At 41.3% G+C, this 72,089-nt stretch overlaps 2 protein-coding genes across 2 annotated transcripts; both read right to left on the bottom strand.

Moving 5' to 3' along the window:
• Window positions 1–26,306: 26,306 nt before the first annotated feature.
• atp6v1b2 (ATPase H+ transporting V1 subunit B2) lies at window positions 26,307–48,092 on the bottom strand. The gene is made up of 14 exons (XM_075455681.1): window positions 47,891–48,092; window positions 46,599–46,654; window positions 46,109–46,207; window positions 44,870–44,963; window positions 44,643–44,720; window positions 44,336–44,475; window positions 43,032–43,133; window positions 39,719–39,816; window positions 39,131–39,254; window positions 38,904–39,054; window positions 38,748–38,830; window positions 36,925–37,029; window positions 36,723–36,852; window positions 26,307–29,366 (listed from the first exon to the last, which is right to left on the bottom strand). Exons 1-14 carry the CDS (start codon window positions 48,054–48,056, stop codon window positions 29,230–29,232), a joined length of 1,563 nt encoding a protein of 520 aa, XP_075311796.1. The 5' UTR covers window positions 48,057–48,092; the 3' UTR covers window positions 26,307–29,229.
• An 804-nt stretch (window positions 48,093–48,896) lies between these two features.
• LOC142373005 (RNA/RNP complex-1-interacting phosphatase-like) lies at window positions 48,897–61,689 on the bottom strand. The gene is made up of 9 exons (XM_075456056.1): window positions 61,382–61,689; window positions 59,083–59,158; window positions 58,875–59,006; window positions 58,634–58,757; window positions 57,779–57,839; window positions 57,659–57,705; window positions 56,945–57,020; window positions 55,617–55,748; window positions 48,897–50,019 (listed from the first exon to the last, which is right to left on the bottom strand). The coding sequence occupies exons 1-9, from the start codon at window positions 61,417–61,419 to the stop codon at window positions 49,644–49,646; spliced, it is 1,062 nt and encodes a 353-aa protein (XP_075312171.1). The 5' UTR covers window positions 61,420–61,689; the 3' UTR covers window positions 48,897–49,643.
• Window positions 61,690–72,089: the final 10,400 nt, after the last annotated feature.

Below are 72,089 nucleotides of genomic sequence, written 5' to 3'. Positions count from 1 at the left end.
TGAACTAATGGTTTAGTCAAAAAGTAGTGTTCTGTATAAAGAAGTTAAAAAGGAAAAATGGGCACTTACATCCTGTAAAAGCGTAAAACTGTATTTCATAACTAAATTACATTGTCATGCAGGGCTTGAAAACTAAATTATTTTTCAATCGTTCCGTTCCGAACGGTTCAGGCATGTTTAACGTTTTCGTTCTTGCGTTCCGCCACCAACATATCGTTCCTGAACCGGTTCGGAACGTAAAATATCGTTCGTTCTTATCGTTCCGGCAGTGTTTGGCGGGCCTATCAAGTCTACGTGTGTGGACTTTACCTTAGAATAGACGTACTCATTAGTATTTGCCCTTGATTTACACCGTAGCTCTATGCCCAAAAATAATAAATCACAGACAGCATCCAAAAACATTCAGATGGGCTAAAGCTGCGTCGACGTCACTTCCTTGATCTGGGAGCTTCAATGTAAGATGAGGGTTGATCTACTACTGTAGACAACAAAGTATATGCTATATTCTACATGAATTTTTATGAATTTTTATGTTGTAGAGTTGTGGATTTATTTTATCAATGGAGAAATTGAGCAGCCTTGCTTTGTTGTCTACAGTAGTAGATCAACCCTCATCTTACTTTGAAGCTCCCAGATCAAGGAAGTGACGTCGACGCAGCTTTAGCAGCAGAGAAGCTATTAGGCTTGTGTTGATAATAATAAACTCCTGGACTATGTGCAAACTTCCAAATGCATCGTTTTGTGAGTACAGACCATATTTGTACTAATGTAGAAGTTTGGTGTCACGGCATGTGATTTTAGTGTGGTAATTTTGGAGATACTGCCAGGGTCCGTTAGCGCTTGTACTAAGCTATTCGGGATAACTTCGGGTGGGCTACTTGGCTACTTGGCTGGATGTCACGGTTCAAATGACCCTAGGGTGAATCTACTCTGAACCATCACTTTAACTAGTGGATAAGTAGACTAAGTAGTGGATAAAGGAAGTGATTCGTGACAGCTGCCTGCATTGAGCCTAGCGGGCAGCGAAGTGAACGAACAACCGGAAGTAGTCTTTTTTTTTCCCCTGACAAAGGCTGCGCTTTTGTGAAATTTTATAAAATATATAGAGAACGAAAAAAAACGTTATTAACCGGTTTTGTGGATTTCAGAATAACGTTTCTGTTTTGGAACAGTTTAAGACCATTTCGTTTTCGTTTCCGTTTCCGTTTCCGTTCCTCGTAAAATTCCGTTCGTTTTCGGTTTTCGTTTTCGTTCCTTGAACCGGTTCGGAGCCCTGTTGTCATGGCTGTGATTTATCAGCATTTATAAGAATCAGTCTAAATCAAATTCTTACGTGAAGAAATGATATTCCAGGATATTTAAAACTTTGATTGCACAGTGTACAGTTGTCAAAAGTAGATAAAAAGTACAAAATACCAGAATCTAAATTGATTGTTCTGACTCATTGAAACAATGTGGGTGCAGCTCAATGGGAGAAACACGGACGTGTCAGCCAAATAACTTTAGTTAACATGCAACTGAGTATGTACAGTATTTATTCTATTAGTTTCACAAACAGAAATACCAAAATGTGATCATTTATTGAAGGAAGGGAATATATTGAAGGAATAATGTGTACAATTTTGTGGCTTCTGTGTCTTAAGTAAAATAATTCAGTCTGTGGCATTTTTCCTTTGAAACAATTTTTTTTTTATTAAATTAAAACATTTTAAACAGTCTGTTTACAGACATATTTATCAAGAAGAAAATGGGAAAGTTTTTCATTTTTTTCTCTCATTGGCTCCTGGCCAGTTGTGAGATGAAACACCACTGTCATGAAAACAAATATCCATCTGAGCCCAACACATGCACAACCGTACAAATAAATGTGTTGTGAGGCCTAAAATGCAAAGACACCAGCAAAGGCCACCAACATGTCAAGAGGCAGGTAGGGTAATGTGACAAGACGTAACAAGGACATGACTGTCGTTCTTATATACTAAGATATATGTAACTGTATCTGTAATGTAATTGTAACTGTATCTGTATCTGTATCTGTAATGTAACTGTATCTGTAATGTAACTGTAACTGTATCTGTAATGTAATTGTATCTGTAATGAAGGCTAGCCGCAAATTCAACATGGCAGACTCACCAGGTGTTGGCAATCGCTCATCAACCATGCAGATCCACATATAAGGCGCTCCTTCCTGGGCTCTACCTGTTCGTCAGCAAGCTGCATCCCACCACCTCCCCATCTCCACCCGATGTCTCAAGTCCTCGACATCTCCTTCCTTCGTATGACTCCGCCACCAGGTTCGGGTCCCAAAGGGGGGAAGATATTCAGCATCTATCTCCCTATGCTGGACTTGGAAGCTCACAGCGGTTCAGCTTGCATGTCCTCCGCCGGGGCCCGAGCGCCAAAGAATATTGACAATAAACCTTGCAATTGTCTCCCTATCTCTCCGTGTGAGTCTCTCCAGGTTGAAATGTAACGTAACGTAACTGTATTTGTAATGTAATTGTATTTGTAATGTAACGTAACTGTATCTGTAATGTAACGTAACTGTATCTGAATAAAAAAAAAGGGTGGAATGCACTCTCCGTGTCAGGAATGAGATCCTTCCTCAAGTGGAGGAGTTCAAGTATCTCGGGGTCTTGTTCACGAGTGAGGGACGAATGGAGCGGGAGATTGACAGGCGGATCGGTGCGGCGTCTGCAGTAATGCAGGCTCTGCACCGGCCCGTCGCGGTGAAAAAGGAGCTAGAAGGCGAAGCTCTCGATTTACCGGTCAATCTATGTTCCTACCCTCACCTATGGTCACGAGCTGTGGGTAGTGACCGAAAGAATGAGATCGCGAATACAAGCGGCCGAAATGAGTTTCCTCCGCAGGGTGTCTGGGCTCTCCCTTAGAGAAAGGGTGAGAAGCTCGGTCATCCGGGAGGGGCTCAGAGTAGAGCCGCTGCTCCTCCGCATCGAGAGGAGTCAGATGAGGTGGCCCCACATTTTAATGAGGGGCCCAAGATGATCCAGGAGAGGTGGTAGCCCAGAACCCAACCGGACCCATACACAAACACAATCACACATTCCCACCCACAAACTCACATATAGAAACTCACATCCACTCGTCCAACATAAATACAGACAGAAAAAGGACATAACACACCTATACACAGTCTATACTCCCAGGTCCAGGTGACGTCCCCCAAAGGGGCAGCCTATCCCTGGACCCAGGAGATGGTCCCCTTCTCTCTGGGGTGGAGAAGAGCAGATAGCCCAACCCTCCGTCGTAGGGGCAGAATAGCCCATGAGCCAAGACGAGAGCCAGGTGCCACCCGGACAACCCCGGTCCAGCCGCCAGCCCGGACCCCATCCAGAGACAGGCCTGGAAGAGTCCACCCAGTCTCGACAAGCCAGCCAGCCAAAGCAGCCCCAGGGCGAAGAAGCCCAACCTCCCAGCGAGCCCCAATCCCACCCCGCAGACCCCCCCGCCCCCGCAAGACCTGAGGTCCCCCTAAGGGGCTACCCCCTACAAGCGCACAAATATCAAACTCGCACCCCCGAACACAGACGCCACAGATCCCCCACCTGCAGGTGGCCGCCCCCGCAGGAGGGCCCCAGGTCCGAAGAGCCAGCCAGAACACACCCCACCAGTGCGAGCCCAGCGCCAGGCACCCCGCCGCATCCCACCCCCCACCACAACAAGCCGCAACAGCAAGGCAACAGCAAGGCAACAGCAAGGCAACAGCCCCGCACGATACCACCCCAGCCCCTTATGGAACTGCAACCAAGCCGAAAATGAAAATGTTTAATAGTTTTATTACAGGAACCAACCACAGCCCTGCTAATTTGTAAACTATACAAAGCAGAGGGAGAAATGATCACAACGGTTATCTTTTCATTCATTAAAACCTGCAGCTTTACCATCAGAGCCACATAAACATGACACAGAACAACAGGGAGACCATTTATTACTTAATGAGATCAGCAATGAAGCCAACTCTGTCATCCTGTTTTTCTCTCAGCTCTTTCCAAAAGCCAATCTCATGTTTATTATTATTGATAGACTTCCTCGTGCACATTACCTCTTAATCCTCACCTTCTCAGAAAACATTGTCGTGGGCCACAGTGATTTTTTTCTTTTTTTCTTCCCAACTTCAATGTCGAAAGCGTGCTGTCACTTAATTGTTGGTGTGGAACTTGGTACCATAAAGCCAGGAAAACCTCCTATTAAAAACATTGTATGCCTCTTAATGTGTCATTTTTCCCCCACTGTGGTATCAGAAAATGGTATGGAGTTTAAAACTTTAGTATTGTGTTATCCACAGTTCAGTGCAGTTAATCCCACTGACAGGTTAAGTGTGTAACACAATGTCCTGCTGGAAAAATCTGCTTCCTGGCATTCACAGGGTTGTTACTTTGACACTTGCTACCCACCTCAATGGTTTTTCAGATCGTTCACGTCCCTCACATTGCAACAGAAATACTGTAACTAGAGTTGCCTCCCCCAGCAGGAAGAACAAGAAGAATCTGAGGAATTCACCTGGCCTCCAGACTCCCACATATAAATCTGATGCGATACGATGGCATCTGTAAAAATTCCTTTTTTCTCGTGTCAAAGATTGAAAGACTCAGGTCACACTGCCACTGCATAAACTCTTGTGGTTCTAAAGTTGTCACCACAGGAGCATCAGCTCACAATATGTGATGTTAATGTGGACCTCATTGCCACCTACTGGCTCTGCATGACTATTTCAGTGTTTGTGGAATTTTTGCGGTCTTTTTTTTTTGTCTTTTTTTTTTCAAGTGGAGGGGAAAATATCTGTTAAAAACATATATCCGGAGTAGCGTAGTCAAAGCCTAAAGTCTGTATAAATGATAACCCAAAGCTGTAGCTAGCTGTCTAACATTCTAAAAACATTGAAGAGATTCAGTGGAAAACTCTACTGAGAACGCCTCAGAACACAAACAAAGTTTGAGACGCCTGCAGCAACTCTGAACTCTGCAACACTACAAGAAACCACAGACAACTTCCAGCAGTGTGTCTGTCCACACACACAGCAGCAGGGTGGCAGAGGACCAGTCACTGTGAGCAATCAGAGCGGTGTAGAGAGACAGAGATGGCACATACCTGCCATTATCCATCAGCATCACAGCCTCACACTCGTCCATTCACATTCCTGTCAACGGGAGGAGAGAGGATGGAGAAATCATCCTGCAGTCTCCACATGTGGAAACTGTGCAGTGAAGATGATGAATACATTTATGAAGCTTTCCAGAACCATGACGCTGAGCTTTATTTCATAATTACCAAGGCTCAAAGTTTTTTTGTTGGTTTTTGTGTTCTATCTTGGTATTGTTTCATTAACGCTGCAGTCGGCAGGTTTTCAAAATTACGAGTCTAAAATTCAAACTGATACAACTTTCAGGTCCCTCCCCCAACCTCTAACAAGCTCCGAATCGCCCCCCCAAACCCCTCCCCCTCTGTGGACGAGGTTGTGCACGTGAGTTCACACCAGTGTGAGCGCACACAAGCTGGGGCAGACTCACGCTCAGCAGCGTGTGCACAAGCTGTGATTGACAGGTAGGATTCCTCCACCCTAACTTGATTGGTTAAAAACAGCCGGGAGCGCTCGGTTTTTGCAAGCATGATTACAGGCTTCAGAGGGAGCTACAGATTTCGTTATTTTTTCTAAACAGCCTATTTAATATTCTACTTCCAGAATCCCATGACAGTTCAAGCTAATACAGTGGAAACCGCTTATAGTGATCACGTTGGTCCAGAGCCAATTTGAACACTATAAGCGGTTGATTACTAAAACCGAATTTGTATTACAGTCAGGGTTGGGGAGTAACGGATTACATGTAACGGCGTTACGGTAAAAGGATACAAAATAAAAGTAACTGTAATCCGTTACAGTACAAGCAAAAAAGATGTACTCAGATTACAGTTACATTCAGTGAGAATGGGGGTTACTTAACAGGATTACAATTTGTGCGAGGTTGCAGTGACAGAAGTACAGAGCGGCAGGGTCGGACTGGGGAAAAAAAAATCGGCCCTGGCAATTTTCCCCGGGACCAGCCCCCCCCTCAGTCAAGGCCGGATTAACTATATGGGCCTGCGGCACAGTGCCCAGGGGCACCAACCATTCACAGCCAGTGGGGGGGCACCACACGACAAACTTTAAAAATAGTTTTTTCATGAATGTTTGTACACTTAAAATGATGACACTTGACATAAATATTCATATAAAATTCATTATTAAAACTAATGTGATAAGAACAGCAACGATATGTCATAATTCTGAGCAATAGTGGCCTAATGTGAACATTAACCCCCCTCCCTCAACCTGTCAGTTGAGCCAGTCCACCTATGGTGAAATGCATCATGTTTTTTAAAAAACGCGGTAAAAATAAAAATAAATGGATAGACATCAATTGAGTGGTTGTGCGAAGAGAAAAATAAAAAAATAAAAAGACTCCAGGCGTTTAGCGGCAATTAAAAATGTTCCAGTGTTAGATCGTTTCTTTATAAAAACATCGACAACTGCTGACAACCAGCTGGCTATTGCTAACGGTCCCACCATCTACCACAACCGGGCGGCTAAATATGCAGCATCAGCACGGCAGGACGGTAAGAAAACCAGGTTTCTTACAAATGATCTCTTCCAATGCCAGCTGCCGAACAAACAGTCAGTGTCTAGAGATTGGCTAATCTATTCCCCTTCAACCGGCATGTTGTATTTTTTTTGCGTGTAAATGCCTGGCCGGGCAGCAAAATGCTTTCACCGAGGGGTACAGTGACTGGAAACACCCGGACAGAGTCACAGCCCATGAGAAGAGCGCAAGCCACCGCGAGTGTCTGCTCGCACTTCTGGAGGTCACGGAATGCGGGTACGGTTGATGTTGTTCTCAGACAACAAAAAGAGGATGTAGTATTGGAGAGAGGTGTTGCGACGCATTGTGGCCGTGATTAACAGGGTGCTTGCGCAAGTCTTGAAAGTCTTAATAAGTATGGAATTTTGAAGCACTGTTTTCCAGACCTTGAAAAGTCTTGGATTTTGTGTGAAAGTCTTAATAAAGTATGGAAAATAAATGTATGGTAGAATTTTACAGTATGCTCAAAGGCATTGTGAAATGAGAAATAGGAAGGTAGGCTATAAAACTATAATTTGACTAACTGGTCACATACTGTATTAGCCTAATGGGATGAGATGTGAGTGAAGAGACTGAATTCTACATACACTCATCCATCCATTTCTTTTTTTTATAGATAGATAGTTTTTGTTACACTTGTTTGATGTGAAATTCATGCACTTGTGATTTTCATGTTTTGAAACGTTTTCATCAGTAAAAGCATAATTTACTGTGAATAATGCATTTGTTCATTGAATACTAGCCTATAAAAATTAACATTTCTAATAAACACAGTTGGTACAATCTCAACCAATGAAGTAGGCACACAAGTTACAAGTACATAAAGTTAAGGTCTTGGGGAAAAAAAGTCTGGAATTTTGTTTTGGAAAAAGAGCAAGCACCCTGATTAAGTTTTTAAGTGTGCGTGGTTTGGCATTCCGGCGAGACAACTTATGGTGCTCTGGGACGGCTGTGGCAATGACGTCCCCCTGGATAATAGGAGTGTTGTTAGTGCTGCATAGGTGGATGCTCTTTGAATTAATAATATATTTCAATATAGACAAATGCTCTTCGAATTGATACACATTTTGAATCTGTACATTTTAATATATGGATGCTGTTTGGATTGATAGTGAATTGAATTGATTGGTTTTAAATGGAGATATTTGAATAATCCTACATACTGTATATAGATGGATGATGCTTTAATTGTTACTGATTTTGAATGAATACGTTTGAAAATGTAGCCTAGGGGCACTTGAGGTTTAGTGCCCAGGGGCACCACATTGACTTAATACGGCCCTGCCCTCAGTATTAATTAGTATCTCCAATCTAATTAAATAAAAATAAAAAAACGAGCACAGACCGCTCATACAGTCAATGGCATGTACCCATAGAAAAAATACACACTCACTCACACGTCACACAACCTGACTATCGACTGCTAACAACCCTGATCAGTAACCTACACAAACCCAGACACATAATGGCTCGGCGGCCAGCAATCGGATAAACCAATGAAGTGAATCAATCCTGTGAAAGAATGAAAACAAGTGAATGAAACCTGCACTCACCCATTATGAAGTTAACTCTGCCAGCCCCATACTCTTGCCCCTGCTCAGCCAACTCCTTGACGTCGGGTATGGTTGGTAAAGTTATGGCGGCTAGCATTAGCAACGAGGCTGCTAGGCTTGCTAAATCGGTAAGCATTAAGCATCAAGGCTACTGAAGAAAGCTAGTCTTTTTAGCTACGTTATATTATTATCTTTCTTCTCGGCTATAAGTTAACCTTTGTTTACGGCCACTGGCCCTAACCTGACGCGCTAGCTGTCAAATCACCTGGAAGTTTTCACCGGAAGTAGTGGCGCACACACACAAGCAAGGGTGTGCAAAGAAAAATAAAATGTGATGTAAAAGTCTTACTTTGCTTATTTATTACTAAAGTAGAGCACTTCATTGTCATTGCACATGTATTAATGAAATGCAGTTTGGCATCTTATCAAGTGTAACGCGTGCAGATTGTATAGCATGCAGTATTTAGAGATAAAATGCAGTTATTTACAGCTAGTGTAAGGAAAGATGGTTAATAGATATGTGCAGAATAGATCAATTACCTAGGGAAATGCATGTATGTGCGTGGAATGTATAATGTAGTTATGGCAGTACAATGAAAAGAAAAATAGCATGGTAGAAATAAATGTGATAAATACAGATGGAATCATACATATAATATACAGATTATCCTATACCATAAATAGGTAAAAGTAATCCAAAAGTAATTAGTTACATTACTTTTTTTGTAAGTAATCCAAAAAGTTACACTACAATTACATTTTAAACAAGGTAACTTGTAACTGTAACGGATTACATTTTTGAAGTAACTTACCCAACACTGCTCGGATCTATGCTCCTCCGTGCCGGTGTTCTGTCGATTTGTGCTACAGTACTTGGCGTGAAAACGAAACTTAGAAAATCGGCTTGGCGCATGCGCAAAACCACAAAGTAGCAATTCTCGACAAGTAGGAGAAATCGAATGAACACCGGCCTCCCATCTTACAAGAACCAGCCTGGAGCTTCCAGCGGTCACACGCGCATTCAATCCGCTCTACAGCACCCATCCTCGGACACATGCTCCTCCATGACTTCCTTTTTCTAGCCATGATTCGCGCGCTTGCTGCCCGGTGTCAACTCGTTACGTTGGCTAGCGAGGCAGAAGCAGACGTCCAGAAAGGAATCAAGGGAGTAAAAAATAAAATAGCTACACGTAGTTTTAAAATTATTTTTGCACATGTTTACATTCATAAAATGGCCAAAAATGAACATTATAAGCGGATTTCTTGATCACTATAAACAAATTATTTAAACAGCATTTGTATAGAAATGATTCCGTCCCAAGCCTTTTGATCTATATAAGCGGTTGATTACTATATCCGTGACCACTATAAGCGGTTTCCACTGTATGACTAAAAAAAAGTTGCTGAACATGTACTGAAATTAACAAATTAACTTGAAATCTTATGAAGATGAAACAGTAGACCCTGGAATGCTCAGATGGTTTTCACCATCATTACTAATATGACTGATTTTTGTGTAGATGCTTTAATAATCATCATGTTTGCATCACTTATCTTCAAACATTGGGAGGCTGAAGCTTCAGAGGAGGAGACTGAAGTGCTAAATTGCTACATGAGGAGAATTCGCCACTAAATTTATACACCCATTTTGCACAAACACACACTTTGAAGGTTAACACTCAGCTGATCACAGGGATAGAAATATCTTAAAATGCCAGCCCCAACACTCAGACTGATTTACATGCAGCTCCCTGTGGACCTGAACTGGCACCTCACCTTGACTCACACTGCTGCAGACACACGGGTGGACAGGGAGACCTGAAGATATTTAAATACCTGTCTGTGAGACAGGTCGACTAACTTGGTCTTAAATCAATACTGTAGTATGCAATGATTTAATCACTTAAGATTTCATGATGCAGAAAAAGCACTTTTTTGAGTGAGAGCCACCCTTTCTACAATTTTTCTATTTCTACTTTGAAACTTTAACAATAATTAAGAACAGAAGTAAGATGAGTACACTCTGTCAGTTCTAAGGCTTTACTGATGAAAAAAAAGATCTCTTTAAAAAAAATCGTCTTTACCAGAGAAAGATTATTCACGTGGTAAATATTCAAGACAGCTGTCAATCTTCCCAGGAGTGGACGTCCCAGCAAGTTCACCCCAAGGTAAAAAACCCAAGAGCTACATCTCAGACTCTACTGGCCCAAGTTAGCATGTTAAATGTTAAAGTTCATGACAGCACAATTAGAAAAAGACTGAACAAGTATGGCTTGTTTGGAAGGGTTGCAGGAGAAAGCCTCTTCTCTCTAAAAAGAACATGGCAGCACAGCTTAGGTTTGCAAAGCTGCATCTGAACAAACCACAAGACTTCTGGAACAATGTCCTTTGGACAGACCAGTTCAAAGTGGAGATGTTTGTTCATAATGCACAGCAGCACGTTTGGAGAAAACCAAACACTGCATACCAGCTGTCAAGCACGGTGGTGGAGGGCTGATGATTTGGGCTTGTTCTGCAGCCACAGGACCTGGACACCTTGCAGTCATTGAGTCCACCATGAACTCCTCTGTATACCAAAGTATTCTACATTAAAATGTGAGGCCATCTGTCCGACAGCTAAAGCTTGGTTGAAACTGGGCCATCAACAGGACAATGATCCCAAACACAGCAGCAAGGCAGTTTTTTTTTTTTTATTATTATTTTTGGCTTGCTTTTGTGCCTTTAATGGATAGGAAAGTTCAGAGAGACAGGAAGCAGGGGTCAGAGAGAGGGGGAACAACACACAGCACTGAGCTGTCCGATACAGGCCATTTTCATTTTAAAGTTCTTCCAGACGGCGGAGTCGACAGAACCAAAGTCATCTGTAAACACTGCCAAGTTGAATTGTCTTCTCACCATAGTAGTTCCAGTCTAAAATATCACTTAAAGGCAAAACACACAACTGATACCAGCAAGTCAATCAACGAAACAGACAGTGGAGCGAGGCTTCTACATAAAAACTACATAAGAATGCTGATGTTAAAAGTGTGTTTGCACAACGAATGTTATGGCACTTTCATTCATATGGCAGTACATTTAAAATGAAAATAAAAGCTAAAATCTATACACTACTTTTGAATTCATTTTTGGATTTTGCGTACAAATGCGATTAATCAGTAGCCTGGCTGACGCCTCCACATCTCGATGAGATGGTGGTCTAGGAACTAGGTGTGCATTTTCTCGTATTTGAGGCGTGGTTTACGAATGCCTAGAGCCGTTTATTGGGCGCTACGAATGTCTATCAAATGGCGTCTGGTTCTTCCCATGCTGCTTTGCGCGCGATTCATAGCCAATTGTATCACTTATACCAGATGACGTATGTAGAGTGACAGAAATTCGACGAGGAAGAAGAAGAAAAAAAAAGTAAAACAAAAGTAAGCTTGCGTTCTAAGCTACTTAAAACACTTTCTAAGGCTGCATCGAACGGTAACGTTGTGTCCGCTGCCATGTTGGATTAACACTCTACAAGCTTCGGTGTAGCTAGGGTGACCAGATGAGGTTGGCTGAAATTCGGGACGGGGCGTGCGCGGGTGGGCTGACTTGTACAGTAATAAAATGCTTTGTCGTCGGTGTTCTAGTGTAGATTGGGTATAATTGCAATAAAAGACGCACACTCCGGTAATATCATGGCAAGTTCCAGTGTATCGGTATAACGTACACAGTCCAAAATTCCGGGGTTCATAAAATTAACATGAAAGTTAAAATTAACTTTAACTTTTAACATGACAAACTGAACGTTCAAAACAACGTGTTTCTTCCTACTGTTATGGCATTCGTGCAGTGTAGTTTACTACTAGCATGCAGTTTAACATCAGATTCTCCTCCGTGGGAAACGCCAAACTCCTTCCTGCACACTTTACAGAACGCCTTAAATTCATCCGTCAATGCATTTGTAAGCCATGAATATTTGCCCTCCCATTCCTTCCTGTACCTGCATTGTCGCTTTTGTTTTTTTGCTTGGTGGTGTGGCTCTTCGTCTGCCATTTTGCTAGCTATTGTGTGTCAGTGAAAGTGAATTTTTGCGCCGGTCATTGTTCGCGCTTACTGTTGCAATGGAATGGAATTAGAATGTCCTAAAGATAACAAAATAGATACATTGTAGCCGGGGCAGCACGCAGCCACTTAACATTTGGGGCTGCGCAAGCAAGCAGCCTCTAGGTGGCACAGACGGCAGTAGCATTAGTTTGAGATGTGTACTTTACCTGGGGTTAAAAAGTAATTATTTGGCATAAGTTTAATTTTCGGGACAAGTACAGCCAGATTCGGGATTTGGGACAAAAGCTTAGAATTCGGGACTGTCCCGAATTTTTCGGGACATCTGGTCACCCTAGGTGTAGCGCATAGACGTCAATTCAGTTCAATTCATTTTTATTTATATAGCGCCAAATACAACAAATGTCATCTCAAGGCACTTAGATAGTAAGTCCAATTCAAGCCAATTGGAATTCAATTAATTAATAATAATCATAATTCATAAAATAATCCAATTCGTTCATATAGAGCCAATTCAAAAACAATTTCCTAGCTAAGAAAACCAATAGATTGCACTGAAAACTTTTTGTTTTTCGGTCCAATCTCCCGGCCTGAGCGTGCCTGAGGCGACTGTGGAGAGAAACGACTCCCTTTTAACAGGAAGAAACCTCTGGCAGAACCAGACTCAGGAAGGGTGGCCATCCGCCTCGACCAGCTGGGGTTAGGGGGTGAAATAAAAGAGGTATGATAAGCGGGATTGGGATTCAAACCCTGGTTCGGGTAGGGGGTAATGAAAGTATAGAGGGTGCCAGAGGTGGAGGCAGAACAAGACACACTAGCAGATACACTATCAGATTCAACAGACCTAACTATAAGCTTTATAAAAAAGGAAAGTTTTAAGCCTGGTCTTAAAAGTGGAAAGGGTGTCTGCTTCCCGGACATTTACTGGCAGCTTATTCCACAATAGAGGGGCCTGATAACTGAAGGCTCTGCCTCCCATTCTACTTTTAGAAACTCTGGGAACCTCAAGTAAACCTGCAGTTTGGGAACGAAGTGCTCTGTTAGGAAAATATCTTACAATGAGATCTTTAAGATATGATGGAGCTCGGTCATTAAGAGCTTTATATGTAAGGAGAAGAATCTTAAATTCTATTCTGAATTTAACAGGGAGCCAATGAAGAGAAGCTAAAACTGGAGAAATATGATCTCTCCTGTTAGTTCTCATCAAAACTCTGGCTGCAGCATTTTGGATCAACTGAAGGCTTTTCAGAGAATATGTGGGACAGCCCAATAATAAAGAATTACAGTAGTCCAATCTTGAAGTAACAAATGCATGAATTAGTTTTTCTGCATCACTCTGAGACAAGATGTTCCTGATTTTAACAATATTACGAAGGTGAAAGAAGGCAGTCCTAGAAACCTGTTTTATATGCGAGTCAAATGATAAGTTCTGGTCAAAAATAACTCCAAGGTTCCTCACTGTAGAACTAGAAGCCAAGGAAATACCATCTAGAGTAACTATATAGCTAGACAATTTCTCCCTGAAACGCTCAGGTCCAAAGATAACGACTTCAGTTTTGTCTGAATTTAGAAGCAGACAGTTCTGAGTCATCCAGGTCTTTATGTCTTTAAGACATGCTTGTAGTCTGACCAACCTATTGGGTTCATCTGGTTTTATAGATAAGTACAGCTGAGTATCATCAGCATAGCAATGGAAATTTATGCCATGCTGTCTAATAATGTTACCTAATGGAAGCATGTATAAAGTGAAAAGAATCGGTCCAAGCACAGAACCCTGGGGAACTCCATGACTTACTCTGGTGTGTGAGGAAGATTCTTCATTTACAAGAACAAACTGAAATCTATCAGATAAATATGACTTAAACCAGCCTAATGCAGTTCCTTTAATCCCAATAACATGTTCAAGTCTGTGTAATAAGATACTGTGATGGACCGTATCAAATGCAGCACTGAGATCCAACAGGACAAGCACAGACACAAGTCCGCTATCAGAGGCTAAGAGGAGATCATTGGTAACTTTCAGCAGTGCAGTTTCTGTGCTATGATGCACTCTGAATCCTGACTGAAACTCTTCAAACAGATTATTTCTGTGTAAGTGATCACAAAGCTGAGCTGCAACTATTTTTTCAAGAACTTTAGACATAAAAGGGAGATTGGATATAGGTCTATAATGAGCCAACACTTCTGAATCAAGAGTAGGTTTTTTAAGTAAAGGTTTAATTACAGCAACCTTAAAAGGCTGAGATACATATCCTGTCAACAAAGACAGATTGATCAAATCCAATATGGAATTAATGGGAAAACCTCCTTGAACGGTCTGGTTGGGATTGGGTCTAAAACACAGACCCTAGCTTTACGAAGGGCTTTCTTATACATTGTTAAACTATCTTTCCAGACTAACTGAGACTCTTCTAAATTAGAGGAACGCCACTGTCTCTCCAGCTTTCTTGCAGTCTGCTTTAAAGCACGCAGCTGTGAATTATACCAAGGAGCCAACCTCTTCTGACTGATTACCTTCCTTTTCAGAGGGTCAACATTGTCCAGTGCTGTACGCATTGAAACTATAGTGCTGTCAACAAGAGAGTCAAGTGCTGCTGGAGTAAAGTTTAGGTAGTCGTCCTCTGTCATATCTGCACATGGCAGTGAAGAAAAGGATGATGGAATTAATTCTTTAAATCTGGTTACAGCATCCTCTGATAGACACCTTCTATACGTAAATTTCTTCTCAGAAACTGTATAGTCAAGTAATGTAAACTCAAAGGTTATCAGAAAATGGTCAGATAAGACAGGGTTATGAGGGAACACTGTTAACTGTTCACTCTCAATGCCATAAGTCAGCACAAGATCAAGGGTGTGATTAAGGCAGTGAGTCGGTCTGTGAACACTCTGAGAAAATCCAATAGAGTCCAATATAGAATTAAAGTTCATATTCAGGCTGTCATTTTCAACATCTACATGAATATTAAAGTCACCCACTACAATGACTTTATCTGTACTCAGCACTAACTGGGACAAAAACTCTGAGAATTCAGACAGAAACTCAGAATAAGGGCCAGGTGGACGATACACAACAACAAACACAAGAGGTTTCTGGGATTTCCACTTTGCGTGGGAAAAACTGAGAATCAGAGATTCAAAAGAGCTCAAACTAATCTTGGGTCTGGGACTGATGAGAACCCTGATCTGAAAATAGCTGCCACTCCTCCTCCTCTGCCTGTGGTTCGAGGAACGTGAACATTTAAACAGTCAGAGGGAGTTGCTTCATTAATGCTAACATGATCCTCCTGCTGCAGCCAGGTCTCTAGAGAGATCTGATATTCAGCAAACCACATTTAATAGTTTGATGTTTTTGTTCAGTTAAAGTTTTTGTTTTAATAATTTCTTTTTGCACAAGAGGATTTGCTCCTTTTGTGTTAATCGATTGGGTGGGTAGCAGCAGGTGGGAAGCTGCAGAGAAGTGTGTAAGACTACAACTCTGCATCCTGGTCTGAACCCTGGGTTGTCATGTTTTAGGGTGGCAAATAAATTCATCCATATTTCTAGAAATGAGAGCTGCTCCTTCCAAAGTGGGATGGATGCCGTCTCTCCTCATCAGACCAGGTTTTCTCCAGAAAGATTGCCAATTATCTATGTAGCCCACGTTGTTTGCTGGACACCATCTAGACAACCAGCGATTGTAGGACGACATGCGGCTAAACATGTCATCACTGGTCAGATTTGGCAGGGGTCCAGAGAAAACTACGGAGTCCGACATTGTTTTGGCAAAATTACACACCGATGCAACATTAATTTTAGTGACCTCCGATTGGCGTAACCGGGTGTCATTAACGCCGACGTGAATAACTATTTTACCATATTTACGTTTATCCTTAGCCAGCAGTTTTAAATAGGATTCTATGTCGCCCGCTCTGGCCCCTGGAATGCATTTGACTATGGCCGCTGGTGTCTCTAATGCCACGTTTCTGACTATGGAGCTGCCAATTACCAGGGTTTTGTCCTCAGCGGGTGTGTCGCTGAGTGGGGAAAATCTGTTTGAAGCGTGGACAGGTCGATGGTGAACAACGGGCTTGACTTTAGAGCTATGCCTCTTCCTGACAGTCACCCAGCCACGTTGTAATCCTGGCTGCTCAGGTTCTGCTAGGGGGAGGCTAATTGAGCTAGCTACGCTAGGTGGCTCCACACTGGCAAAAGGGACCTGGCTCGCTATCGGTTGATTTTCAACAGTGCAGAGCCGAGCTTCCAATTCAGATAACCTCGCCTCCAAAACTACAAAAAGACTACATTTGTTACATGTACCATTATCGCTAAAGGAGGCAGAGGAGTAGCTAAACATCTGACACACGGAGCAGGTGAAAGCAGGAGAAGGAGGAAGAGAACCGGTAGCCATGCTACGCTAGAGAACCAGACACACCGTTAAAAGGTGAGAATAAAGATCTGTAGGAGTGTGTTAGAACAGAACGGTAAGCTATAGAGTTTAACTATGCAAAATTGTGTAAGTTATAGATCGAAATAAAGTGATTATCAGTACTCCAAGCGGAGCAAGAAATTCCACAGTGCACAAGCAAGGTAACAGGAAGTGATGCAACACGTCTTACCGCAAAGCGTCACAGCGTCAGATCTGCAAGGGATGCCCCGTCGTCATCGTCTTGCTGCCCCCCCCCCGTTCTGTGATTGGTTCCCTAACTCAGGCAAAAATAAGGGCGGTGGTTTCCAGGCTGCCTTTGCAGTGTGAATGAAATCGCGCAAAGCAGCATGGGAATTCCCAGGCTAATTAATCATGATTAATCAGGGAAATCATGTGATTAATTAGATTAAAATTTTTAATCGTTGCCCAGCCCTAGAAAAGAATCAAGGTGTTTCAATGGACCAGTCAAAGTCCAGACCTCAACCTGACTGAAATGCTGTGGTTTGACCTCAAGAGACCTGTGCATAAACCAATGCTGCAAACCTCAATGAACTGAAGCAACGTTGGAAAGAAGAGTGGGCTGAGATTCCTCCACAACCATGTGAGAGACTGATAATGTCATACAGAAAACCATTACTTCAACTAACTGCTGCTAAAGGTGCTTCTACAAGCTGTTGGATCAGGGGGTTCACTTAGTTTTTCACACACTGCTACTGTGTTTTGTTCCATAAATAATGACACAGTGTAATATGTGATGTGTCGTTGTTACTCTGAGCTAGTTTTTACTGAGTTTTAAGACCTAGTAAGGAAAAGGTAATTTATTTATTGTGACCGGATTTGTAAAAATCTTAGAATATAATATGGCCAAGAATCGTCTCTCAATCCAGCCTGAAGTCAAAGATTGTAGCATGGCGTTCAGATCTGACTTTGCACTCATCTCACAGACGTTGGTCCTGATTTAAATAAAATGAATGATCGCACTTGTGTTTCACAACACTGCTGACAGAGTAACTTTCTGTTGCCAAACTATTTCCACATGTTTCCATCTGTTGTAACTTTTCATCAGTCCACACTCTTTTCCGTGATTCGTTTTTGGACATCCATAACAGCAGTAGTAAAAATGACATCCTTTCAAAGAAAAATTCCATTTTAAGATTAAGATTAAGATAAAAGTTTGATTGTAATCCCAACGGTGTCCAAGATATCATTAAAAGGTTTAAGTGACTCTTTTACATTTTATAACCAATCTGCAGATTCTCTCAGTTACTTCATTCTTTCTATGAATACTTAATCTTTTTCGGGCTTTCAGTGTCAGATATGCACAATTATATTATTTGTTTAGAAAGAACATTCTGGATATCTTAAATACAATGCTTGATAAGGTAAACTTCCATTTTAGTTGTCTCTTACTTGTCATAAATTTAATTTCAGATATCCAAAATCTCATTTATCGGTGTGACTATTGTATATGGACGAATTACTATATCAGTGTTAGAAATATATATATTTGCAGTCCTGAGGTGGATGTGCGGGAAAACACAGGAAAACGAGACAGAAGGAAAGAGGGCTAATGGACAGACCAAGAAACACAGCGATAATATCCTGACTTCTGCTTGGTGTGAGATTTGTTCCTGCAGGAGCATTTGAATACTGCTTTGTTTCAGCCTCACATCTGTTTGCTTCCCTCTAACTCTGTTCACATGTACTGTTTTTAAAAACAGCCATTTTCCTCCAAAAAGCTGCTAATTCACCTGTGTTTCTGTTTCTGATGTCAGACAGAAAAACGAGTCATTAAGCAAATTTTCACCCACAGTCACCATCAAAGCATTTCAGGACTGATTCTCTGCTCTGATAAAATCCTGATTTTATAACCACAGAATCATCTGTAACAGTAAGTAACACAGCCTGGTGACACACCTCAAGGACAACACCGAGCACGTGCAATCTGGCGGTGGTGTTTCACTCTGATGTCGAGTGGCTCAGGGGATGTTTGTCCTGAAAGTTTCTGCATTTGTTGCGAGTTTTGTTATTCATTTATTTTTTTTAAAATGCAGAGGGGAACTAAAAGGAGCTTCATCACAAAAACTGAGTTTTATAGCAGCACCGATGGTGTTGGCCTCCTCTTTTTACAATTTGACAATATTAGTAGCGAATCTGTTTCTCACTGAATGAAATCATTTCATTCAGTGAGAATGAAATTTTACTCCCGAGAGGCATCTGGTTAGGATCCCTCCTGGACGCCTCCCTGGTGAGGTGTTCCGGGCCCGTCCCACTGGGAGGAGGCCCCGGGGAAGACCCAGGACACGTTGGAGAGACTATGTCTCTCGGCTGGCCTGGGAACGCCTCGGGGTCCCCCCAGAAGAGCTGGAGGAAGTGGCCGGGGACAGGGACTTCTGGGTTTCTCTGCTAAAGCTGCTGCCCCCGCGATCCAACCCCCGGAGAAGCGGAAGATAATGGATGGATAGATGGATGGATGGATGAAAAAATGTATGTGAGCTGTGAGAATTCTGTGAAGTTTGAGACATGAGAGCCCCTTAAAAAGAGATGTGGAACAGGTAAGCTGGCAGGTAGATGAACAGGTGGGCTGGTTCCAACTGAAGGAACCAGTAGACGGGTATGTCTTGAATCCCAGCTTCAGTGTTTGTGCTGGACTTCAGGCAGATTCTTCTACCTGAGGGGAACATCCATCCACTGTTGGCATCGTGGGAGATGTAGTTGGAACAAAGTCTCTGTTTTACTTTTTAGGTTTTGACTGTTTGAGTTTATTTAATGTGTCTGAAAGTTAACATCTTATTACCTGGTTAGTCTGATATCTAAAATAAAAAAAAAACAGTAAACTGATCTACGTTCGTTTGGGCAGTTTTTTTGTTTTTTTTACAAACGGGAAAAAATGTTTGTACAGCGGTCTTTCATTTCTTCATTTTAAACCAAAACTGAGATGAAAAGGGAAGAAAACAGCTGTTCTTTATCCTCAGAATCACAAGCAAGAAATAAAAACATTTGAAAAATCCAGATAAATAATAATAAACCAACATAAACTAGCCTACATAGTTGCATCTCTTTTAGGATACCAAGTTTGATTTTGATAGTGATATATTATTTATCATGTTTGAATTATGAACATCAGCTTTATTTGTCCACATTTGAGCATCAATATGGCAGGGTTAATATGAACGAGAACATGAATATGAATGAATGAATATAGAAATTAAACAGCCACAGTACTTCAAGTTCTTACTTTTTTCTTTTCTTCTAAAAGAAAAAGAAACTAACTGCGTTAACATTTACAGACCTTAATCCCCAGGAAGATCCAAAAGCTACCAAAGATAAAAGCACATCAAACTGAGTGGGAAAACCATAAACCAGCTGTTTAGTTTCTGAACAAAACAGAGATTACTCAAGATTAATAATAATATGCAATTTAAATTGCAATGGTTATTTTCTTATGTTACAAACATTAAAGCCTTGAAACACTTTAATTCACATAATGTGAACTAAGAGCCATTCAATCCAATAATCAGTGACCGATCATCAATCATTGACCAATTATGGGTCCATATCCTGCTCTGAAAATCTCCTCAAACTCTGCTCCAGCCGCTGTTTGCAGACAGATTCCTCAACACCGTCGGCAACACAAAGCTGCACACATCAATTTTCATATCTCATCCATAAACAACACCCGTTCATAAACGTACACCTCGGCTGCCAGAATCTCCTCTGAATGTGATCACCTGCTTCCCGGGAGCTACACAAAACGCCTACATTTTACAACACAGCTGTGTGGGTTTGCAGCTCGAACAAGAAGCTGGTGAGATGCTCAGATGGAGTGGGCTTCTAATCCTCCAACGACTTGTTTTATCAGGAATTGAAAAAATACATAGATTCGTAGAAGCCAAATTAAAAATGTCTTGTTTTTTATATAATTATGGTGTCACATTTAAGGTTTGTAGGATAATCCAGTTGTGTCGCATTTACAGTTTGATTTGTAGCTTATATTTTAAGTAAAGAAATATCATAAATGAAAAGACTTTTTTCTTAATTTTCTCCAGCTGTGGAGACTACTTTTTTTGGGTTTCAATTCTCTTTAAACTCAAAGTATTGTGCCTTTTTTTAGGGAAATGGTGGTGTTGTACAGAGTCTTTAAGGTTTCAGTTTAACATGGGATAGAAAACAAAGGACAAAAATAAATAACATCAAAAGTTTTAAAGGTTCCTGTGAATCAATATCACATAGAACTTGTTACGCTCTGCAGATAACACCACCATCATCAGTTGATTACAAAAAGTGAAAAGATGTCGTATTAAGACCAAACCAACAATCTTGCAGTGTGATGCTCAACGTCATAAAATAATTCAGAGGGAAGAAGACAAAGATCTGTGGAGCGGCAGGAGAAATATGTATATTTTCATTCATTTTCAGTTTTTTATTTTTATTTTTTTTGTCATCATTTGATTACTGGGGGGGGGACTGTGACCCGAAGATGCTAAAATACAAAATCTAGGCAGTCCGCAGCTTGTTCAGCTGCTGCTGTTGGAGAGAAACGGAAGTGCAAAAAGAAATGGTGCTGCTAAAGTAAACACCACATATTCACATTTTGATACTGTCAGTGAAGACAGTGTGAAGGTGCAGGCAGCTGTGACAGCAAATACCTGTAGGATCTTTTTAAAAGAGAGGCACGAACAAGGCGAGACGAACATGTTGACTTCAAGGACACCAGACACAGATTTGAATGGAAACAGCTGCAGTGACCTCCACTTATTCTATCACAGTGAGTCTGAACAGCACACTCAAACGCTGTCCTAAGACCACATCTGAAATATCTTAAAAAGGAGTCATATACAATTTTTCTCCTGTTATTTTAAAACACGATTTGGACGGCAGTGTTCGTGATACTTTGAGGAGTAATGTACACACAGCTCACATGAGCCCTTCTGACTATATTTAATTACATTCTGGCTCATTAGTGCCAGTAAAAAGAGAACAAATTAGGGATAATCAGCTCCTGTTTTCTGGGTAATGGATGCGCAAAAAAACTACTAAAGGCCAGTTAAAGTGCACCAAGCAAGTTTTGCCAGTTAATGGGTCTTAACCCATTACACAACTACCTTGAGATTACTTTATTGTAATGTAGTCACTGTCACACATAATACACAAAATTACTCCTCCACATTGGCACCTGTTGAACACACACATGCACACAGTTAAGCAGTGAGAGCGGGAATTGAACCACCAAGCTTCCAGTTATTGGACAACCCACTCTAACCACTGAGCCACAGCCACCCTCAGCCATTTGGAACCTCCTTCTCTGCCATTTGGAATAACAATTTGCATACCCTTCCCTCTACAGTGCAGAATATCATAAAAGCATTGAAGGAATCTGGAGGAATTTCAGTGTGTAAAGGACAAGGGAGCAAGCCTAAGTTGGACACCTGTGATCTCTGATCCCTCAGAAGGCACTGTATTATGTCAACATTATGCCTTATGTTAACCTCGTCCAGAGGCGGCATCCACTTCTCGGAGGCAACTGGGATGGACCATCACACAGTGGAAACATGTATTGTGGTCAGACAAATCAGTATTCCACATCTTTGTTGGAAGAAATGGACGCCATGTGCTCCGGACCAAAGAGCAAAAGGAGCATCCAGACTGTTGTCAGCAACCAGTCCCTGCAGCCAGGCTCTGTGATGGTATCAGTGCCCTTGGCAAAGTTCATTTCCACTCGTGTGATGGCAGCATTAATGCAGAAAAGTTCACTGAGAATTTACAGCAACATAATGCTGCCTTCAAGACAACATCTTTTCCAGGGACGTCCATGCATTTTTCAACACGACAACCATCAGTTTTTTGTTTTTTTTTAAGTTGAGAAATAAAATAAACTTTCCTTCCAACAGCAAAAAGAAAAACTACATAATCCTCCCATATACACTGCAACCGTCCCTCAGATTTGTTCCAAGTACATTCATAAGAGGATTATTGTATTAAAACAAAGTTGGTTTGTGTTATGATCATGTTTTGAGGACAATGTGACGCTCTACAACATATTCAGGTTTAACAAAGACGTGCAGTCAAAGCCCGTCTGAATCCACTTCATGTTCATGTCTGTGAGGTTCAGCCATGCAGCCACTGTTTATGAACACAGTTTGGGTTTAGCTGCTGTTCAGAGCATTTCATCTTTCATAAGTATCCTTTGAAAATGTTGTTGGCATTTTACCAACGACAACTCTCATCTTTAAGCTAAACTTTCATGGATGACCTGATGGTATTTTGGAGAAGCTGTGAGTCATCTAGGATGCATGTGGCGTAACCCCCCACCACCACCACCAACACCACCAATAATTGTATTAGTGCATGGCAGAGAGATGATGAAACTGACAAGCTGGAGGATTAGCTCTCTGCTAAACTCATACAGACCAATAGCGCTCCTCTGTGGTCATCTGCAGAACTGTATTACGAGGCAGAGGATGGTGTGTGAGTGGCTTCAGATTTACTTAATTCAGATGAAAAACTACTCTGACTTCAATACACTGTAACCCTGGTCTATTCGAGAGGCTGGATATGAAGAAATGTGAAGGGGCTGGACATTTAAAGTCCTGATCCAGTCCTCATTCCTTTATATTTTCTTCTAAGACACATCATTTGTTCCCATTTCTTTAGTTGCATCTCTGAAAAACACCAAAGCTAACACAGTTCGACAGACAGAAAATAGTATTTTTGCAGCAACAAGGTGATTCTGAAAGAACTATTAGCTGAAAACTTGGCATATCTCAGCATGGTGTGCAGTGTGTCCTTAAAACATTTGAGGAATCTGGACAAGTGGAGGACAAAATAAGAAGTGTCAGGCCTAAAAAACTATCTACAGCAGATGAACAGTATCTGAAAGTGATGTCCTTAAGAAAGAGGAAAAAATCCAGCAAAGACCTGACACAGGAGTTGAGAGATGCATCTGGACCTTCAGTTGATCCATCTACTGTTGGCACAAGCCTCATCAGAAATGGTCTCCATGGAAGGGTGGCTGTCAAGAAGCCATTCTTAAAGCCATAATGTGTAATATTTCACGTTGTCTATTAACAAATTTGAGTCTTATCATTCACAAGTATTACCTCAATCGTTATTAATTACCTCCATCACAAAAGTGCAGTGTTCTTATATTCTTTATATTCAGCATACAAATGTACATAAGAGTGTTACACTCCAATGAATGTCTCCATGTCGCTCCGCCATTTTAAAACTACGGGATTTGTAGAAGGACATGTCATCAGCTTCGCATTTTCCGTTTCCACATTGGAACACAGTAAGTAGACTAGCCCGTAATGAAGTTCAATAGTCTAGATAAATAAGCGTGGGGACGAGCCTACCTTGTATCGCGCGTGCACAATCGGTGATTGACAGGCAGCAGAGCCCAGCTCGTAACCTGATTGGTTACCTTTTACCGGTCCGGTCTGCAATTTTGTAAACAAACCTGCTGGCTTTGGAGGGACCTAGCGGGACATATAGGGGACCTAGAGAACTCATTTATTTTTGTATTGGGGTATTTAATGTACTACTTTCAGAATCCCTGGACAGTTCCAGGCATTATGCTTGAAAAAGAGTTGCAGACTGCAGCTTTAAGGAAGGGCAACAGGGAGAAAAGGCTGAGCTATTCAACTCAATTCAATTAAAAAAATACTTTATTTATCCCACAGGGAAATTAAATGTTGATGTAACTCAATTAAATCAAGGAGTTATTATAGATGCTGATGGCTGTGGGCAGGAAAGATTTCCTGTAGCGGTCCGTTTTGCATCCAAACTGAAGAAGCCTTTGACTGAAGAGACTCTGTTTTCCGATAACAGTCTCATGGAGAGGATGTTCAGGGTTGTCCATAATTCTCTTGATTTTATGCAAAATCCTTCTTTGTATTATTGTCTCCAGAGGTTCCACAGTTGTCCCCAGAACAGAACCAGCCTTCCTTATCAGGTTGTTGAGTCTTTTTAGGTCCCTGGTTCTGATGCCAAATGACACAAGAAGTGGACTGAAAATCAGTGGCAACAGGTCTGATGGAGGGATGAATCCTCATCAGAGCCCGGACCTCAACTTTATTGAAGCAGTGGGAGTAAAAGTTGTAGCTAACCAAAACCAAAAGGACTCCAGTTCCTCTGTACTGGCTTCCAGTTACTTCTGGAATTTATTCTAAGGCCCACAAAGCCTTTAATGGACATGGACAAAGTTACTAACTCAATCTGTAATTATAGAAGGCCAAGAACACTGCAATCTGAAAATCATTTTTAGGTCTAAATACTTGTGCAGGGTTTTAGTTCACACTGACAAAGAAAAACTAACCCCCTCTATAACACTAAAGTATATAATGATGCATAAAAGAGCTCAGATTGTTTGACTTTTAGAAAACTAGTCAATTTTTTTTTTGCAACATTGTCAAACAAAAAAACCTTCTTCCTTTTCTCACAATAAAAATTATTCTCTGTTGTGAGTGAAGTTGGCTTCTTTCTCGTTGACTGTCTGATTCCTTGAATTAACATGAGCTCCACCTGTGTTTTGCTCCATTTTACCTACAGAGCTGCAGGCTGGTGAAAAAGGGTCCCTTTTAACTGTGTGTTAACAGGAAAAGCTCATTTTTATGGCATTGGTTGTTACAGTGTCTGTTTTAAAACATAAAGTTTTCTGAAGCTTAAAGATGTATTTCTTTAAATCTACTTAAACTTAATATGGTTATAACACCAAACTATGTGTTTTTAGTAACTAAATTTAACTGTGTTTAATTTAACTGGACCACAGGAATTAGACCAAAAGATACTGATTAAAAAAAAAAAAAGATTCAAATCCAGACTGCCTCATTTAATGCGTTTACGTACGATTCAGAGATCACAAGTTAAGTTGGCTAAATTATCTTTTGAGAGCTACTTCCTCCTGTAAAGTAAAAGTGTGGTGCACAGGGGCAGTCCCCCTGTGTTGTTGGGGAGTTTAAGGTCTGGATATGTGCATAAAAAAGTCAGTGCACCTTAAAATTAGTCAAAAGCATAGTTTTAAGGTTCACAAACTTTGTTAGTGTTGCTTTAAACTTGACTCGTACCCAACATGTCCTTGGAGAGGGCATCTGTAAACTCACAGCTGGTATCAATGCAAACAGATCCCTCAAAGACCTGCAGGGGGCAGAGTGGAGGGGCATCACACAGAGCCTCTAATATGCATGAATTATTAATGCATTTACTTATTTAATCAATAACTTTTTTCCAAAAAGTTTGATGATAAGAAAATCATGTAAAGTCTTTTATAGAAGAATGATGTTAAATATCTTCAAAAATCTCCACTACACAATCGGCAAAGCTGCCTAAGGATCATCAACATTTAGTACTGGTTTTCCTTGTGTTCACAGACTTCTCTGAATATTTTAATGTTGTTTGTCTTGGAAGTTTTCCACAGAGTGACGATCCCCTCCAGATGTTTACTTCTCAGTGTCTCTGGCTGAGCAGCTGCCCGTTAACATCATCAGTGTGAAATTTTCTTTGCTTTACACAACTTTTCTAGTCTCTTGTTGCTGCTATCCCATCTATCTCCCATCTCTTCCAATTTAAAACTCATCACACAGATTTAAAGAAAAACTCTTGACCTATTTCAAACCAAGCAGACATTTTAAATGACCACCAAATCTTTGCAGCCACACTCACTGATATGAACCACAACTGATCTGAAATCATGAGAAAGCAGCTTTTATTTTATGGCATGATATCTGAGGCACCAACAGTAAACATTCAGTAACACTGCATGCAATTTAAATATACAGTAAACATTCACACAGTTCTCAAACAAAAAGACAGTTCACAGATATTTAAAGGCTGACGTCTGATGTTAAGCTGTCACATACACAAAAAATATGAGCACAGACTTGTCACTTTAACCCTTTTTAACCGATGACCAATGATGATCTAAAGAAACCACAACATAATCAAGCTGTTAAGCATAACAGTATCCTCAAACATGTTACTGGTATAGTTTCACCTCACCTCTCCCATTACAGGCATGGCTGGTTTGAAAAGTGCCACTTGAAATAAGTCCAAACAAGGCGATGTATCTCAGGACAGTACATGAACATCCATCAAAGCGACGGTATAGCGTATGTAAGAAAGAAGATTTTGTATCATGACATGTCTGCCTAATGAGCACACAAGCCTGTCACCAGCCTTCGAACTTCGAAATGACTTTGCTGGGACTCGTGCAGGTGTAGGTTCAGAGATCTGATCCATCTCTTTGGATCAGATCTGACTTTGGTTTGTTTTCTCCGACACACATTAAACAGCAAAGCAGTCCTTTTTAACGAGGAGGTGATATCGTGCTCACCGTCACCCCTTTCCTTTAGGGTGTTATAGCTGTTTGTGCATCCATAAGTTCTGCAGTTACAGAACACACTGATCCTAAACCGCAAACTCATTTTAATGAGTCATTTCAGGCAGTTTACAAATTCTTGGTAAATTAAACCTTTTTTCGGTCACGCTTTGGAAGAATTTACAGCTTTGAAAATTCATCTCAAAATAAAGACACTGTAATGGAAGTAAGACTGTTAGAATTAAAGTTTTTGTGTGTATCCTTGAGCTCAAACATGATAAATACATTTCTTTCTTAAAAACATTTTCAGTTAGCTGTTGAAAGAAATAAGTTCACATTCATGTTCACTAACAGAAACACAAACGTGCAGACAAGACTCAACGAAACTGTTTGTCATCACTGGAAATATACTCAATTTAGAGTTAGACTGACTGCAATATCCACAGGTTTCTGCAAATTAAATATATTAAATGTGCCACATAGAAAGTCACTAAATTTATTTGCACTGTCAAAACAATCAAAGACAGATGAGGAACCAGTAAAAAAAAAAAAAAGTTAGAATATTATAACCCAACATGATCTAAACAACTTGGAGAAAAATGACTTCTTTTTTTTTACTGAAATTGAACCATTGCTCAAAAAGAGCAAAGCAAAATAAAAGTTAAACATTCTTTGAAAAAGTGTTTTTCTGTTGTAGCCAAATTTAATTATTTTTCAAGACTTTTCCAGACCTGCAGTGGTCTTTATCAAGAACATAGCAGAACTCCACCATGAAAATCCACCGTGCCAGAATGAGTCTTTAAAGCTGCAGTCTGCAAGATTTGTTGTTGTCATACGTAAAGTCCTACTTTTTGGCATTTTAAGAGTTTACATGATCTATCAGAACGCTTGAAGTTGAAAACGGTGACCTCCGTATTCGCAAAATGCAAGAAATGCTTATTTTTTAACCGAAAAATAAAAAGTTATTCAACTTCCTGTCCCGCCCCATCAAAACACATGAGAACTCGTGCACGTAGACGTGCACGCCAGATGCGCTTACACGACTCCTCATTCATCAACTCACCTGTCATTTGCGATCATGGAAGACACAGTAAGGAGACTAACCCGTAATGAAGTTCAATAGTCTAGATAAATAAGCGTGGGGACGAGCCTACCTTGTATCGCGCGTGCACAATCGGTGATTGACAGGCAGCAGAGCCCAGCTCGTAAACCTGATTGGTTACCTTTTACCGGTCTGGTCTGCAATTTTGTAAACAAACCTGCTGGCTTTGGAGGGACCTAGCGGGACATATAGGGGACCTAGAGAACTCATTTTTTTTTTGTATTGGGGTATTTAATGTACTACTTTCAGAATCCCCGGACAGTTCCAGGCATTATGCTTGAAAAAGAGTTGCAGACTGCAGCTTTAACTAGAAAAGCTGACGCACAGCAGAGAGGGATGAGGGGGAAATATTGTTATTTAATTCATCCACACAAACATCAAACAACTTCTTGTGTTGCAGGGAGTTTCTTGGACTGTAAGATAAATAAAAAAGCAGTAAATTATGTTAAAAAAAAGTCTAAATTACAGTGCTGGAACATGAGGCACAATGATTACAGAGACTTAACGATAACTTAAGAGTCTAGGTTCAATTAAAGACTGTTAATAAAGTTTAGTTTATGGGTTTTTTGTCAACATGAAGGTTTGAAAATGTAATTATCATACTGTTTTTTAGATTGTATTTTTTTAAGTGTTTCCATTATTACTGTATTTGGACCTTAACCCCAACTGATTGAGGAAGTAACCATCAGTCTCTTTAAATTAACAAAGAATACAGGAAACACCTGCCAAAGTGATAACTTCATGCAGTGACAGGAAGATATGTAGGAAATGACCCAAATCTCTTACAAAGGGATGATGTTCTGTTTACACTTTGATAACAGAGTATTTCCCATCACCTTTCATAATCATCGAAAGCCTTTCATCGTCTTGTTTTTGTTCGAATCCACAAGCTTATTTAAACTCTGACTTGTGTTAATTTTCATTTGCTAAATAAAGGCCTATAAATCAACAGATTTTTCCTTCTCTTCTCTCTGCAGAGAGAGCAGGCAGCTTCTTTACATCCACACTGTCAACATACACAAGCTCCTCTGAACATTTCAGTCTCTTTCTCCTTCTGTCTAAGCGGGTAAGGTTTGCTGTCAAGGCCACATGAAAACCACGAGTGTGAAGACAGTTACGGCATCACAACACTACACTGTATGTATGCAAAGGCCTCACTGAAAGGAGGGAAAGCGGTGTGTGCTTGGCTAATGTTTGGCCTCTCGGGGGTAAAACTCGGCTAAGGTGCTCTGAGGGATCCTCTTTAGCATCTCTTTGGGGAAGATCCTCATGAGCTGCCATCCGATGTCCAGAGTCTCAAACACACTCCTGTTCTCGTAGGCACCTGGACATGCAAACACAAAAGAACATCATTAATCCTACGTAATCTTGGCAGCAGTTTTATTTAAGACCTTTCACTGGGAGATTAGAGCCGTCGACCCGACAGTGTAAAACAGTATAAACTGGCCTCGTGCTTTATGTAAACCTCATTTTAAGCACTTATGGTGAACTCCTAAAATGTCCTTGCTCTTATTCAATTCAAAGTAAACACAAAAAACTTGTGCTACAAAACTACCAGACTCAGTGAATAATTCCCTAAATTCAACAATTAACCTTCTAATACTGGCTCAGTACCTAATGAAGAACCTCCAGATCCCTATAATCCCTATAGTGAGCAGTGCTGACCAACATGTCATTGGGGTCATCAGGTGGGAACCTCCTTTCATCAGTGTTTCCTCTAGTTGGGCCCACGACACCTCCAGGAGGCTAGACAGTGATCACTGGCGTCCCACTGGAGTCACTCCCCTAATGTCAGCCATCACTGCTCCTCACACTACAACAACCATCTTTTTTCCACAACCACAAGCTACCCCAGACTCTCACCAACTGCACACCAGTCATAGCGGGGTGGGGATACAAACCCTGGTCCAGGTAGGGGGTAGAAATAGAAGAGGTACAGATAAGTAGGAATGGGATTCGAACCCTGGTTCAGGTAGGGGGTAGAAATAGAAGAGGTAAAGATAAGTAGGAATGGGATTCGAACCCTGGTTCAGGTAGGGGGTGATGAAAGTATAGAGAGTGCCAGAGGTGGAGGAATGACAAGACAGCAGATTCAGCAGACAAACTCACCGAAACAGTCCTACAGTCACTAAGAATACCAGCAAATACGAGGCCATAAAGGCCAACTCACCTGAAATGGCTGCCTGGTTTCAAAAGGCTCAAACGGGCCTCTTACATGGAAATCTGTGAAACATTACTCTTTTTAAAAATATATGTTGATAGACCGCAGTCATTCACAGTTTTTCTGTGTTACCATCTACTGATATTTCTGTGGGTTCGGACTTCTGTTTACGTCCTTCAAGACTAAACTCTCCTGACTTCCGGGCAGGGAGCGGAGCAAGATGGCAGCATAAAACAGAGCTCCTGAGTCGATTAGACAAGAATCTCCCCCGAACTACGAAAATATTGAAAACTCGAATTCAAACTGACAAGCAATGAGTGGGGGACGAGGGCAGAGAAGTTTAAAGAAAAAAACTATGTCCAAAGACCAAGAAGAACACGAGGTTGAAGACGAGACGGCAAGCGAGGAAAACGACGATTCCAGCCAGGCCCGGTCGGTACTCGAGGGACTGGCTGCCATTACGAAGGAGATACGTGACCTCAAAAAAGAGATGAAACAGGACCTTACGACGTTCAAAGAGGAATTTAAAGAGGAGGTGAGGCGAGAGTTTGCCGGCTTTAAGGAGGAAACTAACCGAAAATTGGCACAAAACGTCGCGGAAATACAAGAGCAGCGGAAGGATATAACCAAGGCACAGGTGCGAGTGGCAGAGTTGGAGGAATGGAACATCGAGGCAAAGGAGGCCATCCTCACTCTACTAAAACAGCAAACAAAACTTCAAGAGAAGCTGACCGAAGTGGAAGGACATGGAAGACGCTGCAATTTGAGAATTTACAATGTGGCTGAACGGGACAATGAGTCTGTGAAAGAACTGGTGGAGGGTCTCCTCCGCCGAGAGCTCGCGTTACCGGAGGGAACCGAGCTCCATATCCAACGTGCGCACAGAAGTCTCGGAAAGAAGCCGCCACCGGGAGCATCTCCGAGGTCCATTGTGGTCAACTTTCTTAAGTATGAGACTAAAGAGAGCATTTTGACAAAAGCCTGGAAAGAGAAAATAATCGTCAATGGGAGACAGATATTTTTTGACCACGATTATCCCACCGAGGTGATGAAGAAACGTAAATCCTATTCCGAAATCAAAAAGGTTCTAAAAGATAAAAAGATACGCTTTCAGACACCTCTGAGTAGGATAAGGATCCACTGGTCAGACGGGCCCAAGATCTATAATAGCGCCGAAGACGCAGCGCGGGACATGCGGAAAAGAGGGCTGGAGACAGGTGAGCAGCACAGCAGCGAACCTTCACTCGAGGAGCGGATCCAGAGAGCTTCACCGTGGCAACGCGCCGGAGAGAGGCAGGAGACAAACAGAGGGTCCGCCGCATCCGAGGACACCAACCAAGACGCAGCGAACCGAGCGAGAGAAAAGCTGCAGGAGTTTAGAAGATGAGGAGACGAGGAAGACTTTGGTCAACAGAGAGAGAGAGGGAGGGGATGAGTCCCTAGGGAGCCCAGAAGAGTTAAAGGCTCACTGTTTTTAAGGTAAAAGTTGATACGATGTTTCTTTACTTTTTATTTTTTATCTTTATCTAAATTTGATACAACAGAAAGGGTTCCACTTGAGAAGACTTAGTGGTGACTCTTAAGATTACCCTCCCTCTTCTACAAATGAGACTTCTCTAATGCTTATGTTTACATATGAATCGACAGAGAGAGCTAAGAAGCTACTGATTGTTGGACTTACCTAGTAGGATGGGAAGGCCTATTTTAGGTATACCCCCAACCACTAGGGGGGGCCTTTTGTTCACAAAAAGACATCCCCCACTCCCACCAACAGGGAGACAGGGCCTATGGGGATTGAGGCCCTTTTTTGCTTGGAAGTTCAGTTTTTGTGTTCGTTCATACTTTGTTCATGGGGAAACGTTGGTTGACAACATTACGGTGGAGGGGCCAGGAATTATTTCAAGGGATACAAACAATGCAACATAATGATATAATGGTGGTGTCGCTGAATATTAACGGCTTAAACAATATAAAAAAAAAGAAATAAAGCTCTATCTAAGTTTAGAAGAGAGAAAATGCAGGTTATTTTTCTTCAAGAAACTCACCTATCACAGGAGGAGCATGCAAAGTTTAAAAAGCTGGGCTACAGGAACTCATTTTCCAGTTCCTTTGGGCAGAATCACAAGAGGGGTGTGGTGACACTGATTTCTAACACAGTGGAGTTCGAACTGATCAAAGAAGTTAGTGATAAGAAGGGAAGATATATCATGATAAAAGGGAAATTAGAAAACCAATTGGTGACACTGCTCAATGTGTACGCTCCTCCGGAAAGTGGAAAAGCATTTTATGAAAAAGTTTTTGATCTTATAAATCTGGAAACAGAAGGGACATTAGTGTGCGGTGGGGATTTTAATGTGGTATTGAATTACGGGTTAGACACCACAAGTATGAAGAGAAACAAAAAACAAATTAATAGATATATGAATACAATGATGCTAGAAATGGATGTGCAGGATGTATGGAGAGAATTACATCCACTTGATCGGGATTATACCCACTACTCAGCTCCACATGCTATGTACTCCAGAATTGACTACTTTCTAATGAGTAAAGGAGATATACACAAAGTGAGGGAATGTAAGATAGGCGTGGCTGATATATCAGACCATAGTGCTATTTACCTAAAAATTCATTTGAACAATAAGAGGAAAAATACAGTATGGAGACTTAACGAAGGCATATTGAACAATAAGGGATTAGTTGGAGAAATAAAAGGGGAAATAACCAGATATCGGAAAGAGAATGACAATGGGGAAGTTGATCCGACAATCTTGTGGGATGCCCTGAAGGCAGTGATCAGAGGGAGGTTGATTTCACACACAGCATTTTTAAAGAGAGTCAGACTAGAAACGTATCAGAAACAAATTGAAAAATTAAAAGAACTGGAACAGCATCACAAGCAGTCAAAAGATTCAGATATATTTAATCAGATTAAAGAAGTCAGGAAAAAAATTGATGATATTTTGTTAGAAGAGGTGGAAAGGAAAGCAAGGTTTATAAAACAGACTCATTACGAGGGAGGATCTAAAGCCACTAAAGTCATAAGGAAACAACAAGCAATAACTAATATACATAAAATAAGGGACCCTGTGACTAATAAAATTCTATATGAACCAGAAGAAATAGAAAAGGTATTTGAGGAATATTACAACAATTTATATTCACAGCATACTCCTGAAGGTGAAGAACACTTGATGGATATTTTAGACAACTTAGACTTACCAGCAATAGGCACAAAGCAAAATGCAATATTGACTTCGAAGATTACAGTCGAAGAGATTAAAGAGGCAATTGGTCGGGCAAAATCAGGGAAGTCACCGGGAGCTGATGGATTGGGAGCTTCCTTTTATAAAACATTCAAGGAAGAGTTAATCCTGCTACTACAGGACTCATTTAACTATAGTCTCAGGTCAGGCAAGATCCCTCCCTCATGGAAAGAAGCCATTATCTCTATTATTCCAAAAGAAGGTAAAGACAAAGAATACTGCTGCAACTACAGACCCATATCGCTATTAAATGTGGATTATAAACTCTACACCTCAATTATAGCTAAGAGATTAGAGACATTTATGCAGGACTTGATTGATGAAGACCAGACCGGTTTTATTAAAGAGAGGCAAACACAAGATAATATAAGAAGGACCTTACATGTCCTAGAAAACATACAGAGCAAGGGGGAAAGTGCAATTCTGGTAAGCATAGACGCCGAAAAGGCTTTCGACAGTGTGAATTGGGTATTTCTATATAAGGTATTGGAAAAATTTGGATTTAACGAGGAATCTGTGAACTGCATTAAGTCGTTATATCAGGAACCTATGGCAAGGATTAAAATAAGTGGGAGCTTGACAAAACGTTTCAGTCTGGAAAGGGGGACAAGACAGGGGTGCAGCCTCTCCCCGAGTCTATTCGCGTTATTTATCGAACCACTAGCCCAAATGATTAGGCAGGAGGAAAAAGTTAAAGGGGTGAAAATAGGTGGGGAGGAACATAAAATAGGATTATTTGCGGATGATATATTGATATTTTTAAAGCAACCCAATGAAAGCTTCCCAAACCTTATCAGGTTACTAGAGAATTATGGAAAATATTCGGGTTACAAAATTAATGTCACCAAAACACAGATCTTGTCAATAAACTACTCCCCGTCCCCAGAGATAAAGGATGCATATAAACTCAATTGGAATGCTAAATCAATAAAATACTTGGGTGTAAACATCACAAAAGGAATAGACAAGCTATATGATGCAAATTACACCAAAATAAATCAAGAAATTAGGAGAGACTTGGAGAGATGGTCTGCTATTATTTTGGACTTCAGCTCAAGAATAGAGATAATTAAAATAAATGTCCTACCGAGACTCTTATACATGTTTCAATCGCTGCCAGTAACGATCCCACCAAAGGAATGGAACAGGTGGATATCGAGGTTTATATGGGGAGGGAAGAAACCGAGGATCAGGTACAAAACTCTGCAGCTCCCTAAAGACAAAGGAGGATTGGCTTTGCCAAGCCTAGAGGAGTATTTCTATGCCGCAACAAATCAGACCCTTGATATACTGGTGCAACAATGAGTATTTTTCAAGATGGAAAAGTATAGAAATAAAGCAGACGGACGCTGAAGTACGAAACTTGATAGCAAATAAAGGCCTGGTGGGAAAATTAGGTAACCAATTAGATGTAATAACCAAAAATACAATTGAAATATGGAATACTGTTGTTGAAAGGTATAAACTGGAGAAAGAGATAAAGATTTTGAGTTGGTTTGCGTCTGATGATAGGTTTATACCTGGGATAAATGATAAAGGGTTTAAACAATGGGCGAGAAAAGGGATCACAGCAATATGTACGATGGTTGAACGAGGTAAGCTGCAGAGTTTTGAGAAGTTGAGGGGCAGATTTGGATTAGATAAACATGAACAATATCGCTACCTGCAAATAAAGGACTATTATGAGAAGGAGATAAAAACTGACACTGATAACGAAGTTGTTGAGGTATTTCGGAGAGCATATGAAGGTAAAAAATGCAGAGTAATCTCAGTCCTATATAGAAGTTTGATGTCATGCAGAAAGTCTTCCTCTCTATATATCAAAGAAAAATGGGAAAAGGAACTGAAAGAACAAATAACTGAGGAAGAGTGGTTTAATATCTGTAAAACGCAGTGCACGTCCACTAGCTCCAGGATCTGGAGAGAATTCAACTGGAAGAATATGGTCAGATTTTTTATAACTCCAAAGATTAGGGGAGGAGTGGTGTCTGCTCGGCAGCCATGCTGGAGAGCATGTGGTCACGTGGATGCTGACCATACACACATATTCTGGTCCTGCCAAAAGTTAAAAGGATACTGGGACAAACTATGGAGGGGTTTACAAAAAATAATAGGATATAAGATACCAAAAACATGTAAAATACTCTACTTGGGTAATTTAACACGAGACATAATACAAAGAGAGGATGAGTATCTTGTTAAAGTGCTGCTATCAGCCAGTAAAAAAACAATTACGAGAATGTGGTATAAAGTAGACCCACCGACTGAGGAGCAGTGGATGTGCACTGTGGAAGAGATTTTTGTAATGGAGAAAATCACACACAAACTGAGACTACAAGAGGCACAATTTGAGGACAAATGTGATAAATGGACTGATTATAGAGGACGAGAAGAGGACACCACCATTGCCAATGGACAAAAAGGACATTGATATAAGGATGATTGTTTAACTATGTATGTACGATATTCCCTGACACTGTAATTGTTGAAAGAAAAATTAATAAAAAATAAGTTTAAAAAAAAAGACTAAACTCTCCTAACTGGTTCCCCAAACATTTTAGAACTGATTTAAAGGTTTAATTGTTGGCATGTAAAGCGCATAATGGACAATTTGCTTTGTATCTTTTGGACCTCTGACAACCACATGTGCGTTCTGGATAACTCAGATTTACTGATCATTGGATGTGGCCAAACTGTTCCTGCATGTTAGGCAGGCTCCAACACTTCCTGCTATCAAGTTTAGTCTTAAAACACGTCTTTATTTCTTTCCTTTTAGTTTTAAACGAAACAACAATATTTTACTGCTTTCATTAACTGTAACTGTTTCAAATCTGTCTTTTATCGAATATTGTTTCTACCTCAATAACTATTTTACAGTGCAGCACTTCAATCAACCGCAGCTGTTTTAAATGTACTTTGTTTATAAACTTGACTTGATATTGTGAGAGATTCAACAGCTTAGTGCTGGTTTTAGTGTAATTTCAGCAAACATTCATTATGTTTAAACCGGCCCTGGAATGACTAGCGACCTGTCCGGGATGTAGATGTAGATTATGGTTAAGTCATTTTAGGGTTTATTGCTGGTGGTAATGTCCATGCACATTACCAACAAGGTAAGAAGAAAAGTGAAGAGAGAAAAGTGCCCAGTGTAATAAAGAAAAGACGGATGACTTGCATATTGGCTGTAAGTTCAGACTTCAGACAGCATATATGCGTTTATGTAACGTCTTATCTGCGATGCTCCAGTCTGCACCTTGGGAGATGAAGTTCTTCTCAAACTTGGTCAGAAACTCCAAATAAAGCAGGTCATCAGCAGTCAGAGCCTCCTCTCCCACCACTGCTTTCATGGCCTGGACGTCCTTACCTATGGCATAACATGCATACTACAAACACACACAGTGTCAGAGAGAATGGTAAAGGCCTATATGAGCTTTATAAAGCAGCTTTGCACTTACAAGCTGGTTGGAAACATCAGAATGATCTTTGCGGGTCATTCCCTCCCCGATGGCAGATTTCATCAGCCGAGAGAGAGACGGCAGCACATTGATGGGAGGATAGATCTAAGCAGGGGAGAGAAAGAAGACATGGGCTTGACTTACAAATCAAAGTAATGCCACAAGTAAAGATGAAAAAGTCATATCTCAAGAACAGAGTATAATAGTTTAAGTCAAGAGGAACAGCAGCCAAGTCTGGTCCTGAGTCAAGAACAGTATGTATAACATAAGGTCCAAGGTCAAAACCAATATGTCCAGAATCACATCTTTAGTTGAGAAAAAGTCCAACATGAGTCTCAAGTATAGACCAGATCCTGCATCAAGATCAGGAAGTCTGAGGGCAGGTCTCTGGTAAAGTCCAAAACAAACAAGTCCAAGTCCCCAAGTCAAGATCAGCAAGTCTTGAGACAAATCTCGAGACTAAATAGTTACAACACAAACCCCAAGTAAAGAACACCAGGTCTAAAGTTGGGTTCCAAGTAAAGACTAACAGGTCAACGTACCATTTCCACTCAAGTCAGATCCCAAGTCAAGAGTAGATATGTTTAAAGGTGGGGTATGAGATCTTGGAAAAACGATTCCTGCAAGCTATATTTTTGAAAATACACAACATTGCCTCTCCCTTCAGCCCACCCCTCGAAACCACGCCTTCAAAACACATGAATGAGTCACGAGTCTGTGAACGCGCAGGGGGGAGGGGGGCTGACGGTTGATTGGCATGTCAGAATCCAATAGAAGTAACTCTCATCATTACTTCTATGGTGGCGGAGCTTCGAAACTGACATGAAAATAAAGCTACGGCTATTTATTTATTTATTTATTTCAAACTGTTGTTTTCCGCTCTGCTGATATTATATATTGTGTTCATGAAGTGGGATGGCAATATCTTAGCTCTTAAAATAATAAATAAATATTTAAATAAATAAAATTTGTTGTGTGGCCAATCAGATTTTCTTTTGTCCTGACGTGATTGAGATTCCTCGAAACAAAACCCGCGACCCCGCTGAGTAGAACGTTTCAATAAGAGTAGCAAAGAGTAGCAAACATGTCGCAGAAGAGAATTTCGTCTTTTTTTCAAAGCCTCCCCAATCCCAAACTTTTGAAGATCAGTAATCCACAGCCCAACGCATCGGACGAAGAATACCAAGCACTGGAGCGTCAGGACAAGGTAGCTGCCGCTGATACTGATGTGATCCCTGTTAGCACTAGCAGCAGTGCTAACAGGGATCACATCAGCGTGTTGTGTGCCACATTGTAATAGAGTAGGCCTAATAGGTCTATAGTAATAATACTGTGTAATAGTAATAATAATAATAATAATAATAATGTGACAATGTATTTATTTTTATTCAATATCAGCTGCACTGAAAAGCAATGCAGTAACTCTGCCGCAACAAAGGGGGAAATGGCAAGTCATTGGGTTATGCTATTTTCATGTATAGCACCGCCGAGTGCTTTGTGTTTAATTGCTATTTTCAGTGCCGTAGGTAGTGCTGGCAAGAGCGAGTTCATGAGTTGCTACCATTGATTCTGATTGCTACAGAAATGATTGTGTTGTGTGTACCAACTCTTTGGTGGATTCTGAAGGAGTGAGTCAGATGGGATTTGCCATGCCCTAAAATTGATTAGAATGCAGGAAATTGCATCAAAAAAAAAGAAATTTGTTAAGTTCGCCACCCACCAACAGCACCCCCTGCCAAAAATGTGTTCCCGTGCCTCTGCCACAAAGCGCATTATACCTGATATGACATGTTATCTAGTCATCCAAGACTGCTCTTCACTACCTGTCTGTTGTGAAGCTGTCTGTCCACATAGATCTGCCCCTCAGTGATGTAACCAGTCAGGTCCGGAATAGGATGAGTGATGTCTGAAAAACACAAGAGAACCCTGGAGAAACAACCCTGCAGCCATTAACATTGTGAGTTTGTGTGGTAGTGCACCATCATTGGGCATGGTGAGGATGGGGATCTGGGTGATGGAGCCGTTGCGTCCCTCTACTCTGCCAGCTCTCTCATAGATGGTGGCCAAATCAGTATACATGTAGCCGGGGAAACCTCGGCGGCCCGGCACCTCCTCTCTGGCTGCAGACACCTGAGCAGGGGAATAAATACAGAATCCATTCCCAACCTCCTTATTTCAGAATAAATCCACAGAAAATGTGGCTTACCTCTCGGAGGGCCTCTGCATAGGAGCTCATATCTGTGAGGATGACAAGGACGTGCTTTTCACACTGATACGCCAGGTACTCTGCTGATGTCAGAGCTAAACGGGGTGTGATGATTCGCTCGATGCTGCAATAAAGAAAGGGAGTCTAACTTTGATCATGTTTCTTCCTGCTGTTATCCAACTTAATGCTTAATAAACTTACATGTAAACATAATGAAACTGGGGTTGATGGCTTCATTTGAAGAAGAATCTAAATTGATGGACTTAATTATCTCTATAAAAATAAATGGCAGTAAAACTCTTAAAAAACCCTTAAAAATGGGCACAAAATCTATATTTCTTGCAAGGAATCTTATTCATCGATGATATCTGATCCACTTTTATGCCTATTCTTAAGTTTAAAGAACTGAGATATTTACAAGGCATTAAGTAAGGAGTGTATTAAGGTTTCTAAGCATAAATGTATTCTAATCAACTTAAAAATGGTTCAAATCAGAGCCTAGAGCTCCTAAATCTTGGAGCTATAGGTTGGAAAAAAAAAGGTAATAAAATATGACCATTTATGTATAAAAGAGCAGAAAAGTCATACGTAGGGTCGTTGGCCAAGTTGAGAAACAGACAGACGTTGTCCATGGATCCGTTCTCCTCAAAGTCCGACTTAAAGAACCTGGCTGTCTCCATGTTGACCTGGTGGCAGAGAGAAGCCGAACTCCAAATAACATCAGTGTATACAGTATATGACACGAGATGTCAGTCGACTTCTTTTAATGGTAATAGTAGCTGTGCTGAATTTTCTCTGGTGAGATGAAAAAAATGTTAAATGTGGACAGGTAGATTTTCCTGTATCTCTCTTTGCTGGAAGCAATAATCAGTATTTTCTTAGTTATGACACAGAACTCCCACTTCAAGTCAAACAGATCTTCAATCATTTTTGCGATTCAACACAGAAAATACTGTCTGCCCCAAGTGCCACGAGTGTTTCAAAGGATTACAAGTCAGACCAAAAGTAGTAAAATTTCTCTGCAAGTGCAGTTTTGGTGGGAAAAAGCCTTTTAAATCATCAAACCAGCAAAAAAAATGGACTAAAGTCATTAAATATGTTTCCGCTGCAGGAACTTTCCCCAGTTGTAGGGTCTGTTTATAGGGTCTTTTAGCTTTTTTTTAAAGCTAAATTTAGCTTAAACAGCAGACAGTTTCCCAGCATGAGGGAAACTTTCTGTGACATAGCTGCATTGTGATTGGAACAATCATGGACACCACTGTAGCTCAGTTTAGCTGTTTTCACATATAAATACCAAAGATGTTCAGGAGAATGTGTGAACATTTTGATTCGGTCTTCTTCCACAGTTGTTGATCATAAAAGTAAATTACAGCAGGAGGCTCTCTGCTGGAGTAGAGTGGTGCAGGGGAGCAGCTGTCAGAGTGCACAGGAGGCAGCATGTGATGCAGACCTCTGTGGAAATCTCTGTTGATATAAGTGCTACATGTACTTGTACATATCCATCACAGCGGAGGGCGGAAAGCAGCATACAGGTCAGCAGAAGACAAAGGTAACTCACACAGCAGCAGCAAATGCTCCGGAAGATCTGCGGACACATTTGTACATTGGCTCACCCACTGATGGCCGGGTGGAAAATGTCAGCAGAAAGTCCATAGCAAATATGGACATTTGCATTCTCACATGGCGTCGCTCCAGAACATCTATAGAACATTTTAACGCTGTGTCCAGTGAGTGTGTGAAAGCAGCTTTCGTATTCGTCCTTCAGTCAGAAGGTTGCTGGTTTGATCTTCAACATCACCAGTTTACATGTTGAAGTATGCTTGGGTTAGATCCCGAACCTCACACAGCCCCCTGATGTGTTTTTCACTTGTAATGTTGCAGGTCTGAGCTGCTGTTTGCAAAACAGAGCGGTGAAGCTCCAGCTGCAGACACATAGAGTAGCAGCACGGCACCTTCTGAGCTTTAAAATGTAACTGCTGTGAAATGAGGAGGACAAAAGAATTCTGATTTCTCTGTGTCCAAGCTGTCCTCATTCACTCATTCACAGAGAATGCATGCTGTGTTTACGGACTAAACTAACTCTGCCATACAACTTAAATTTTACAACATAAGACACTGGGAGAACTTGATCAATCAGCATTACAGGCCCCAGCAAGGAAGTACAGGGTCCTTTTAAAGTACTAATTTTAAAACACTTTTTTGGTCTACATCCTAAAGAGTGAGATGTTTTTATAATCTCATCAAAACTGTAAATCAGACAGTGAAAACAAACAGTGTTTAAAGGATTAGTGACACTAATGGTACTGAACCTTAGTAATGCTGCACCTTTTAATTCCATCAGTACCAGGTGGCCTCGTCAGGGTGGAGAAGGCCGGGAGCAGATGTTCTCTGATTGGTCAGGTTAATAGGTGCTGTCCAGGTTATTTTGTTTAAGAAAAAAGTCAATGTTTAATTCATGTATTCTGTATTTAAATAAAGCTTTTTCCTTCCAATTTTACTATCAACTCTTGATTTGTTTGCTTTATATTCGACTTTACTCCCTATTTTAAAATGCTTTTAATCATTTTGCTTGTAGTATCTTTTTAACGTCTCTTTTGTGAACCAGCTTTCTCATTTGTTTTCCTAAATTTATTTTTTAACTTCTGCTTTGTCAGAATGACTCTCTCTACCCCATACCTCTCTGACCTCCACATCAACACCCCTTCTAGGACACTTAGGTCAACCTCTTCTATCAGCCTCACTGTCCCTCCTGTCCTATTGTCCCCCATGGGGGCCAGAGCCTTCAGCCGCTCTGCCCACCGTCTCTGGGACTCCCTCCCCCCCAGCATCAGGAAGATTGACTCATTCTCCACTTTCAAATCCCATCTGAAAACCCACCTTTTTAAACAGGCCTAATCCCTCTAATTATCTTTGCTCTTAGTGATTTTGTATTTTTTTTATTATTATTTTAAATTATTTTTGCTGTTGTTGTTGTTGTTGTGGTTTTGTAAGGTGACCTTGAGTGCCATGAAAAGCACCTCTAAATAAAATGTCCACCCATCCATTTTCTATACCCGCTTAATCCGTCGGTCGGGTTGCAGGGGGGCTGGAGCCTATCCCCGCGGTCATCGGGCGAGAGGTGGGGTACACCCTGGACAGGTCGCCAGTCCATGACAGGGCTAAATAAAATGTATTCTTATTATTATTAGAAGACCCAAATCCAGAAGCCAAAAACCCAGCAGAGCCGGAAAACCATGAACTAATCTGGGAAAACAAACCAGATGAAACAAGACGAGCGATGAACAGACTATAGATAATACCTGGAGGGTTGTTACAGTGAGGATCTGACAAATAGTGAACTCTAAAGGAGAATATATACCGAGGGGAACTAATGAAGGAGTTGCTGTAGCCGATGGAGACAGGTGTGGAAGTGGAACTGGAGACCGAACAGGAAAACTGAGGATACTAGGAGTAATGACAAGATCTAAACACATGATAAAGAGGGAAAAAGCAGGGAAAAGACTAGGAAAAATTAAAATATACAAAGACCAGAAAACCAAAGGACAAAAAACAGCAAAGACGGGGTTAAAATAAACTACCAACTAAGAACACAAAACAGATTAAATAAAAGAACTAAAGAATTAAACCAATGAAAAGACAGAAACAGAACCAACATCAGATAGAAAATAAATGTTTTGAATTATGGAAACTGTTTCAGGCTCATTGAAACAAGAGTTATATCATAACTCTGCATTAAAACCAGAGTCATATTATAACTTATAGCATTAAAACACATGAAAAACAGAAAGTCAGTGTAGAGGGTGAATCTGGGTTTGAGTCCTTTTTTTTTTAAGATTTAGAGCAGTTTTATTCAAGCTCACTTTTGGTTTTCAAAGTATGGAGAAAATGATCAGGTTCTCACCCCCATGGCTGCAAATACGATGGCAAAGTTGTCCTCGCTGTAGTCCATCACGTCCTTGGACTTCTTCACCAAACCAGCCTGCCGACAGATCTGAGCTGCAATCTGACAGGAAGACAGGAAACAGCGCTTTCACATCAGTCATTTATTCATCTTTAACCTAATTAAACTAAACACCTAAACTGTAGATTAGCTCACTAATTAAAAGCAAACGGCACATTGACAATAAAAATGAATCAGAAGAGACAGGTAACCTTTACCTGAAAAGATCTTCTAAGACATTCACAACAGAAAAAATAATAAATGCCGGACAAAAGAGAATTTGACAGGAATATGAAGAGTGACTGAGCTGGAATTATTCATGAACACAGATGATAAGAGGTAAAAAGGTCAATCCTTCTTAGGTTAAGACTTGGTTGGGGTAAAGGTTAGAATTAGATTTAGTTTAAGGTGAGGATCTAATTTAGTTTTTATATTCAAGGTCGGGGTGGGGAGCAGGAGAATGCATAATTCAAGGCAGAGGGAAGCATTGGGACTGGGACCCCACGGGCCCACCAGAACCTGATGCTAATCTTAAAGGGATAGTTTGCCTCATTTGACATGAAGCTGTATGACATCCCATACTAGCAATATCGTTTATGAACATTGACTTACCTCCTTTCCAGAAGTAAAACGGTTTATTTTTTTACACCCCAGCCAACTAGCCGGACTACCTTCGTCAACGCCAAAACGAGGCTGGAACTCACATTGAAGTAAGAAAATGTTCATAAATATTATATATAGATATTATATATCTAAATATATCTATATATTTGTATATTGCAGTCCAAGCTGACGGTGTTATCAGTTTCATCCTGACTGAGCTGCTGTCATATTTCTGAGTAACCTGCCTGATACACACCACTCTGTGTTTTTACAAAGGGAAATTTGAGTGCAGGTAAATCCTGAGATGCACATATTAATGTTCTCTATGTGGATTAAAGAGGCAAGTCTTATGACCTGGGGTCAGAGTTTTATATTTTGATACATGAAGTGAACGCCAAAGAGACTTTGCTGCCTTTGGGACTCGCAGGAATTCCGTCCGCTCATTTACCATCCCAGATCTTCTTGGATCCACCATCTTCTTCTGCTCTTGGCAAAGGGGTTGTGATTCCCTTGAAATTCTGAACAATTTACATCCATGGTTTTACACAAAAGGTAAACTTTACTTCCTTGTCATCTCTGTTTAGGAGCTCAACTCAAAGAAATAAACCAGGCTGACAGAGAGCTGACCCCACAGAGAGGAGCACAAGGATGCATGTTTGTACCTCATTGTGTGGCAGCCCGGCAGCAGAGAAGATGGGTATTTTCTGCCCTCTGGCGATGCTGTTCATGCCGTCGATGGCAGAGATGCCAGTCTGGATCATCTCCTCGGGGTAGATACGACACTGAGGGTTTATAGGCTGGCCTGTGGAAACACACGCACACTGCAGTCAGAAATACATGAGGGGATATCATTCAGGAAGTCCTAGAAGACCTGAAGCAGGTTTCAGGTGCTCTGGATCCATTTTTTACGATCAGCTCCTCTTTACTGACTGCCTCGCTGCAGCTGACGACTTCGATGCTGAAACGTACCCATAATATCCAAGAAGTCCTCAGCCAGGACGGCTGGTCCTCTGTCGATAGGTTTACCCGATCCATTAAACACACGGCCTGCAGACACACATTTTCATGTGACTGTATGGTAACGTTTGAGCAAACATACATCAAAATGTGGCTCTGTTGTTAGAGAAGACACAAAAGTTATTTCCACAGCTAAGAATGGACATATGTAAAGCAGTGGAGTTAAAATGGACTTGTACCCAACATGTCCTCAGAGACGGGCGTTCGTAAGATGTCTCCTGTAAACTCACAGCTGGTCTTCTTGGCATCGATACCTGCAGTTCCCTCAAAGACCTGCAGACAGCACAGTGGAGCAGTGCAGCTTTAATCACTAATCTGGTACTTACAGGCTTCTTTCTAACAGCAGCAAAACGGAGCTCATGGTGGTGGCCCTGGCACCACTGCTTCAGAAGGTTGGTGATCTGGCCCTGGTCATAGATGGCTGTTCCATCTCTCCATCACCAGAGGTACGGAACCTGGGTGTCATCCTGGACTCCACCCTTTCATGTCGGTCCTACATCAAGAGTATCACTAAATCTGCCTTTTTTCACCTCAGAAACATTTCAATACTCCGGCCCTCACTATCCGACTCAGTAACAGAGACCCTCATCCACTCATTTATCTCCTCCCGTCTGGACTACTGCAATGGTGTCCTGTCTAGGCTACCCAGTAAAGCCCTTGACAGGTTGCAGTATGTTCAAAACTCACCTGCCAGGGTGCTAACTCCCACCAAGCCCTGGCAGCACATCACCCCCATCCTAAAGCAACTTCACAGGCTCCCAGACAAAGCATGTGTCACCTATAAAATCCTTCTCTTGACCTACAAATCTCTCCACTCACTTGCACCTAAGTACATCTCTGATCTCCTCCACCCCTACTCCCAGTCACGGCTTCTACGCTCCTCAGACAAGGACCTACTTTCCGTTCCTCGCACCAGACTAAAAACGTGGAGATAGGGCCTTCTGTTCTACTGCCCCTACCCTATGGAACAATCTGCCACTTCACATCCGTTCTGCCCCCTCTCTACTACAGTTCAAAAAGAATCTAAAAACACATCTCTTCTCCATGTCCTACTCTTCTTAAACCCACCCCCCGGCCCTACCCTTCCCCCCCTTCTTTTCTCTTGTTAAGCGACCTTGGGTACCCTGAAAGGCGCTATATAAGTCCAAGTTATTATTATTATTATTATTATTATTAAGAGGGTTGATGATTTGTAAGTAATTGAAAGTCTTTGTTTCACTGAAAACAGTACAAAGGCAAAATATGAAATGTCTTGAGTCATGCAGTGATTTCCACAAGTGAATCAGAACTTAACACCTGTGCCAGATGTTCTGTCAGTCTAGTCAGCAGATGATACAGAGAAAACTTTATGTGATGCTCAGCAGATGCATGTGCGGCTACAAGGCTTTTAAAAGTTGTGGCTCTTGCTCACAGAGTACCTGCACCACGGCCTTGGAGCCGGTGACCTCCAGCACCTGTCCGCTTCTTTTGGTTCCGTCGGGGAGGGTGAGATGGACGATCTCGGCGTATCTCGGAAACTGTTAAAGTGCAGCAGGACCGCAAGCATTATTAACACTCAACTCATTTCAAAACCAATCAGACGTGTGGATTAAGTCTCAGAAAGTTTTTAAATCCTTAAATTCACTGACTCAGAGATCAGGAGCTAGTAGAAACCTAAACTAATGCGTAACCTGGTCCCAAGGACGAAGCCTTCCAACTGCTGGTTGGAGAACGGAGCGATGTGCAGCCTAGTCTGATCCTTCTTACTGTTGCTGTATTACAGTTCAAAATATAATTCTGTATATTGAACTGGTAAAAGCAGATTTGATCCAAGTAATTAATCTCAATCTTCTGGTGATATTTTTGAAGTGATTGTCTCTCCTGAGGACTGAGGTGCTGTGGAGGAGCACGGCAATGTGTCATTCTTACCTTAACCTGATCCAAGATCACCAGCGGACCGTTGACTCCAGACACTGTTTTATAGGCTGAGGAAGCAGAGAGCAGGCACCGCTATTAACAGAGCTGGAAAAATTAATCAGGAAGAAGCTTTCGTTGTTGCACCATGTTCTGCAAAAACCATGTAACTAACCATGTAACTAACCAACTTTTATGACAATTTAATCTGCATTTTGTCTGAAATTGAACTAATTGTTTGTTCTGTGAAATATCAGAGCTCATGTGTGTCTGAATCGGTGTGATACGAGTAGAAAAACCCAAAGAAACTGAGGCAAAACATCAGGTATTTATATGAGAGTCTCAGAACCTGGTTCAGAAACTGCAGCAGATTATTATTTTACTCTTAAAATATGATTTTTCTCTGGATGCATTAAAGCAAAAAAAGTTCCACATTCTGCTTCTTTTCTTTGCCTAAAATTATTGTAATCTGAGTATTTCTTCTATTGTAGTTTTTGGGCTTTTACTCATTTCTTAGCACCCACCAGTGCTGCTAACTTCACTCGTGAAGAAAAAAAAACATTTTATATCCATAATCACACGGTCTAAAATACCTCAGTGCAGTTCTGTGTGTTCTTCCCCCACATTTCCTGACTATCCTCTCTGCGTTATGTAAATGCTGGAAAAATGCTTCTCTCTTCTTTAAAAGATTAAAACCAGAGAACCAGATGTGGTTACATCACCAGCATCTTTAAGAAGCTGTACATGTCTTATAGTTGTTAAACACTTCAAGTGCAGAATTAAGATTTTTTCTTTGCAACATAAAAATTTTGCACTGAAAAAACGATGCCGCCACATTAAATCCTCTTCATCAACATTTCTGAGTCATTTATGAAGTAGTTGATGGTTAAAGTTCACAGACTGCTGGATGGGAGTTAATGTAGCTAACTGAGACCATAGCCTCTACAAATCTAAGGCCTGATATATTCTGTATACTTGTATATCTGAATGACAATAAAAACCTGTCTATGTCTATATCTATGTCACCAGTTACAGATGGTATGAATTGAACATGTCTACGCAAGTATGAAGTAAAGTAAAAGTTACTTCAGTGATATGAAACCCGTTTCTGCCCAAATATTCAGTCTGATGTCATATGAGTGTTGCAGATCACTGACAGATGGACAGGTGATTAGTTATCTGAAGGAATTACTGAATCTCCTCATAGTTTCACCTGCCTCACACTGCTCTCCTCCTCCTCTTTAGCAAACAAACAGCATCATATGAGGACCTCAGGTCTGGATATTTATGGACATTCACAGACTCACTCAGGCGAGGTTGCGAGATGTAATCCCGGCTCACGGCCATCACGTGCTCCCGGGAGGTGGTCGTGGCGGACAGCGGAGCGGTGGCCGTCGGTCTGGTCCCGCTGACGGCCGAGGAGAGCTCGCTCATGGCGCCGTTCATCATACCTCTGAGCGCCTTCATCGCCATGTTTCTACCTGCAGCAGCTGCAGCAGCGTGTGAAGTCGTGACAACAGCGGCGCATGCGCAGAGCGCACCTACTGCATCAATATCAATTAGCTGTAGTGATTTTCATTACATAAAAATGATATTTTTCTCTAAAAAGCAAAGTTTAACATAATGCCTAAAAGAGGAAATAGTTTTTTTTCACTGAACTTAAATCAAAAGTCTAAATTTACTGACTTCTAATTTAAACTAAATTCTTATATTATTGTTAAACACCACGCTGTGATTTTTAAAAGTGATTTTCAAGCTGTTTGGTTTGTGACAAATGCCAAAAATGCATTTATGATACAAAAATGTATCATATTAATATGTATATAAGCTATAATAATAAATCTGCAGAACTTAAATTTGATCTTAGCCAAGTCATAAGTTTCTACGTTAATCTATCACAGGGGATGTTCATTTGTTAATAATTTTGTTCAATGAAAATAATCATGTCAGTCAGCATGTTTGTAAAAAAAAACATGAACAATAAAAACTAAACCTTTTATAAAACTAACTAAACTAGACACACATTCAGGATTGAACTTACACATTCACAGATTTCTTTGTTTAAATGAAACACATTTGGAACATCTGAACAGGTGCATATGAAGGCAGCAAAAATGTCCGATATTTACAAAGTGAAAGGATCAGAATCCAGTTAGAAGCCGTTAGCTTAACAGTTATCTGGCAGCTACAGCGAAGCATCTTTAAAGGCCGGAGGTGGCGTTTACGTACATATATCTGACATCTTTGTAAGATGATTGAACCTCAGTTATAATAAGAATGACAGAAAACCAATGGGGTCAAAAAGGACAACAGTTGTTATTAAAGACACATTTTTATTGGCATCTTATTTTTGTTTCAACGTCACACTTCCCAGATGTTAACACGAGAACTCCCAGAAACATAAATATTCCTCATCCAAAGGAAGGAGCGGAGGTGGAGCCATGTGATCACTGCTGTTCAGGTCAAATCTATGAGCCAGATTTATTGAAACGTGAGCAAACATGGGGCCAAATTCAACTTAATAGATATTTGAACACTGAGGTAAAGTTTGGCCAAATCTAACTTTCAACATTCATTAACTTCCAACGATTTTTATCCCCTAATTGTTTCTCCAGTAAATTCGATTTTTATTTGGTTGACAGCGTAAAATGGAGTAAAAGTTTTAAAGTTTACTTATGTCTTTTTGACAGTTTGCTATAAAAAACATTACCCAAAAAATACTTTGTTGACTCACTGATGAGTTAATCACCTGAAGTGAATTTTAAAGACAAATATCAAACTCAGTTGCCTTCAGGTTCTCAGTCTCATGACTATAAAACAGATAAAAGTGACACATCTGAACACACTATTGAAGTGTTTTGTTACTTTATAGACCAGAGGAATCAATCACTGAGTAGAGATTCAGCAGCATCTTGGGAGATCAAACAGAACCGACTTTTTATCTGTTTGATTTCTGTTAAAAGTTCAAATTTTTCTCTCAAAACCAACATTGCTCAAACTTTAAAACCTGTTAAATCCATCAGATCTGCAACAAATGAATGAATCTGCGGCAGGTTTTCATCAGTAGTTGTCGTATCCGTTCGATCGGTGTCTCTGTGTGCTTCTCATGTGGGGACGGGTCCAGTCCTCCTCAGCTCCGGTGCCGTTAGACCTGGAGGTCCAGCTTGGGGAGTACTGTGGGAGTCGGGGAGGAGAAGCCCTCCTTCTGTCCTCCGGCGGGCGGCGCCACCTCATCTCTGGTGGTGAGGGGCGTATGGACCTACTGTCCTCCCAATGCTGGGGTCTCCTCCGCCGAGTGTCCGGGTAAGGTGGGGTCCATCGATACGGGTGGAGACGGGCCGACACAGGTGGATGCAGAGGAGGCGGAGGGAGTATCGGAGGGCAGGGGAGGTGGTGGTTGTGTGACCGGTGGTTTGGTCCTCGTGGAGGGATAAAACTGCAGGAGAAAGAACAGAAAGAAAAAAAAGAAAGGTCAGAGAGCAGATGGTGAAATAAATCCACAGAAGAAGACGCAGCTGTCACATCACCTTTATTTTTGTCCCGCTGGAGCCCCGACAGAACATTCTATCACTTCTATTATATCTTAATATGTTCTAGAATGCGCTGCTGAGGGTGGCAGCATGTTGGAGTAGCTCTGTACCTCACATTGAGATTTTTCTTTTTTTTCTAAATTTCATTCCTGTTATTTCTTGGAAGAAATTGCATTTTTTGGACAACTGTTCCTTCCTGCCTTGGATGCTGTGCAGCTGGATTAATTTTTCCCAATGCTTTTGTATATTTTACTCTTTTGTCATGATGCATCACCATAGCAACAAGGTGGTTTACAACAGGGAGCAGCTGATTAACATTGGAAAAGCAGAAATAATTCGACAACTGAAGCCAGAAATCCCACTGGAATTGAAAAGGAGGCGTCGTGGATGCAGAGCAGGAGCAAAGAGGAGAGAAAGAAAGAAGAAGTTCAAACCATCTCTGCCATCCTGCATCATGGGAAATGTAAGATCGTTAGCTAACAAGTTGGATGAACTTTTAGCCTTGATAAGGACTCAGCAAGAATATCGGGAATGTAGCATTATGTGTTTTACTGAGACATGGCTACAGGATCATATACCCGACTCCAGCGTCTCTCTGCCGGGCTTCCTGACTGTACGAGCAGATCGAGATATAAAGAGTAGCAGGAAAAGGAAAGGGGGTGGATTGGCAGTGCTTGTCAACAACAGATGGTGTCACCCAGGACATGTTACTGTGAAGAGTCATCTCTGCAGTCCTGACACTGAACTATTGGCAGTAAGTTTTCGTCCATATTATTTGCCAAGAGAGTTCACCAGTGTTGTTTTGGTGGCTGTTTACATTCCACCCTCAGCTGTTGCCGACACTGCATGTGATGTCATCAGTTCCGTTGTTGCTAAGATACAGACTCAACACCCCAATTCTTTTGTGGCAATATCTGGTGATTTTAATCATGCCTCACTCTCTGCTACACTGCCAACTTTTCAACAGTTTGTCAGCTGCTCTACCAGAGAAAACAAGACATTGGATTTGTTTTACACAAATGTCAAGGATTCATACATTTCCAAATCAAGACCTCCCCTGGGAAAATCAGATCACAACCTTGTTTTTCTCTGTTCAGCATATAAACCCCTTGTCCAGAGACTACCTGTCACAAAAAGGACTGTTAGAAAGTGGTCAGAGGAAGCTGAAGAAGCCTTACAGGGTTGTTTTGATGCAACCGATTGGATTTCTCTTTGTAAGCCACATGGAGAGGACATTAATGCCATGACTGAGTGTGTGACTGACTATATAAACTTCTGTGTGGACAACACCATCCCCACCAGAACAGTGAGATGCTTCCCTAATAACAAACCCTGGATCACCAGTGAGCTAAAGGAACTATTGAACAGGAAAAAAAGAGCCTTTAGGGAGCGAGACAGGGAGTTACTGAGGAGTATACAGAAGCAGCTCAAAGTCAAGATCAGAGAGAGCAAGGAGGTGTATAGAAAGAAGCTTGAGAGTAAACTGCAGAGGAACAATATCAGAGATGTGTGGTCAGGAATGAAGAAGATCACAGGCCTCAAGCAGAGGGAGGATCGGATGGATGGAAGTCTGGACAGAGCAAATGAGCTGAACACATTCTTCAACAGGTTCAGTTCAGGAACAAGCTCACCATCCTCCCCTCCTGTTCCCAACCAAAGAGACATCCCACCCTCCTCTGACCCACAGCTTTCCTGTAACATCTCCACCTCCACCTCAGTCATGGATTCTTCTGCTTCCACTAGTTTGTCATCAACCCAATCAGGAGATGCTGCTGTCCCCTTTGCCTCCCCCTCCCACTTTTCTGTTTCTAGAAGTCAGGTGAAGAGGCAGTTGGAAAGACTGAACCGGAACAAGGCTGCAGGTCCAGATGGTGTCAGCCCCCGAGTCCTGAAGGCCTGAGCAGAGCAGCTCTGTGAGATTCTGCAACACCTTTTCAACCTTAGCTTGACCCAAGAGAAGGTACCACTGTTGTGGAAGACATCCTGTCTGGTTCCGGTACCAAAGAAAACTCACCCTTCAGATATCAATGACTACAGACCTGTTGCACTGACATCCCACATCATGAAGGTCCTGGAGAGACTCCTGTTGACCCACCTGTGTAAGCAAACCAGCACATATCAGGACCCCCTGCAGTTTGCTTATCGCCATGGAGTTGGAGTTGAAGACGCTATCATACACCTGCTTCAACAAACCCACTGTCATCTGGATAAAGCAGGCAGCACTGTGAGGATCATGTTCTTTGATTTCTCCAGTGCATTTAACACAATCCAGCCTGATCTGCTTCGTCTGAAACTCCAGAAGACTCAGGTGGAGGCCTCAACAATCACCTGGATTAATGACTACCTGACAAACAGACCACAGTTTGTCAGACTGAAGAATTGTGTGTCTAACCAGGTGATCAGCAGCACAGGAGCACCACAGGGGACTGTACTCTCACCATTCCTTTTCACTCTGTACACTTCAGACTTCCAGTACAAGTCAGACTCCTGTCATCTACAGAAATATTCAGATGACTCTGCAGTTGTCGGGTGTATCAGAGATGGACAAGAAGCTGAGTACAGAGAGCTGGTGGACCGCTTTGTGGCATGGTGTGGGAACAATCATCTCATCTTGAATGTTAACAAAACAAAGGAGATGATTGTAGATTTCAGGAGAAACAGGGTCAGATCAAACCCTGTTTCCATCATGGGAGAAGAAGTGGAGGTGGTTGAGGAATATAAATACCTTGGTGTTCATGTGGACAACAGACTGGACTGGAGACACAACAGTGAAGCCATCTACAAGAAAGGACAGAGCAGTCTGTACTTCTTGAGGAAGCTAAGATCCTTCAAGGTTTGCAACAAGATGTTGCAGATCTTCTACAAGTCTGTTGTTGAGAGCGTCATTTCCTCTTGCGTCATCTGTTGGGGCAGCAGCATCAGAACCAGGGACCTAAAAAAACTCAACAACCTGATAAAGAAGGCTGGTTCTGTTCTGGGGACGACTGTGGAACCTCTGGAGACAATAATGCAAAGAAGGATTTTGCATAAAATCAAGAGAATTATGGACAACCCTGAACATCCTCTCCATGAGACTGTTATCAGAAAACAGAGTCTCTTCAGTCAAAGGCTTCTTCAGTTTGGATGCAAAACGGACCGCTACAGGAAATCTTTCCTGCCCACAGCCATCAGCATCTATAATAACTCTTTGATTTAATTGAGCTACATCAACATTTAATTTCCCTCTGGGATAAATAAAGTATTTTTGAATTTGAATTTGAATTTAATTGAATTAAGTCTGCAGCACTTTAGTTTTGAATCATTTGGAATATTTTTGGAACATTTATAATATATAGGGCTGGGCGAGTTAACTCGTTATTATCGTGTTAAGTATTTAACGCCGATGGGGCGGTCGGTGGCGTAGTGGGTTAAGCAGCCGCCCCATGTACAAAGGCTACAGTCCTTGCTGCAGCTGGCATTCCTGTCTCTCTCCAACTGTCCTATCATTAAAAAGGCATAAAAAGCCCCCCAAAAAATTATATAACATTTTTTTTTTTTTAACTATTTAACGCAGATAAATATTTTATCGCGCATTAACGCAGGCTTTATTTATTTATTTTTTAAATTTAAAAAAAAAAATTTGGGCAGAAACGCAGCACAGGACCATCCGATGCGAAACTCGAACTGGGGCCAGCTGCAGCAAGGACAATAGCCTCTTGTACATGGGGCGCCTGCTCAACCCACTACGCCATGGACCACCCATGTTTTATTATTTATTTTATTTTGTAAAAGTCTGTTGCTGTCTGCTGCGGAATCGGATAAGAAAGTAAACTAAATTCTATATTATTGTTAAACACAACGCGCCAAACATGGAGAAGGGTACGGAACTTTTACTCGGCCATTTTCATTTTAAAGTTCTTCCAGACGGCGGAGTCGACAGAACCAAAATCCTCTGTAAACACTGCCAAGTTGAATTGTCTTCTCACCGTGCCAGGTCACACTCCATGATCTCTCAACTGTATGACACATTGCTGAGCATGTGTTCACCCAAAACGAACACCCTAAAGGACAAATGGGAAACAGAACTTGGAACCGAAATATCTTAATTTGTGTGGGAAGAATGCCTTGAACACATACATGACTGTTCCATTAACACCCAACACTGTTTGATACAATTTAAAATTCTACATAGGTTACATTACTCCAAGGCCAAGTTGCATAAAATATTCCCAGACGTATCGCCACTGTGCGAGAAATGTGAATGCGCAGAGGCTACCTCATCACACAGTTATGCCATATGCCATACACTACAAAAATATTGGGGGGACATATTTCATTTCCTGTCTAGGATTCTGGAAGTCCAGATAATCCCAGACCCCGTTTTGATCATTTTGGGAATATCTGATGAGCTCTTAAAGCTGAATGTAGCACAACAGCGTCTACTGTCATATGGTGTTATAACTGCCAAGAAACTGATCCTTCTACATTGGAAGGGAAAAGAAGTGCCCTCATTTAAACACTGGTTATCAGACCTGACCGATACCTTCCACCTGGAGAGAATCAGATTCATCCTAAAAGATAAGTTGAGGGAGTTTGAAAAAATTTGGGAACCACTGGTCTCTTACCTTGATTCAATAACTGACTAACATGACCAACTGCGGGGCACTCCTGGGGGAGGTGGGGGGGTGGTGGTGGAGGGGGGTGGGACTTGGGTTTGGGAGGGGGTGGGGGGCTTGTCCTTTACGTCTTGTAGGTCTTGTATTTCATGTTTAATTTCTTACAGCGGACCACTACTGTCTATTGTCTTTTATTTTCAGTATTATTATTATTGTGTTAACGCTATTGTTTATGTTTTTATTATTTTTATTTCTATTATAGATATTGTCACAATGCCTTTTTTGTTGTTATGTATATGTCAGATTTTTCTTAAAAGAAACATGTTAATGTCAGACCAAGTGTCTTGTTGAAAGAAATGTTTCACAATAAATATATTTGAAAACAAATTGTCTTCTCACCGTAGTAGTTCCAGTCTAAAATATCACTTAAAGGCAAAACACACGATTGATACCAGCAAGTCATTGAAGGAAACAGACAGTGGAGCGAGGCTTCTACATAAAAACTACATAAAAATGCTGATGTTAAAAGTGTGTTTGCACAACAAATGTTACGGCACTTTCATTCATATGACAGTACATTTAAAATAAAACTAAATGCTAAAAGCAAAGCTATACATTACTTTTGAATTAATTTTTGGATTTTGCGTACAAATGCGATTAATCGCGATTAATTAATGTGATTAATTAGATTAAAAATTGTAATCGTTGCCCAGCCCTAATAATATACAATATTTTATCAATAATCTTAGAACAATAAAAAATACTTTTGAATATTCTCTAAACATTCCGGCAAAAATCATTCTTATTCTCTATAGTGTCTATGCTGAGGAGGCAGAGAGACCAACTTTTCTGTGATCTCAGGCTAACGTGGACATAAACGTTTTGCCAGCACCGGTTTCTCTGCCCACCTTTGGTAGCCGGGCTCGTCAAAGTGCCGTCTCTCCAGTCTGCTCTCTGAGTCAGTGTCAGAGAAAGTCGGCCGATGGACAGCTTCACCCCTTTTTGGCTCCTGCTCGGACTGCTGCTTGATGCCCTCGTTGCTGTTGGAAAAAAAGGAATATCAAGGTAATCCTCAGTCATTTCAAACAACTAACTGTTATCATGATTTGGTCCGAAAGCAGCCTCCAAGACAGGCTGAGTCTTTGAAGAGCAAAGATGTTCAGAGGATCTCCAGTTTGTCCACAAATGTGTTTAAAAACAATGTTCCTCAAAGAAAGATTGGAAGGGATTTGCATATTTCTCCCTCTACAGTGCAGAATATCATTAAAGCATTCAAGGAATCTGGAAGAATTTCAGTGTGTAAAGGACAAGGGAGCAAGCCTAAGCTGGACATCCATGATCTCTGATCCCTCAGACGGCGCTGCATCAAGAACTGTCATTCATCAAAAGCTGATAGAACCACATGGACAAGGGATTACTGCGGGAAACCTGTCAAGCACTACAATACAGAGTTCCATTCACAAACTTTACTGTGCAGAAAAGAAGCCTTATGTTAACCTCGTCCAGAGGCGGTGTCCACTTCTCTGGACTCGGAGGCATCTGGGATGGACCATCACACAGTGGAAACGTGTATTGTGGTCAGACCAATCAGTATTGCAGATTTTTGTTGGAAGAAATGGACGCCGTGTGCTCCGGACCAAAGAGCAAAAAGAGCATCCAGACTGTTGTCAGCAACCAGTCCCTGCAGCCAGGCTCTGGGATGGTATGGGGTTGTATCAGTGCCCTTGGCAAAGCTCATTTCCACTTCTGTGATGGCAGCATTAATGCAGAAAAGTTCACTGAGATTTTACAGCAACATATGATGCCTTCAAGACCACAGCTTTTTCAGGGACGTCCATGCGTTTTTCAACAAGACAATATAAAACCACATTCTGCACACATTCCAAAGGCATGGCTGAGGAAGAAGAGGGTACGGGTACTGGACTGGCCTGCCTGCAGTCCTGACCTGTTCTCAATAGAGAATGTTGGAGAACTTTGAAACAACCACCACCCGTAATGTTGCACACCTTACATGTTTGTAGGGAGAATGGGACAAAATAACACTTGAAACTCTTCATCACTTGATATCCTCATTGTCAGAACGTCTTTAAGTGTTGGGAGAAGGAAACATTACAAAGCGGGAAAAGATTCACTGGCCCAATTTTTTTTTGGAATTTTATGGAAAAATTAGGCTTGTGCAGCAGAACAAAGTGTAACTCACAAAAATCTGCAGTAAATATGACAGTTTGTGCATCACCTCCTCTTTGGTCCGCGCTGAAGGTCATCCAGGTAGTTCTGCCTCTCTATAGCGTGACCCCGCGACAGGTTGAACACTGCGGACAGAAGAACGTTTCAGATGCTTCAGCTCCACTCAGACTGTGTGTATGGAAGTTTTTCTGTGCCATCAGAGTTTGAATATGAATTACTAATATTGAATTTTTACAGTATCAAAATCAGACTTTGAATTTGAAAAACCAACAGTGTAAAAAAAAAAATCAATTTCTAAAAACAAAAATCAGTGTAAAAAAATTCAAAACTTCAAAACATTCACTGGAAAAAGAACCAGACTCAAAATCCGGGTAAACAGGGAGAAGCAATCGATCCCTGTCTCAATTCATCCAACGGCAGCCAATCAAGTTACGCTCCATTGGACAGATCAGCCATGTCCACCAACGCGGGTGATGGTGCTTCGGTGAGTGAGTTTACTTTATTTGCCATTTGTGTTAGTAAAATTGAGTAATAGATATTACTCAATATCTATTGAGCTGATCTGTCCAATGGTAGCCAATCAAGTTACGCTCCATTTTTTTACACTGATTTTTCTTTTTAGAAATAGATTTTTTTTTTTTACACTGTTGGTTTTTCAAATTCAAAGTCTGATTTTTCTAATATGAATATTAGTAATTCATATTCAAACTCTTATGGCACAGAAAAACTTCCATATGTGTGTGACGTCAAATGAAACACTCACACGCCACCGCCTCTTCTGGATCCATCCCGTCCACGTCGATCAGATACCTGAAGGGCAGACACAGCTGTTAGGCTCCACCCACTCATCCGGCTGACCCCGCAGGTGTCACACTGTACCTACCTGCAGATCAGGTAGCCGGTGCGGTTGAGCCCGTGGGTGCAGTGGACTCCGATCAGCTTGTCTGGAAGAGGAGTTCCTGTTATTCTCTGCATTCGAACAGGTGTATCTCATGTGGCCAACTGAGTTTTACTTTAAAAAATGTTTTAAATAGGCCTGGGCAACGATTAAAATTTTTAATCTAATTCATCACATGATTTCCCTGATTAATCACGATTAATCGCATTTGTACGCAAAATTCAAAAGGTAGTGTATAGCTTTTAGCATTTAGTTTTATTTTAAATGTACTGCCATATGAATGAAAGTGCCATAACATTTGTTGTGCAAACACACTTTTAACATCAGCATCTTTATGTAAATTTAATGTAGAAGCCTCGCTCCACTGTCTGTTTCCTTGAATGACTTGTTGGTATCAGTTCTGTGTTTTGCCTTGAAGTGATATTTTAGACTGGAACTACTACAGTGATAAGATAATTCAACTTGGCTGTAAATGCAGTTTTTTTTAATTTTATTTTAAAATACGTGCTTTTATGTTGAAACAAGTAAAATAGGAAGTAGCGCCGGTTAGCTCCGAGAGCTTCACACCTGTAACGGTGATGTTACCTGCTAGTTTATTTTTATTTTATTACGCCATGCTTCGTGGTGTTTGCTGTAACTGTGTGAATGTGATGCATTCAACAGACTTTTACAATAATAAAACCTGCGTTAATGCGCAATAAAATATTTATCGGTGTTAAATAATTAACAAGTTAACGCGACAATAACGAGTTAACGCGCCCAGCCCTAGTTTTAAGCTTAAAAAACTTAAAGGTTTTAAATACACTCCTGGACATGTTTGACTTTAAGCTTTACTCTCACCATTATCCTTGTTGTCTCGGAGAAACCTGTACACGATGCGTTTGAACTTCAGGATCGTATCATCACTGGGAACCTCGTGACCTCGTGTGAAGATCTTCACACACAACAGTGACTCAGGAATGTCCTAAACACACACACACAAAACTAAATCAATTAAAAATCAGGTTTACACAAACCTTTATCCGGACCGGGGTCCATCAAACTGTCCCTGTGAGGTCTGTGTGTGTGTGTGTGTGTTCACCTGCAGACTGTAGTAGCGTGTGGTAAACGTCAGGTCAATGATCAGACCCAGCTCTTGGTTCTGTTGGTTCAGAGCGTCCAGCAGCTCCCAGGGGCCGAACACATCCGAGCGCGGGAGATTCCGAATAAAAGACTGTGGAAAACACACTCGGATCAGTGAGGAGAAATCGACTCCGGCGCACACACAGCTCAGTCTGACCACTGCTGACCTGCTTCAGAGGCACTTTGAAGGCGATGAACCGAGTCCCGTTCAGTCTTTTCCCAACTGCCGAGTAGTCCAGCCATCTGTCGGACACAAAGTCGTGTTCACACATCTGTATCTCTGTGTTGTTTAATCTGAAGGAGCAGCGTCAGAATCAAGACTTTATTCTGCTTTTAGAAAAGAGGAGTGGAGGAGGACACAGACAAACAGAACCGCGATGGCTTCATGGCTCTGTTCAATCTGTGAAGCCATCGCCCTCAAGTGAAGTGAAAGATAATAACGACACTCACTACTGCAAGTGCAAATAAACACTTGAAAAAGAAGCCAAGCAAGGTTATAGTACCTCTGGTACAGGGTACACAGAGGACAGAAATGTTACTTATAGACCAAAGTCCACAGACAAATCACCTTTTCATTGTTAGTACGTCACACATAAAAAAAACCTGAACTATCCCTTTAAGAACATTAATTTAAAAACAGTAACTTCAGTCAGCGTGATGGTGTCTTATTTCATAATAAAACACCTGGTATTACTGTTCAGGTGCCAACTTGAGCTCGCTTCAGACAAACATTTTATCTTTCTAAGCAGACATTAACTGCTGGGGTTAGGGTTACGCAGATGGACACACAGCAAAAAAATTGGTGAAAAGACGGGCAAGCAGATACATTTAAAGGCTGTGTGTAGAAGGAAGGGGCTACATGCACATCATGAAGTTCAGCACAAACAGACATGAAAAAGCAGCAGCTTAATGCGAGCTTGGAGCCTCTTTTAACCGAATTAAATACATGGAAATGTATGTCTTATGCAGGTCTGTTCTCATATCTGTGACCACAGGTGAGGGTTGGAACAAAGATGGAGCAGTAAGCTGAAAGCTTCTCCTTCCGGCTCAGCTCCCTCTGCACCACAACGGACCGGAGCAGCGCCCTCATTATTACTGACGAAGCCCCAATCCGTCTGTCCATCTCTAACTCCAACTCACCATCACTGACAACAAGATCCAGAGACACTGAAACTCCTTCATCTGAGGCAGAGACTCATAGTCCAGGCCTGGAGGAAGCACTCCACCTTTTTCTTGTTAAGAACCATGGCCTCAGATCTGGAAGAGCTGACTTTCATCCCGGCTGCTTCAAACTCAGCTGTGAACTGAAGGTCATGGCCTGAAGAAGCCAACAGAACCACATCATCTGCAAAGAGCAGAGATGTAACCCTGAGGTTCCCAAACCAGACGCCCAACTACACCTCCAGATCCTGTCCATGAAAACCACAAACAGGATCGTGATGAGGAGCAGTCCTGGTGGAGTCCAACACGTACTGTAAACCAGCTCCACTTTGGACCATGAATGTGGATACCGCTCTTACTGTGTTATATAGAATCCCTTGTAAGGGAAAATTAATTCCTATATGCATTGTATTGAGTGTTACTGTGTATAACCTGTAATAGACACCAAGACACCAACCTGTTTTTCTCTCTTTCTTTCAATGAGGGCATTGTGTGCTCGTTATAAGATTAAACAACTTTAAGGAGGATGGTGGGAAAGATGGTACAGTGTCAAGGTAGCCTTGGCTGCAGGAAGGGAGGGAAAATAGATAAAAATGCTTGAACATATCAAAGGAGCGTTTACGTAATAATCTGTATTATAACTGAATTGTTTTTGCCCAAGTGGTCAGAGCAGCTCTGTACTCTGTACCGTGTTGTTCTCTCTTGCAAGATATTATTAAAAGCATCTCATCTCCTCAGAAAATAACTGACTCTGTGCCTTTACTAAAATTTCCACCACACCCTCAAAGGAACACAATCGTAAACCTTCTTCAAGTCCACAAACACATGTAGACTGGATGGTCAAACTCCCATGATCCCTCAGTAACTCTGTGAGGTTAAAGATCTGTTCCACAGTTCCACGGCCTGGAAGGAAACCACCCTGCTGCTCCTGAGTCTGAGGTGCAACAGGCATCGGAGCCCTTCTGTAAGATTTTAATCTGAACTAAAAATGAGTCCTTTGGACCAGAACCAATGTTGAACCAGGGCTAAAAATCCAAACCTGTTGACCCACAAAAGCTGCTGCGGTTACAGTAAAACAACATGAGTTCGAAATGTTTTTACATGTGATTCTGATTGGCTAACAGAACTGTTATGTATCCTCCTGCTGTTACCGGACCTGATAATTCACTATGACACGGTTTTGAGCTTCTGAGCTTCTTTTTTGAGATGCAGCTGTTGTCACAGATGTTTCGCCAACAATATGTGTCAACTTGTCTAAAATCTGCTGTGTGGCTGATTAATCACGTGATTATTTTTCGGTCTCACCTGTCCGGGACACCGCATCTTGTTGTATGCCTGGACATCCTCACACCTTTCAGGTCGTTTCTCTTGTTGTTTGAAAATGAAAGAAAATAAAACCAGTCTAAAACCTGAATGTTACCACGTGTACAAACACATGCAGTGTTTATTTCCTCACGCAGCTCCTTCTGCGGGCCCGCAGTCACATCCGCGCGCACACACGGAGTTTCTGCGAGATTTAAAAAAATATTTATCAAGTTTGTCCCGCCGTTTCCATCTTATTTACGGTCTATGGCTAAGCCTCTTGAAACAGCTGACTCGGAGCTACGAAACGCGGGCGCAGGGAGATGACGTCACAAATAAACTTACTGCCATCTGGCGGCGGATGTGGTGTAAAACAGCACCAAAATATGTAGATTTTCAATAAAATTCATAAATAAAACGAACATGTTATTAAAGTAAGATTTCAATTAAAATTGAGTAAAACACGACATGCTTTTTAAGTCCTGTAATTTCAGATAATTTATTTTAAATGTAAATATACAGATAAAACGTTAAAAAAAATGAACAAGTAAGACAAAATAAATGAAAAAAATAAATGGAATAAATCATATATGATAAATATTATGGTCATAATTATTATCATTTACAATATAATATTATCGTTTGTTAAATTTCCCCTTTTTTCTACAGTCTTAATGATTTGATTGAATAAACAAATACTGTAGTTAAAAAGATTATATCTTTAACTTCATTCAAATGTTAATCACCTCTATTCATAATAATTGTCTATTATTATTCCATTATATCAAATAATTATTAAATTATTAACATTCCTTATCAATATCATTCCTTTATTAAAGCAATTAAAAGATAAAATGTTTTCATCTTTACATTTATTTATTTATTTTCATCTATCTATCTGTCTATTTATCTATTAATTATTTACACATTTACTTATTCGAGGTTGAATAAACACAGTCGACAGATGTGGGTTTTCTCATTGTTGTGTCAAACTTTTACTGGATCACATCTTTTTTTAATTAATTGTTTTTAATTTATTTTTTAATTTTTTAATACACTACAACCTCAAATACTAATTTAAAGCTTTAACATATTCAAAAATACAAGGAATGTATGAGTGAATCATAAGCTCTGCCTTCAACACAATCATCTATGCCAGTGTTTCCCAACCCTGGTCCTCAAGGCACACTGCCCTGCATGTTTTCCATGTTTCCCTGCTCCAGCACACCTGATTTAAATGAATGGGTCGTCCTCAGCATTCTGGAGAGCTTTAAGACCTGACCCAATTATTTGAATCAGGTGTGCTGGAGCACGGAAACATGGAAAACATGCAGGGCAGTGTGCCTTGAGGACCAGGGTTGGGAAACACTGATCTATGCTATGCTACAGGACAAGCTCTCCCAGCTGAACGTGCCTGACTCCACCTGCAGGTGGATCACAGACTTCCTGTCTGACAGGAGGCAGCACGTGAGGCTGGGAAAACAGGTCTCAGACTCCCGGACCATCAGCACCGGTTCCCCTCAAGGCTGTGTTCTTTCCCCTCTGCTCTTCTCCCTGTACACCAACAGCTGCTCCTCCAGTCACCAGTCTGTCAAGCTCCTGAAGTTCGCGGACGACACCACCCTCATTGGACTCATCTCTGGTGGGGATGAGTCCGCCTACAGGAGGGAGATTGACCATCTGGTGATCTGGTGTGGACTGAACAACCTGGAGCTCAACGCTGTTAAGACAGTGGAGATGGTTGTGGATTACAGGAAGAGCCCAGCCCCACTCACCCCCATCACCCTGACAGACTCCCCAGTCGACACTGTGGAGTCCTTCCGCTTCCTGGGCAGCATCATCTCCCAAGTGGGAGCTGAACATCAGCTCCCCGGACACAAACTGTTCGAAGCACTCCCCTCTGGCAGGAGGCTGCGGTCCATCAGGACCAAAACCTCCCGCCACAAGAACAGCTTCTTCCCCTCTGCAGTTGGCCTCACCAACAAGGCCCGCTGTACCCCACCATTGACATGAACCCCTTATCCCCACTGACACTACACGTTATGTTAACGTACTGTCTCTCTGTCATTACACAGTGCGTTACATTAACGCACTCTTCTTACAAATACTTTGTACATATTTTTACTTTTAATTTTTTTTACAGTTATTACTTTATTTTATTATTATTATATTTCTTGTTTTTAATGGCACCAAACAGACCAGGCCAAATTCCTCGCGATGTAAAAATTACTTGGCAATAAAACCTTTTTGCCCGCATCACTCAGGTTACCAGAGGGGTGTTCCACGAAGCTGGATTAGTGTAAACCAGGCTTTTCTTGATAGTTCTGGCTAATCTAAGAGAGAGTTCCGTTCCACTAACGTTGTTTATTTGTAACCATGGTAACTTGTGAGGTAATTAACATGATCTAAAGTTCACGCTAAAGTGATCTAAACGGACTAAAGTCCGTTAACTTTTTATAGTCAGGTGACATTGTGTAAAGTTGTTTTGATTGTTAGGTTTTAAAACATTATTAAAATACTATATAGGTCTATAGTAATAATACATTTAATACATTTTTGGTATTTCTGAAGTATTTTCTCTGGTAAATTGATTAAATTACAACATTTTTTGGCATTGTGGGGCATTAGCTGACTACTCTTTAACTAATTAAGTAAGTTTTTTTCAGCATGACTTTGCAGCTGCGTTAAACTCGCCAGCTCTCTGCTCCGCACGCTTCAGGACTCACAGTTCACAGCTCCCTCGCTCTCTCCCCCAGCTCGTAGAAAATCGCTGCTCCGCACAATTCAGGACTCGAGAGTTCATTCATTCATGTCATAATTATTTTATTCTAATGGTGCAGTGTTGAATGTTAGAATATTATTATTTTTGCACTATTGTTTAGGTTATTTAAAGGGACACTATGTAATATATTAAGTAATTTATTAGCTCAAATCAACATATTCATTCATAAATTAGTCCTCATTTCAAATCTCAATTATCCTCCTGAGTGAAGAATAACTTGTCTGTATCTACATAGAGCGGGCAAGTTCTATGGAGGCTGCCATGTCCTTCCGGTCTATGAAAAACGATGAAGTGCAGAGAGGGACAAAAAGCACTTCGAATCGCGTTTTCCCCAACGCCAGGCCTGCAAGCGGAAATGACGTCATTTTGACGTCACGTCAGCCGAATGGCTTATTACTGGCGCTAATGGTAAATAGATTTTATCTCGTAAATGATCCTACTAATAATGCATTGATTGTTACCAAACTTCTGCCGTAGTACACATAGGCTCTTAACTCACAAAACGAGGCTTTAGAAAGTTTGTAAGTTTACCGGGAGTTTTATTTAAAAGAACACTTTCCAGATAGCAACTACACACTGCTGCTAACGCTACCGCTGCGTCGATGTCACTACCGGTAACTCCCAGAATATGACTAATTGCATTGCTTGCACACCAAAGGCTATGTCAACTTATGTTATCTGACATGTTATCTGTCATCTGTATTTATAGTGTTATTGTATGTGTGTTATGTAATCCTTTGTACTGTCTGTCTTGATGTCTTTTTGTTTGTATGGACCTTGAGTCTGAATATATAGCTTCTTGAATCTTGACACATACCGCCTGCCATAGTTCAAGAAGTTGCAACGCACATTTGAAAACGCGAGGTGCTAGAGAGCAAATTCATTCAATTCAATTCATTTTTATTTATATAGCGCCAAATACAACAAATGCCATCTCAAGGCACTTAGATAATAAAGTCCAATTCAAGCCAATTGGAATTCAATTAATCATAATTATTCATAAAATAATCCAATTCGTTTATATAGAGCCAATTCAAAAACAATTTCCTAGCTAAGGAAACCAACAGATTGCACTGAAACTTTTTTTTTTTTTCGGTCCAATCTCCCGTCCTGAGCGTGCCTGAGGCGACTGTGGAGAGAAACGACTCCCTTTTAACAGGAAGAAACCTCTGGCAGAACCAGACTCAGGAAGGGTGGCCATCCGCCTCGACCAGCTGGGGTTTGAGAAGACAGAAAGGGGGGGGGGGGCTACTGTAACACCATTCAAAGGATATCTGTTGGAACAGGAAAACACGAGTTAATGACCACAATAATGTCACATATACATAATGTCATTTGAGAAATTGAACAGGGGAAAAAGAGAGTAAAGTGAGGAAAGGTGTGACAGATGAGGCCCCCCAGCAGTCTAGGTCTATTGCAGCTTAACTATGGGATGTTTCAGGATCACCTGAGCCATCCCCAACTATAAGCTTTATCAAAAAGGAAAGTTTTAAGCCTGGTCTTAAAAGTGGAAAGGGTGTCTGCTCTCCCGGACATTTACTGGCAGCTTATTCCACAAGAGAGGGAGCTGATAACTGAAGGCTCTGCCTCCCATTCTACTTTTAGAAACTCTGGGAACCACAAGTAAACCTGCAGTTTGGGAACGAAGTGCTCTGTTAGGAAAATATCTTATAATCAGATCTTTAAGATATCATGGAGCTCGGTCATTAAGATCTTTATATGTAAGGAGAAGAATCTTAAAGGGATAGTTCGCCTCTTTTGACATGAAGCTGTATGACATCCCATATTAGCAATATCATTTATGAACATTGACTTACCCCCCGCTGCGTCCTGTGAGCAGAGTTCCAGCTGAGTTTTAGCGTCCACGAAGGTAGTCCGGCTAGTTGGCTGGGGCTAGAAAAATAAAGCGTCTTGCTTCTCAAAACAATATGCGTTCAAAAGAGTAATACATTTGCATCACAAAATCGTTCTCGATGAAAAAGTCAGACCTCACATCGCTTGGCGCTATTTTTGCCTCCCATGATATCAATGCGTCAAGCCACCTAGCGATAGCCGCACCTGTTACGGTGTTTGCTGCTCGGAAGCAGGGGACTGCTCGGTCTACTCTTCGGTCTGCACAGTTTACATTGGACGCATTGATTGTCCTTCGTGGACGCCAAAACTCAGCTGGAACTCGGCTCACAGGACGCAGCGGGGGGTAAGTCAATGTTCATAAATGATATTGCTAATATGGGATGTCATACAGGGTCTAAAACACAAGTTGATGGTTTAGAAGAGACTATTGCTGTTGTTAGTTCAGAGAGATCAACTGGACAGAAGCCGTCTAAATACAAATCAGGCTCTAAAGATACTTCTAAAGCTGCTGTACTTGATGATACATCACTGATAATAGTGGGAAGGACTCCATCAATCTTCTCTCTAATAGAAACAATTTTATTGATAAAGAAGCTCATGAAATCATCACTGCTGAGAGTTAAAGGAATACCTGGCTCAACAGAGCTCGGACTCTTTGTCAGACTGGCTACAGTGCTGAAAAGAAACTTAGGATTATTCTTATTCTCTTCTATCAATGATGAATAATAAGCAGTTCTAGCTTTACGAAGGGCTTTCTTATACGTTATTAAACTATCTTTCCAGACTAATTGAGACTCTTCTAAATTAGAGGAACGCCACTGTCTCTCCAGCTTTTTTGCAGTCTGCTTTAAAGCACGAAGCTGTGAATTATACCAAGGAGCCAACCTCTTCTGACTGATTGCCTTCCTTTTCAGAGGGGCAACGTTGTCCAGTGCGGTACGCATTGAAACTATAGTGCTGTCAACAAGAGAGTCAAGTTTTGCTGGAGTAAAGTTTAGGTAGTCGTCTTCTGTCATATCTGCACATGGCAGTGAAGAAAAGGATGATGGAATTAATTCTTTAAATCTGGTTACAGCATCCTCTGATAGACACCTTCTATATGTAAATTTCTTCTCAGAAACTGTATAGTCAAGTAATGTAAACTCAAAGGTTATCAAAAAATGGTCAGATAAGACAGGGTTATGAGGGAACACTGTTAACTGTTCACTCTCAATGCCATAAGTCAGCACAAGATCAAGGGTGTCATTAAGGCAGTGAGTCGGTCTGTGAACACTGAGAAAATCCAATGGAGTCTAATATAGAATTAAAGTTCATATTCAGGCTATCATTTTCAACATCTACATGAATATTAAAGTCACCCACTACAATGACTTTATCTGTACTCAGCACTAACTGGGACAAAAACTCTGAGAATTCAGACAGAAACTCAGAATAAGGGCCAGGTGGACGATACACATCAACAAACACAAGAGGTTTCTGGGATTTCCACTTTGCGTGGGAAAAACTGATTGATTGGGTGGGTAGCAGCAGGTGGGAGGCTGCAGAGAAGTGTGTAAGACTACAACTCTGCATCCTGGTCTGAGCCCTGGGTTGTCATGTTTTAGGGTGGCAAATAAATTCATCCATATTTCTAGAAATGAGAGCTGCTCCTTCCAAAGTGGGATGGATGCCGTCTCTCCTCATCAGACCAGGTTTTCTCCAGAAAGATTGCCAATTATCTATGTAGCCCACGTTGTTTGCTGGACACCATCTAGACAACCAGCGATTGTAGGACGACATGCGGCTAAACATGTCATCAGTCTGGTCAGATTTGGCAGGGGTCCAGAGACATTGTTTTGGCAAAATTACACACCGATGCAACATTAATTTTAGTGACCTCCGATTGGCATAACCGGGTGTCATTAACGCCGACGTGAATAACTATTTTACCGTATTTACGTTTAGCCTTATCCAGCAGTTTTAAATAGGATTCTACGTCGCCCACTCTGGCCCCTGGAATGCCTTTGACTATCTACTCTGCTTCTGAAGAGTGCAGACGTGTCTCTGCTTCCTCCTGCTGCTTATTGCTTTATTTGCTTTTAAATCATTCTACTTCTTTCCACAAGTCTTGGATATAATTTATTCTTTTATTCTTTTTCTTTTAATTGTATATTTGTAAACGGTATTAGCCCTCCTGTTTACAAAGAGAATCGGACAGAAAAAATGTCTCCTAACCCTGCAGTATCAGTGAGCTGCACACAGTGTGAGCTACTCTTTGCGAAGGTAGCACAGCTTGAGAAGAGGATTGAAACGCTGCAAGACATTCGTAACGACGAGGAATTTATTGACTCTATTATAGTTCCTGCGCAGGCTGTGGAGCCTTTATGTGCCAAAGGACTAACTCAGATATTTCTACACGGGATCACAGCTGATGTCGAATCTCATACTGCAGCCCTGGCTGACACACTTCCCTGGATCTGTCCAAATGACACTGGAATATCTGGTGAAGCTTCCAAACCGGACGGTCCGACTGACATCTCCCACTGGAACAGTGTTGGTGCCAAACCCAAATCATCAACCCCAGCCAGGATCTGGTCTCATGTTGTCCGTCGCAGAGGTAAATCCAGCACCAAAACTAAACCTCCAGCACTCACTCCGCCAACTGAAGTTCTATTGCATAATAGATACGATCCGTTGACTCAAAATAGAGTGTGTGATGATGAATGTAACCCAAACATGAAGACAAACAAAAGAAATGGCCCCAAACCTCAGCCTAGGGCTAACCAGATCATCAGGAGAAGCCCAAATCCCACAACCAAGGTGAGGACTACAGAAGCGATCGACACCTCCACACAAAAAGGAATAGACACCATTCTAATCGGGGATTCTATAACACAGCATGTCAGAATGGCAAAGACGAAAAATATAACTTTTTCTGATACATCAGTCAGGGAACGGATAGATATTTTGCCGACCATTCTGTCTACTCATCCAGATGGCACGAGGATCATTGTCCACACAGGGTCTTTTGATATTCTGAGAAGGAAGACTGGCTCTGAGATCCTGAAGAAGGATTTTTCTCTGCTGTTGGAGAGACTGTGTCACTATGGAGCACACCGGGTCTCCATTTCAGGCCCCATTCCTACTGTGGGTAAAGGAATTGAACTTTTCAGCAGACTTCTTGGCCTGAACACATGGTTGTCAAATGCATGCATCGCCCATGGGATTAAGTTCATTGATAACTTTAATATCTTTTGGAACTGTAAGGAGCGTTTCAGACCTGATGGCGTGCATCCCAATCGAACTGGATGCAGATTACTTGGTGCACATTTACGTCATGCTGTTGGGACGGCAAACCCAAACATGACTGTACAGATTAGACTGAAGGACACAGCAGCGAGGCAAACAACCCCCAGCCCTCCCCCCTCACCAGACCCTTTACTCCACATCACCCAAGGTCTCAAAAGGATGTCTCTATCCCAGCCAGGACTCCAGCGACCACCATCAACCGAGAAACGCAGGGCACCCCCTCCTCCTCCTCTTACATCATCTGTCCTGGCAGAGCAGGACACAAGGGGATGTGCAGGATGTTCAAGGAGCAGCACAACACCCAGAGTTCAAAACAAAGATAGCACTGTTCAAACCAAAGATACCATGCCATGATGTGTTCAGGGTCCCTGCTATAGAAGTCCGACTTCTGACAGCTGTTCTGAGAACAAGCTGGGGCGCAATAGGATTCCTGTATTAGTTAGTAAAAGAAGGAATCAAAAACAATCAACCTGCTGGGTGAATATATCTAATCTGTTAACGGTACCACGTACAACTCAGAATACAACAGAGACCACTGTAAACTCCACAAAGCTAGCCTTACTTAATATTAGATCTCTGTCCAATAAGTCACTGTTAGTTAATGACTTCATAATTTCACACAATTTAGATTTTCTTTTTCTGACATAAACATGGTTAACAGAGAGCACAAGTGCTACTGTTCTTAATGAAGCAGCTCCCCCCAACTTTAGTTTTATGGATAAATGCCGAAATGGGAGGAAAGGTGGGGGGGAGGCTGCCTTATTTAAAGATACATTCCAGTGTAAAGAGATCTCATTTGGGGAATTCCTCTTTTGAATATCTGAGTTTTATTTTAAAGGGTGTTCCTAAAATCATGTTCTTAATCATTTACAGATCTCCAGGATACTGTGCAAGTTTTATTGATGATTTTTCTGAATTATTGTCTGTTATTTCGACTGATTTTAACCATTTTATCTTGACCGGGGATTTTAACATTCACATGGATAATATGACGGATGGTACTGCCAAAGAATTTTCTTCTGTGCTGGACATGTTTGGTTTGTGGCAACATGTAACAGAACCAACCCACCTTCGAGGTCACATTCTGGACCTGGTCATTTCTAAAGGTGTTGATATTTCTTCTGTTGTGGTTATTGATTTGGCCTTGTCTGACCATTTTTGTATTTTATTTGATTTACATATTACTCAGAATGTTCAAACAACCAGCTTCTCAGTTAAGAAGAGGTACATCAATGAGAAAACAAGTGCTCAGTTTAGGGAGGCCATAGCCATGTTACCAACAATGAGCGCAGAGTCGGTTGAAGGACTGCTGGATCATTTTAACTTGAAAATTTTTAATGTAATGGAAGCTGTTGCACCGATAAGAATCAAGAGCACCTTGATCAAACAGAAAACCCCATGGAGAAACACCACTACAGTCAAAAATCTGAAAAGAGAATGCAGGAAAGCTGAACGTAAATGGAGGAAAACAAAGCTTCAGATTCACTATGAGCTATACAAAGAAAGCCTGCGTAGTTATAACAATGAGCTGTGCAAGGCCAGACAGCTGCATTTATCTGAAATGATTAATAAGAATGTCAACAAGTCTCGAACTCTGTTTGCTATGGTTGAAAAACTCACAAATCCTCCTAAACAGTCAAACCCAGACCTCTCCACTGAGAAATGCAATGAATTTGCCAACTTTTTTAGCCAAAAAATCAAAACAATTAGACAAAACATTAACGCAACACAGACAAACAAGAAAACTAATCTGTGTCTAAAACCTAGTACTAACTCTGACGTTATGTCACAATTTAATATTGTTAATTTAAAAATCCTAGAGGAAACAGTTCGGCAGCTGAAATCAACAACTTGTTCTCTGGACATAATACCATCCGACTTTTTAAAAACTGTTTTTACCTCAGTAGAAAGTGATCTCCTACGAATAGTTAACAGCTCACTGGCATCAGGCATTTTTCCCAAGTCACTAAAGACAGCTGCCATTAAGCCACTCCTAAAGAAGAGAACTCTAGATGCCTCTATGATGAACAACTACAGACCTGTCTCTAATCTCTCTTTTATATCCAAGATTATTGAGAAAGTTGTATTTAACCAGCTCAACGACTTTCTGAATGAAAGTGGAAGTCTTGATAAGTTTCAATCAGGCTTCAGACGTCATCACAGCACTGAAACAGCTCTGGTCAAAGTGTTAAACGACATTAGGTTGAATACTGATTCTGGTAATGTTTCAGTCCTGGTTCTGTTAGACCTCAGCGCTGCGTTTGATACTGTAGATCACAGAATCCTGTTGCACAGGCTGGAAAACTGGGTTGGACTTTCTGGAGCGGTCCTTAACTGGTTCAGGTCCTACTTAGAAGGCCGGAGTTATTTTGTTACTATTGGCAGCTATGAATCTGAGCGAGTGGCCATGACTTGTGGAGTCCCCCAGGGGTCAATTCTTGGACCTCTTCTGTTTAACTTGTATATGCTCCCTTTGGGTCAGATTTTGCAGAATTTTAACATCAATTATCACAGTTATGCAGACGATACACAACTTTATGTGTCTCTGTCACCGGACGACTGCAGCCCAGCAGACGTACTGTGTCAGTGTCTGGAGGAAGTAAACACCTGGATGAGAGAGAATTTTCTACAATTAAATGAAGACAAAACTGAGATCATTCTGTTTGGTAGCAAAGAGAAGAGGGTCAGCATTGGTAAATATCTTGAGACTCTGGACCTTACAATCACTGACCAAGTTCGTAACCTCGGAGTGTTGATAGACTCAGATCTGACTTTCAGCAGCCACAT

Source organism: Odontesthes bonariensis, chromosome 22, assembly GCF_027942865.1.
Source record: "Odontesthes bonariensis isolate fOdoBon6 chromosome 22, fOdoBon6.hap1, whole genome shotgun sequence".
NCBI lineage: Eukaryota > Metazoa > Chordata > Actinopteri > Atheriniformes > Atherinopsidae > Odontesthes > Odontesthes bonariensis.
The sequence above is the reverse complement of the archived record's forward strand: the minus strand, read 5'-3'. Positions and strand labels throughout refer to the sequence as shown.

What these genes read in the sequence shown, in the direction of transcription:
- LOC142373005 (XM_075456056.1), bottom strand. Translation starts at nt 61,419, where the DNA reads ATGTCCAGGCATACAACAAGATGCGGTGTCCCGGACAG. An exon ending in ACCGGCTACCTGATCTGCAG is followed by an intron (nt 57,706 to 57,778) that starts GTAGGTACAGTG and finishes TCTGCCCTTCAG; the next exon opens with GTATCTGATCGACGTGGACG. An exon ending in TCCAGAAGAGGCGGTGGCGT is followed by an intron (nt 57,021 to 57,658) that starts GTGAGTGTTTCA and finishes TTCTGTCCGCAG; the next exon opens with TGTTCAACCTGTCGCGGGGT.
- atp6v1b2 (XM_075455681.1), bottom strand. Translation starts at nt 48,056, where the DNA reads ATGGCGATGAAGGCGCTCAGAGGTATGATGAACGGCGCCATGAGCGAG. An exon ending in CATCTCGCAACCTCGCCTGA is followed by an intron (nt 46,655 to 47,890) that starts GTGAGTCTGTGA and finishes CTGCTTCCTCAG; the next exon opens with CCTATAAAACAGTGTCTGGA. An exon ending in GCTCCAAGGCCGTGGTGCAG is followed by an intron (nt 44,964 to 46,108) that starts GTACTCTGTGAG and finishes TGCTGTCTGCAG; the next exon opens with GTCTTTGAGGGAACTGCAGG.